The 64,227-nt window shown below is 50.0% G+C and overlaps 6 protein-coding genes and 1 long non-coding RNA gene across 22 annotated transcripts; 2 read left to right on the top strand and 5 right to left on the bottom strand.

Annotated features, from left to right (window-relative positions):
* Positions 1-10,575: 10,575 nt before the first annotated feature.
* On the top strand, positions 10,576-27,279 carry Timm44 (translocase of inner mitochondrial membrane 44). 2 transcript variants are annotated; one of them, NM_017267.3, is given in 13 exon segments: positions 10,576-10,641; positions 12,174-12,272; positions 16,665-16,835; positions 18,223-18,303; positions 18,585-18,734; positions 18,821-18,960; positions 19,254-19,339; positions 19,947-20,039; positions 20,128-20,252; positions 21,566-21,616; positions 24,914-25,003; positions 26,388-26,498; positions 26,761-27,279. In NM_017267.3, coding segments are annotated over 13 exon segments (1,362 nt in total). In that variant the 5' UTR covers positions 10,576-10,596; the 3' UTR covers positions 26,881-27,279.
* On the bottom strand, positions 21,013-21,624 carry LOC148002108 (uncharacterized). Its single transcript, XR_015634541.1, has 2 exons — positions 21,534-21,624; positions 21,013-21,140 (listed from the first exon to the last, which is right to left on the bottom strand). It is a non-coding gene; the product is annotated as an uncharacterized LOC148002108 (long non-coding RNA).
* Positions 27,280-27,783: 504 nt separating the features above from the next.
* Ctxn1 (cortexin 1) lies at positions 27,784-29,393 on the top strand. Its single transcript, NM_001109935.1, is given in 2 exon segments — positions 27,784-27,997; positions 28,399-29,393. A coding segment is annotated over 1 exon segment (249 nt). The 5' UTR covers positions 27,784-27,997; positions 28,399-28,416; the 3' UTR covers positions 28,666-29,393.
* Positions 29,394-30,860: 1,467 nt separating this feature from the next.
* Positions 30,861-34,046, bottom strand: Snapc2 (small nuclear RNA activating complex, polypeptide 2). Of its 3 annotated transcripts, none has more exon segments than NM_001415804.1 (5): positions 30,861-31,594; positions 31,724-32,105; positions 32,549-32,617; positions 32,772-32,891; positions 33,518-33,776. In NM_001415804.1, coding segments are annotated over 3 exon segments (771 nt in total). In that variant the 5' UTR covers positions 32,612-32,617; positions 32,772-32,891; positions 33,518-33,776; the 3' UTR covers positions 30,861-31,268.
* A 1,595-nt stretch (positions 34,047-35,641) lies between these two features.
* Positions 35,642-40,575, bottom strand: Tgfbr3l (transforming growth factor beta receptor 3 like). 3 transcript variants are annotated; one of them, NM_001401205.1, is given in 7 exon segments: positions 35,642-35,817; positions 36,333-36,404; positions 36,625-36,783; positions 36,869-36,983; positions 37,472-37,792; positions 37,874-38,010; positions 38,969-39,098. In NM_001401205.1, coding segments are annotated over 6 exon segments (870 nt in total). In that variant the 5' UTR covers positions 39,039-39,098; the 3' UTR covers positions 35,642-35,817; positions 36,333-36,336.
* Map2k7 (mitogen activated protein kinase kinase 7) lies at positions 39,438-48,552 on the bottom strand. 4 transcript variants are annotated; one of them, XM_087579011.1, is made up of 13 exons: positions 48,343-48,538; positions 46,650-46,697; positions 43,898-44,039; positions 43,723-43,789; positions 43,489-43,602; positions 43,276-43,395; positions 43,011-43,118; positions 42,740-42,919; positions 42,573-42,653; positions 42,346-42,488; positions 41,779-41,824; positions 41,526-41,656; positions 39,512-39,678 (listed from the first exon to the last, which is right to left on the bottom strand). In XM_087579011.1, exons 1-13 carry the CDS (start codon positions 48,464-48,466, stop codon positions 39,576-39,578), a joined length of 1,407 nt encoding a protein of 468 aa, XP_087435137.1. In that variant the 5' UTR covers positions 48,467-48,538; the 3' UTR covers positions 39,512-39,575.
* Positions 48,553-50,567: 2,015 nt separating this feature from the next.
* On the bottom strand, positions 50,568-61,798 carry Lrrc8e (leucine rich repeat containing 8 VRAC subunit E). Of its 8 annotated transcripts, XM_087578189.1 has the most exons (5): positions 61,704-61,798; positions 57,113-57,245; positions 56,808-56,950; positions 53,163-53,362; positions 50,568-52,356 (listed from the first exon to the last, which is right to left on the bottom strand). In XM_087578189.1, exons 4-5 carry the CDS (start codon positions 53,179-53,181, stop codon positions 51,113-51,115), a joined length of 1,263 nt encoding a protein of 420 aa, XP_087434315.1. In that variant the 5' UTR covers positions 53,182-53,362; positions 56,808-56,950; positions 57,113-57,245; positions 61,704-61,798; the 3' UTR covers positions 50,568-51,112.
* Between the last annotated feature and the right edge of the window lie 2,429 nt (positions 61,799-64,227).

Here is a 64,227-nt window from a genome sequence, read left to right as displayed (position 1 = left end):
AGATAGATATAGATAGATAGATAAATAGATAGATAGATAGATAGATAGATAGATAGATAGATAGATAGATAGATAGATAGTTGAGGTCAGCCTTGACTATAGCAGTTGGAGATCAGCCTGGAGTACCAAAGACCTAATTACCTCCAACCCCCTCAAAAAAGGTTAGGTTGCTCCCAGGAGTTAAAGATCTGGGTCTGAAAAACAAACCAGCTTGTAGACCAGAGAGGAAGACTCAGAAAAAGCTTGTTGAAGGCCCTCCTAGTTTAATAAACTTGGGAAAAGAATGGGGGAGTTGGTGTGGAAATTAGTTTGGTAGAATGTACATAGAAGCCACTTTGTTAAGGCAGGCCTTCTGGAGAGAGAGAAGCCTAGGATTCAACGGAGCAAACTACACACCCTCAGTCCTGACCAAATAGTGACAAGGTAGAGAGGCTGGGAAATGCCACCAAGGCCACAACAGACTGGGCTTTAGGAAGACTACAAATTTGTTATCCCATATACAGGAGACCGATGAGATAAACAGACCAAGGCACCTGAGAAATTACCTCGGTGACCCAGAATCCCAAAGCCATGGAAGAATATTCAGTGTCTCTGAACTGGTGAGATGGCTCAGTGGGTAAAGATGCTTGCTACTAGACTGATAATCTGAGTCCCACAGGCTCTACATGATGGAGGAGAATCTACTCCTACAAAATGTCCTCTGACAAGATGTGCATAACTGTACACAAATTGAATTTAAAAGTAAACTTCAAGTGGCTTTCAGCCAGGCATAGGTGACAGAGACCAGCAATGTCCCATAAGCCAGGCATGGTCCCAGGCACCCGGGTCTACAAAGACCATCTCACAGAAAGGTGGGGGAATTGGTTTGTGAGTTAAGGCCAGTCCTGCTTAACTCTGGTTCCGTGTCAGGCAGGGCTATATAGCAAAACTGGCTTCATAATGAGAATCCCACTGAGGTACGGATGGTAACTTTTCAACAAATTTGGTTCTGATCAGTCAAGTGAAGAAGTATAGGGGAAATCCATATGCTGCCCTTCAGGCATGACAACCATAAGCCATCGGTTGTAGAGATAGAGATGTGCAGAAGTGGGAAGGGTGGGACATTCTTCAGAATGCCTGGCTGTGAGTACATGGTCCCGGTTGATGTGGCCACTTCATGACCTTGATACCAGTTCCAAGGCAGGTTTGTGTTGTGAAGTCAACTTTTAAAATGGCGGGGTAGGGAAGTCCATGTACATGGGTATCATGTGAGAGGTGACAGTCAAAGGACAATCTAGGATTAGATTTTCTTCCACCATGTGGGTCCCAGAGATTGAGCCCTGGAATTGAACTCAGGTGGCATTTTTGTATTCCCATATATTTTTCTTCCTTTCCATGCTAAGATGAGCCCAAGGCCTCCTGCTCTCTACCAGTGAGTCACCACAGCCTGAATTGTTTTCATGTAACCAACATTGGATGTCTTTATGTCCTTAGTGGGTCAAAACAACACCCATTTATCATTGCCTGGTTCCATGGGAAGTCTGTCTGGGTACTGGATTGCACAGCTTGTACAACAAATTAGAGCAAGGATGAGGAGAGGTTAGCAAGGTTCCTGATGAAGAATGAAATGGAAATTCATTAAGACTTCTATAATTTAATGGAAGTGAATGCAGCATTTGATATATTATAAACTTAATTTTTCTGTTTTTATTAGATTTTTTGTTATGAGCGTTCTGCATACATGTCTTTGTATCACATGTATGCCTAGTGACCATAGATACCAGAAGAGGATATGAGAACTCTTGGGAGTCTTGGAATTAAAGATGGTTATCAACTACCATGTGGGTGCTAAAAACTGAATCTGAGCCCATTGCAAGACCAACAAGTACTTTTTTTTTTTAAGATTTATTTATTTATTTAATTTTTGTATATAAGTACCCTGTAGCTGTCTTCAGACACACCAGAAGAGGGCATCAGATTCCATTACAGATGATTGTGAGCCACCATGTGGTTGCTGGGATTTGAACTCAGGATCTCTGGAAGAACAGTCAGTGCTCTTAACCACTGAGCCATCTCTCCAGCCCCCAACAAGTACTCTTAACCCATGATCCATTTCTCCCACCCTGGAAGCTTGAAATTTTGTTCAGAGCATCTCAGGTTGTGGTTTAAGAAATGAGAATACGATTAGCAAGATAGCTCAGTGCATAAAGGTGCTTGACGCCTGGCCTCATGACCTGAGTTCAATCTCCAGGAGATATGTGTGACGAATGAACCATCCCCTACAAACTGTCATCTGATTTCTACTCAGACAAAATACAATCTTATTCTAAATGTTTTTTAGATTTATGGACATGTTTGGCCCACCATTGTACCATGTACACCATTTGTGTGCCTGATGCTTACAGAGGTTGGAAAAAGAAAGTGTCAGAATCCCTGGGACTCAAGTTGTAGACAATTGTGAGCTGCTTTGTGGGTTCTGGGAATGAAACTTTGGTCCTCTGGAAGGGGAGCAAGTGCTCGTAACCACTGATCCATCTTTGCAGCCCTACTTTTAAAAGTTTAATGGGAATATAATAATAACCACCTTATGGAATTGTTGGAATGACCAGAGAAGTCACCCAGCAATGATATTACCATAGAAGGTCATGAGTCCTACACATTGGCTTATTAAAATGAAGTAGAATGCAAATGAATGGAGAGTCTTGGAGTCCACTTAAAGCATTGGTTTCCTGTTGATATTACAAGTGGTTATTAAAGTTGTTATTAATAGCTTCATAAAACAAATCTTGGTCTAGCAAGGTGTCTCGGAGGGTAAAGGCACTATACATGCCAGCCTGAGTTTGAGTCCCAAAAGAAAGCCAACTCTACAAGGTTGTCCCCTGACCTCCACACACTTAGAATGCAGCACTCAAGAAGCTAAGACAGTTTTATGAATGGTCATTAAACTGCTCTTGCAACTTTGAAATTCTGCAAAGCCAGTATGGGATTCACCCCTGTAATTGGGATTCAGCACTTGGGAGACTGAAGCAGATGGATAGCTTCAAGTTCAACCTCAGCCTGGACTAATAACAAATATTTTAATGGGGCCAGTGAAATAGTTCAGGACAAAGGGCACCAGCAAGCTAAGCTTTGGCTACTTGGATTGCCTTCTGGCCTCTATAGGTACAGCGAGGGGCAATGTGCCTTTTACACAGAGACACAGAGGGGATGGAAGGCAGGAGGAAGAGTAAATACATGTAAATAAGATTTGGGGGTGGGGCTCAGTCATAACGTACATCTGGCATGCATGAAGTCCTCAAATCCACTGGTGTTCGTGATATACACCTATAACAGTACTCAGGATGTAGAGGTAGGATCAAAAGTCCAAGGTCATACTCAGTTATATATTGAGTTGAAGGCCACAGAAACAGAAGCACAAACTTGAGAGCTGAGAGGAAAATGCTGAGCATGGTGGTGCATGCCTTTAATCCTTATACTAGGCAGTTTATAGTAGGCCTGGTCTACAAAGTGAGATCCAAGCCAGCCAGAGCTACATTGTAAGAACTTGGGTTGACTTTTGGTTTTTGTTGTTTTAAGTTGAGGAGAAAGGTATCAACAACCCACTCTTGTCTGTATGTTTACCACGGAGTCGTCATCCTCTAAAGGATCTATATTCACCACTCCCCAAGTGTTGCTGTTAGGGTTAAAGTTTCAACCAGTGGCTCTCAGAATAAACCCCAAAACATCTGACTTGCATTTGCTATTTCCTGTGGTGTGTGTTCACCCACTATGGCTGATGTCACTATTAACAGGGCATCATCAAAGCTGGCATTGGTAAGAGATGGACAGTTCACAATATGGTGCTTCCAGAATGCAGATACTATATGTAGAACATTGGCTGCATAGAACGTCCAAGGCCAGTCTGAGCAGCATGAGACCTTGCTTCAAAACTAGAGGTGAGGGAGAGGGGAGAAAGAGGAAGGAAGGGAAGGAAACAATACAATAGACAAGTGTGCATCACTGGACATCAGTGGAAGGTATCTGAGGGGAGGTGAAGAAGCTTTTGTTGCTGTATCAGAGGACCTGAGTTCAGTTCCCATGTCAGGTGGCTTACAACTACCTGTAATTCCAGATTCCAAGGATCAGTTGCCCTCTTCTGTGGGCACCTACATGAATAATACACATAGCTCTTTTAAAAGTGTTTTAGTTCGGTCCCCAGCTCCGAAAAAAAAGAAAAAAAAAGTGTTTTAGGCAGACATACTGGCACGTCCCTTCAATCTCAGAACTTGGGAGGCAGAGGTAGGCAAATTTCTGAATTAGAAGCCAGCCTAGTCTACAAAGTAAGTTCCAGGACAGCCAGAGCTACACAGAGAAACCCTGTCTTGAAAAAACAACAACAACAACAACAACAACAACAAAAGGATTGCCTAGTGGTTAAGACCACTGTGTTTTTTCAGAGGTCTTGAGTTCAGTTCCCAGCAAACACATGGTGATCTACAACCCCTTCTGGTATGTAGGTGTACATACATGTAGAGTACTCATTTACATAAAATAAATACATCTTTAAGATTTAAAAAAAAAAAAAACAGGTATAGGTGCTATGGGCTGGTGTTACTCTGCTTGGCCTCTCAATGCAAGGCCAAAAAGCTTGTGTGGAGGAGTGCACCGAGGTAATAACTGGGATGGTGAGGTAGGAAGACTGACGCAAGCTTGAGGACAGCCTGGCCTTTATAGTAAGGTACTATGTCATAAACAGTATAGTCAAGAAGGGAAGGAAATACAGTATACTAGGTTAACTAGCCTTGGTAGGGGCGGGGAACGGGATTCATGTGGTACTTTGTAGCCCTTGACTGTAAACAACTTCAAGGGCAAAATAATAGTAACATGTAGTAAGAATATGAAGTGATGGGGCTGGAGGGATGGCTCAGTGGTTAAGAGCACTGACTGCTCTTCCAGAGGTCCTGAGTTCAATTCCCAGCAACCACATGGTGGCTCACAACCAACTGTAATTGGTCATAATATGCCCTCTTCTGGTGTGTCTGAAGACAGCTACAGTGTACTCACATAAAATAAAAATTTTTTAAAAAAGAATATGAAGTGATGCTTTGAGAATTTTTGTTAGTTTTATGTTGAATCTTTTGATGCTATGACTCCTTATTACATATTGGCTGTGTTTAAAAACTGCCTTCAGAATTCCAGAACATTTGCCTTTTGACTCAAGACTCAGCACAAGTTGGATTCACAACACTTAGTAAAATGAAATCTCAACACATTGAAATCTGAAATCTGGCATCTATCTCACTACTTAATCCAAACCTTGCTGGCTCATCTCCCCAAGAAGGGTGTGTATGTGTGTGTGTGTGTGTGTGTGTGTGTGTGTGTGTGTGTGTGTGTGTGTGTGTGTGTGTATGCTATGTATGTGCCATGCAGGTGCCAACAGTGGCCAGAAAGTTACAGCTAGTTGGACCACCTGATAAGAGTGCTGGTAACCCAGCTCAGGTCCCCTGGGAGAACAAGTGTTTGTTCTCTTAACCACTCTCCAGGCCTTCACTTTGTATTTTGAGACAGTCTGAAGCTCCACAATTCAGCTATGCTGGCCGGCCAGCCAGTCCCAGGGTTCTTGCTGTCTCCCAACTACCCAGGGCTTGGATTTCAGTTATATGCATTTTTATCTAAAGTCAGATCCTCATCCTTTTAGGGCAATTTCTTAATAAACTTAGCCATCTCCCCAGGGACTCTATAACGTAAATACAAAGGGTGTGGAGTTCTGGCCTGGCCTTGTTAAATAGCTGCCTTATGTAAGGTCTTCCAAGTACCCTTTCAATACATCAGACAGTCCTGCCCAGTCACCTGTGGTTCTTCTTCTACTTTGTGTTTGTTTGCTTTCCTTCTTTTATTTTCTGTTTTGTTTGGGTTTTCTTTCTTTCTTTCTTTCTTTCTTTCTTTCTTTTTTTTTTTTTTTTTTGAGATAGTGTCAAATGTATCTCAGGCTAGCTGTATTGCTTACTTTTATATTGCTATGACCAAGGCAACTTATAAGAGTTTAGTTGGGCTTATGGTTCCAGAGGGTTAGAGTCCATGATGACATAATGACAGGAACCACTGAGAGCTTATATCCTGAACTACAAGCAGAAGGCAGAGCACACTGAAGAAGGTATAAGATGCCATCTTTTTTTGTGGATGGTAGATGGTACAAGGCTTTTGATGCTTCAAGACTGTCCCCAGAGACACCTCCAACAAGACTCCTGATTCTTCCCAAACAATTCCACTAAGTAGGACCAGGTGTTCAAATGTGTAAGTTAGGGCAAGAGAAAGAGAGCAAGTGCGCAGAAGTTGATATAATAGCACTGTCTGCTCTTGCAGAAGACCTGGGTTCAGCTCCCAGCATCCATATGACAGATAACTACCTGTAACTCCAGTTCTAGAGGGGCTGATGCCCTCTTCTGACCTCTGTGAGCACCAGACATGCACATAGAACACAGATGTGCATGCAGGTAAAACATTCATACACATAAAAGAATAAAATAAACATATGAACCTATGGGAGCCATTCTCATTCAGGTCACCACACTAGCCTTGAACTAGCTTTGAAAATAAATAACTTTGAGTCTAAACCCTCCTACCTTTCAAGTTCTGGGGTTTACAAGTATATACCACTATGCCCATCTCTCTTCCAGTTTGAGTTCCCCATTAAAACATCCCTTGATGCCTTTGTCCAAGCTCTATACACAACAGAGATGCTGTATTTTCAGCAAGGGATGGAAGTGTGTGTCTGTAGTCTCAACACTTGGGAGGCAGAAGCAGTAGAATAGTGAGTTTGAAGTGAGCCTACGCTATAGGCTACAGGGTTCCAGCTTTCTCAGCCTCTTCCCAAATCCCCAAAAGAAGCTGTATTAGAAGCCCAGACTTTAACAAACTTGTACCCACTACCCCTGTGTTCTTCTAGTCTGACGCTGGAACAAGACTGTGTGCTATCTAGTGTTTTGCCAACTTGGCACAAGCTATTGTTATCTGGGGAGAGGGAACCTCTGTAGTATTAATAGTTTAATAAATCCTAGTGCAGTGTTCTTCCCGCCACAGACCATTTATGTTCTCAAATAAAAGACACACACAGCCTTTATATTTAATATACCTTAAATAGCACAATAGCTGGCAGCTGCCTAACCCCCATACTGTTAGAATCTACCTCCCACAATAACTCTGAGTTACTACTGACTAATTTCTATGCTCCATCTTGGCTGCTCTGATTCTCACTCCTGCACATTCTTCCATGGCCTCTCTCTCACCTCTCCTATACACTCTCAAGCATGGTGACTACCTCTTCTCCCATGGCTGCCACTCTCCTCCTTCCTCCTGCTTCCTCCCAATCCCAAGCTTGGGAACTCTAAATCCTTCTTTTCTCTCCTTTTCCCAGCTATTAGCTGCAGGCATCTTTATTTAACAATCAGAATTAACTGGGGGCAGGAAGCTACTGCTGATTCCAAATCTTGGCGGCCAGCACTTAGCATTAGAATACAAGCAGCATTAGGCCAACCTACTATAAACCTCAACTGAAAAAACCTCCATCAGACTAGCCTACAGGGAAGTCTGTAGATCATTTCTCGGTGATTGATGTTGGAGGGTCCAGTGCACTGTGGATAGTACAGTTCTTAGTTGTAAACGGGAGGTAGCTGAACAAGCCTGGGGGAGGGAGCCAGTAAGCCATGTTTCCTTTAGTCTCTCAGCTTCTGCCTCCAGTTGCTGATCTGACTGCTTCATGATACAGTGACCTGAGAACTGTAAGGTGAGATTAAACCTCTCCTCCCAATGTCTTATCACAATAGAAAGCAAACTAGGTCAAAGTTTCTCACAGAAAACCAAAGTAGAAGCCTTTTCCACTTACTTTCTCCTAAGTGTGATTTCCTGAGAGACAAGTGTGTCTATCCACAAAGTCTGGGAATATATGTTTCCTAGTGTCTACTTGCCTCTTTTTCATTATTTCGTATTGTAAATTCATTAGTAATTAATAGAACTGGCAAGATGGCTCAGTGGGTAAAGGTGCGTCCCATCAAGCCTGACAATATGAGTTGGATACCTGGAATGTACATGGTGGAAAGAGAGATCCGATTCTCAGCTTTTCTCTGACTACATGCGCGCGCACACACACACACACACACACACACACACACACACACACACACACACACGAGAGAGAGAGAGAGAGAGAGAGAGAGAGAGAGAGAGAGAGAGAGAGAGAGATTAAGAAAAAATTGTGAAGACCATCATCAGGCTAGCACCCACATTGAGGTTCACAAGGGTCAGGGGTTGGGGATTTAGTTCAGTGGTAGAGCACTTGCCTAGCAAAGTGCAAGGCCCTGGGTTCGGTCAAAAAACAAAAAACAAACAAACAAACAAAAAAACAAACCTCAATTTCAGAGGATCAAAACTTTTTTTTTTTAAAGATTTATTCATTTCTTATATATAAGTACACTGTAGCTGTCTTCAGATACACCAGAAGAGGGCATCGGATCTCTTTACAGATGGTTGTGAGCTACCATGTGGTTGCTGGGAATTGAACTCAGGACCTCTGGAAGAGTAGTCGGGTGCTCTTAACTGCTGAGCCATCTCCCCAGCCCTCAAAACCCTTTTCTAGCCTCCACAGGCACTGTATGCCTGTTGTGCACATACAAACACCCATACATATCAAATAGAAGTTTTTTTAAACGAAGAGTTTGATCTTCTTTGCTAATTTAGAAATACTACATAAACAATGTGGTGGTGTAAACCAGAAATTCCAGCACTTGCCAGACTGACATATAAGAATAAGTTTGAGATTTATGTACGTAGGCTACATAAGACCCTGCCTTTGGGGGAAGGAGCTTCTGTGAGACATTGGGTCCTATAAAACACTAAATTATGTATGTATATATGTATGTATTATGTATGATGTCATTAAGAACCGAAGTCCTCTAATTTCTCTCTGGTGGATTCTAGGCCTGTACATTCTAGCCAATCCCTTGTGTCACCCAGGAATGCATTCTGTCGCTGTGCTGTATCTCCAACATGTTTTTTGTTTTATGTTTTCAAATATGTTTGTTTTCTTAGCATCTTTAAGAAGAATAATCTAATACCCAAGACTGATGTCTCAAATGTTTAAGGCTTAGCATCTTAGGAACTGACCATTTTCCAGAGATATAATCTCATAGTAGGATAGTCACTGGTCCTATCTCTAGTTTTCTCCAGTGAAAGCTGCCTCTTTTTAAAGGGATGAAATATCCTAAGTGCATGGTTTATTATAACTTCCGCAGGGCAGAGGCATTCCTCCATGGCCTTCCCTCATGTCTACGACCACAAACAGCACGGTCACTTTACACTACTTTCTCCTCTTGGCCATATCTTCTAAATCCAAAATATCATGGAGGTGCCAAAATAACAAAGACCTGTGCTTTTTAAAGTAAGATGGACCCGTTTAATTGAACTAATGGAGGACTAGACCCCAGTTAGCCAGTGTTAATTATCCTTTTCTGAGCCAGAACTAACAGGTGTCTCCCTACATCACTTAAAGAAGAGGTTTGAAATTCTTTTTTTTTTAAATTTTATTTATTTTATGTACACTGTAGCTGTCTTCAGACACACCAGAAGAGGGCATCAGACTCAACACAGATGGTTGTGAGCCACCATGTGGTTGCTGGGAATTGGACTCAGGACCTCTGGAAGAGCAGTCAGTGCTCTTAACCGCTGAGCCATCTCTCCAGCCCCCGAGGTTTGAAATTCTTGCTCTTAGAGCAACTTGCTTACTAGTAGGTCAATCCATCGTTGTCAAGTACATCTAGAGTTAATCAGCTTTGGCTAGTTTTCAACTAAATATATTTTCTAGCTCACCCACCTACATGCCTGTCTCTAACACTACTACCATTGTCCTGTCTCAGAGCTGGAAATGAGACTCACTTGGTAGGTTGCTTGTTTAGTATGCACAAGATCCTATGTTCCATCCCCTGCAGTGTGCATAAACCTTCTGTCATGGTGCACAGCTGTCATCAAACTTGGGAGGTGGAGGCAGAAGGACCCAACATTGAGAAGTGAGCCATCCCAATTCTGGACTGAATCCTCCTGCCTCTTTGTAGTCTTCTTAATTTTATGTGTATAGGTAATATTGCAGCATGTATGTCTATGCGTGCCTGGTGCCCTTGGAGGACAGAAGAGGGCATCGGATCCCCTGAATCTGGAGTTATAGGCAGTTGTGAGCCACCATGTGGGTGCTGAAAAATGAACCCGAATTCTCTGACAGAGCAGCCAGTGCTCTTAACTGCGGAACCATCTCTCCAGTCCTCTGTCCTTTCGTGATTCCTACCCTAACATGGATGGTCTCACACAAACGCCTTTCTCCCTGAGCCTCAACCAGAGGCTTACCTATCATAAACTCTGTCCCCTTTCCAGGCTGGATCGCAGAATTCCTGGTGTCCTGAACTAGAAGAGACTTGGACCTGTCCAAGTTTGTCCATTTTCAGGCCCTACATCACAGAAGGCCAATCGTGTTCCTTTCTCCTCTACCGCCTCCCCTCCCTCGGGTTTTCCCAGGCTGGTGCTTCTGCTCTAGACCGTCGCAGCTGATGACGCGATCGATGAGCGACGTAGGAAGGTCACACGGGCTTTTCCAACATGGCGGCCGCAGCTCTGCGGGGCGGCTGGTGCCGCTGTCCGCGGGTGAGCAGACTCGTGGGGCTGGTAGGGCAGAAATAAGGGGTCTGGACGCTCGGCTTTTAAAACTTCCTTCTCTTCATTCCCTGATCTCTCGTGGTTTTTCCTATGGGTTCCACGGTTGGGTTAGGGTTCGGTCATTGGGTCAGCCGAGGCTTAGGAAAGTAGCAGGAAGGCCTTAGGGCGGGAACTGATCCCCCATCCCCTCTTCCCCCGCATCCAGCCGTGATGCGCGAAGCTGCCCGGGAACTGGTCACCTCTCACCTGTGGATCTGTTCCCTGTGGATCTGAGTCCGTGGTTTCTGGGGGAGACGATGCCCCGTTGAGAAAACAGCTTGATGGAAGTTTTGGATTTTTTTTTTTCTTCAAAGTGACATTCACAGTTCGCGTTTGAATGTCAAGTTCTCTGCTTAGAGTGTGTCCTAAATCGCCACTCCTAAAGATCAGTGTGGAAGTGTGGGAAATAATTCATGCTCTGGATAAGACCTAGAACTCTTGATTTAGGTTAATGCCTGTTATACACACTCAGAATATAGTTCTTTGTAGTACCATTGTATAACCCAGTTTCTTTAGGTTAAGGAACCAGAAACTCAGGTTAAGCAATCTGCTCATAGCCCTGGAGCTACTAGGTTGCTGATCTGGTCTAAAGCCCAGATCAGTATGATTCCACCATCGACTATTAGGAGGAAGGAAAATGTTAAACCAGTTATACTCCCAAGAGCAACCTTCAGTAATTATAGCCATATTTGTATGCATTTGGACCTTGAGAACTTGTTTGGAGGATCTACATGGGAAAAGCAGATATATGCTTGACCAAAGAAAAGTCATCCTCTTTGACTAAGTGTGCAACTTTGGGAAGAATACACACAGAGCTGTAAGGGAGGAAGCGGGAAAAAATGAGACTAACCAGCTAGATCATCCAAATCAACCCTCACAGTCAGTTGGGTGACAAATGATACAGCCTGATCCTCTTCACTTCTGAACCTGCGTGAGTTTCAGATGTCACCAGTGATTAAAAAGTGGAGAAGAAAAATTGGTAAAACAAAAAGAGCATTCAGTTTCAGTGAACCCATGCTGGACACGACTGCACACAACTACAGTTCATCATTTGGTAGGATCAACAAGGGCCTTCGTCATGCGGTTACTTGGTTCTTTGCCCAGAGGGGCTCTGCATTTAGAAACAGACCAGGGTATTGCAGGTCTGTTTCATAGTTTTTCCCTGTACCAAGAAGGTACTGGTTTGTCTCAGAAAGTTCTCATCTGTCGCTGTTGGAGAGAGGCAAAGGTGGAGCAGGCTTCATTAAGTAGTGGGTCATAATCTTATGTTTATGCTGCTTTCGTGGTTTCCTGATACCCATCCATGTTCTCCCTGGTTTCATGTGTGGGACTAAGTGCTGGAGGTGCAGATGCAACATACTCTCTTTCTACCTAATTACAGTGGCTTCTCAGATGAAGTTCAGGTCAGCACCTGACTCGGGGTGACCCTCAGAGTTACCCTCCTTTCTGAATGGATCTTTCTCTTTTTCTTAACCTGTTAGAGGTGCCTAGGCAGCGGAATACAATTTCTCTCCAGTCACAACCTACCCCGTGGTGGTTCAAGCTACCAGATAAGCCGGCCAGGAGGAGAGCTGACGCTGGTGAGTGACCCAGGAAGCCAGGCGGCAGACCCCAAGAGAGGTCTGGAAACAAGTCAGGCCAGCACTGCCACTTCAGGGAGTGTGGTGTGCTTAGGGCCTTCAGAATTACAGAGAGCAGCAGACCTTGGTTCTGAATGTCCTGGGATAGGCTCAGTCAGCCTCCTGTTTTCTTTTGCTAGCAACAAGGCACTTTTACCTCACAGAATAACACATCCACTTAGCTGTGATTGCTAGAAAAGGCATCCTATATCCTGTATCAAATTCTGTTCTCCCTCTCTGGCTTCTGTCTGTTTGAGTTTCTCACTAAGCATGGGTGTTTAAATATGGGAATAGAGTCACTTCATCTTGCCTTGGGTGTGTCAATGACTGAGTCCTCAAGTATGCATGCCAGCCAGAGCTCCTCAGCTTCTTCCTGACCCTGTCCTGCAGCCATTCTAGGAGTGGGACAGTTTCCCGTGATTCCGTCCCCTCTGTTGTTTCCCCTTGTGGATTGATAAGACCTAAGGAGGCAGTCAGCCTTCAGCCACTATACCAAGCCTGACATGCATCAACTACACATGGCCACTCCCATTGACTTTTCTTTCATTTGAAAGATAAAATGTCATATAGGGGGTTGGGGATTTAGCTCAGTGGTAGAGCGCTTGCCTTGCAAGCGCAAAGCCCTGGGTTCGGTCCTCAGCTCCAAAAAAAAAAAAAAAATGTCATATAACTCAAGCCAGCCTCTGTGTAGCGAGGAGCCCCTGGTCCTCTTGCTTCCATCTCCTAAGTACTGCAGTTTCAGGTGTGCAAGACCTACAGTTTTGTGAGTGTGCGAGTGTGTGAGTCTATATTTGAATGTTTGTGAATGTGAGTTTGTGGCCTTGCTTTGGTATCTTACTTTTGACAGACTTTTATCTTTTAGAGCAGTTTTAGGTTCACAGGAAAATTAAAAGGGGTGGGATGTGGCTCAATTGTTAGAGTGCTTTCCTAGCAAATAAAGCTTTAGATTCTGGGTTGGGGATTTAGCTCAGTGGTAGAGTGCTTGCCTAGCAAGCGCAAGGCCCTGGTTTCGGTCCTTAGATCCGGGGAAAAAAAAGCTTTAGATTCTATAACATAGCATATACTAGACTTAGTGGTGCACAATTTTCATTCCAGCATTCTGGAAATAGGGGCAGGAGGGTCAGGAATTTATGGTCATCCTTATCTACTTAGCAAGTTAGAGGCCAGTCTAGGCTACATGAGATCTTGTAATAATAAATAGAGTAGCCTAGGCGTCGTGATGCATGTTTTTAATCCTAGTACTAGCTGGAGGAAGGTGGAGCTCTAAGGTCTAAGCTATCCTGGTCTACTCTACATAGAGAGTTCCAGGGTAACCAGTACTTCACAGCGAAACCCTATCTCAACAGATCCTCCCTTTACCCCCAAAGAACAAATAAAATTAACTAATAAAAAATTAGCAAAAGATGCTGAGTCTCCCTGGCCACCTTCTCCCCTTTCCTGCTCACAGGTTCCTGTTGGTCATTGTGGCTGACACTGTTATAGCCAGAGTGTATAAGCTGTTAGCATCTGACTCTGGTTACTTCAGGTCTGTGTCTGTGTTACACATTCTGTGAGGTTCTCATAAGTGTACAAGGAGTTGTCTCTATTAGTGCAGAGAGAATACAGAATAGTTTCACTCACTGGGCATGGTGCTGCAGATCAGTAATCCCTAGCACTTGGAAAGTGGAGCAAGAACTTCAGATGTTCAGCAACCCAGCAAAGTCAAGACCAACTCCCTATCTCAAATCAAAGTCCTCTACATAAATAGTAAGAACAGAGGCCGGTGAGATGAGTGTGTGGGCAAAAGTGGTTACTATACAAGCCTCAGGACCTAAGTTCAATCCCTGGAACCCCCTTCTCAAGTTTCCGTGTGATCTTTACATACAAGCCATGACAATACACCCATCATTGTCAGTCACTGTCCTGAGTGAGCCTCTGCTTGTTCATCCATCCTTCTTTAGACCCTTTGACAAACATCAGTACTTTTACTGTCTTGGAGTTTTGCCATTTTCGGAATAGCACACAGTTTGTGGCCTTTTTATATGGTCATAGATCAGTTGATGTATGTATGTTTATATGTATGTATATGTATGTATGTATGTATGTATGTATGTACGTACGTACACAGTGTTACCTTCAACCTGGGAGAACACTCACAGCCAAGGAAATACAGAAGAAACTAGAGGGACAGTGCTCATCAGCCCCCCTGGGCTAATGTTTAGCCAGCCTTATTATACACCCCAGGACTCGCCTCCTTGCCCAGGCAATGGCTCTATCCACTGTGGGCTGGGGAACATCCTACATTAATTATTAATCAAGATATTCCCCCAATAGGCCAGTCTGGTCTGGACAATCTCTCAACTGAGACTCCTTTTTCTGGTGATTCAAGTTAACAGTTACAAGTAACTCTCAACTAGAAGTACCTGACACAGTGTAAATACTATGTCAGTAGTTGCTATGCTGTGATTTTAGGGAATAATAAAAATAAAACAGGGCTGGAGAGATGGCTCAGTGGTTAAGGGCACATGCTGCTCTTCTTGAGGACCTGAGTACATCCGTTAGCTTTTTTTTTTTTCTGCCTGTAACCCCAGTTCCAGGGTAGTCTGACACCTTTGAGCTCTGTAGCCACATGCATTCATGTGCACATACTCACCTCTGCCTACATATGATTAAAATAAAACAAATAAATCTTGAAAAAGAAAACCAAACCTCCATGTGTTCAGTTTTGGGTTTTTTGTTTTTGAGACAAGGTCTTGCTATGTAGCCTGGAACCTGTGATGTAGACCAAGTTGGCCTCAAACTCACTAAGATCCAAACCAGGTTTAATTGCAAAATCTCCATAGATGAGCCTCTTTTTTGTCAACATTGTTGTTTCTTGAGCTTAGTTTTTGTTTTTTGGGGTTTTTAAAATTTATTTATTTATTTTATGTATGTGAGTACACTGTTGCTCTCTTCAGACACACCAGAAGAGGGCGTCAGATCTCCATTACAGATGGCTGTGAGCCACCATGTGGTTGCTGGGATTTGAACTCAGGATCTCTGGGAGAGCAGTCGGGGTTCTTAACCGCTGAGCCATCCCTCCAGTCCGAGCTTAGTTTTTAAACATTACTATTATTTAGAGAGGAGCGTGTTTGTGCCACACTGTGTGTGTGGAGGTTAGAGGACAACTTGAAAGAACCTGCTCCTTCCACCATGTAGGTCCCAGGGATGGAACTTGGTCTTTTGAGTGCTGGGATTACAATCTGTGCCACTGTACCTGGCTCAGAAGCTTGCTTTGTTTCTACTGTACAGTTATATAAGGCCATTGAATGCAAGTATGTGACTGACTTCTAACATATTCCTCCCCCAATACTCTTCTCTATTTTTCTAAGATTTATTTATTTATTATATATGAGTACATTGTAGCTGTTTTTTCAGACACACCAGAAGAAGGCATCAGATCCCATTACAGATGGTTGTGAACCACCATGTGGTTGCTGGGAATTGAACTCAGAACCTCTGGAAGAGCAGTCAGTGCTTTTAACCACTGAGCCATCTCTCCAGCCTCCTCTTCCTTTTCTTGACCCTCCCCCTAGTCTCTTGTATCCCCAGCTTTGACTGTACTTCTCTCTCTCTCTCTCTCTCTCTCTCTCTCTCTCTCTCTCTCAAACACACACACACACACACACATACACACACACACAAACACACACACACAAGTTGTTTGATGTAGCTACAAAATCTCACACCCACATCTGAGCAAATGCACAAAGTATTTGCCTAAATCTGGCTTAAATTTACTTCATATGACTTCACATGGCTATTTCCAATTGTATCTATTTTCCAGAACAGCATATCACTTGGTTCTTTCCCCTAGACATCTTTTTTTCTTTACATAACTCTGGCTGTCCTGGAACTCACTTTGTAGACCAGGGTAACCTTGAACTCAGATCTACCTGGCTTTGCCTCCCAAGTGCTATAATTAAAGGTGTGTGCCACCATATGCAGCCATAACTTCATTCTTTATGGCTGAAAACCTCCATGTCTTTGTCCATTTCTCTGTTGTTAGACACCTAATGTGGTTCTGTGTCTTACATATTGTGACTAGTGTGGCAGTGCACGTTGCTAAGCAAGTTTTTACTTTTGACTTGTGGTTGATAATATCAGTACATAGGAACCTGAGAACATATAGGCCTTATAGTGTAATTTATCATGGGTATTCCTGTAATTCAAATTCTGTTATAGTAAAAGAGACATCTATTCACTGTTAAACACCACTGTCAACAGAGGGGAGGAAATCGGGCACTCAATGCTAACCAGATGTTACCGTGTGTGCCTTGCTTTTCAGTGCCTTGCTCTTAATGTTTCTTTTCTTCAATTTTATATTCCTTCTAGACTAAATCTTATTCTTCTGGGAGCAGAAAAGGGTTTTTGTCAGGCTTGCTAGATAACATCAAACAAGAATTAGCCAAAAACAAAGAGATGAAAGAAAGTATAAAGAAGTTCCGAGATGAGGCCAAGAAACTAGAAGAGTCGGATGCCCTTCAGGAAGCCAGAAGAAAATATGTGAGTATCTCTGCCCCATCTTTAGTCCCTGGACCAGAGCCACTGGGGAAAGGCAGCAAGTCACAACACTGATTCAAAAACATCAGAGCAGGAGCGGGTGGCCTAGGCCTCCTGACCTTGCAGGGTTCTGTGTGTGTGGCACTGTAGTTAGCTAATCCAAGAGTGGTCACTCAGTTTGGCAAACCCGTGCAGCTCTGTCTCCAGCACTGTAGATGGCACAGCATAGTCACCAAAGTAATTCCTTTTGGGAAAGCTCCAAGACATCCCAGAAAGACAGCTGTATCATGTGACTCGTGACAGCTTAGAGACAAAATGCTAATAAGAAAAATGGGGCATAATGCTGGTGTCATTCAGTGCTTGCCGCTGTCTCTTCTTTTGTGTGTGTTGTGTGTGTACACGTGCACATTTATGTGTGTGAAGGCCAGTGGACAGTGTCAGGTATCTGTCTGCCTTTACTGGTTGCTACCTTAGTTTTTTGTAGGGTCTTTCCCTGAGCCTGGAGTTCACTGAACTCTGTTGAACTGGCCAACAGTGAGCATTAAGGATCCACCTGTCTCCGCTGCCTGGAATCGTCACCTCAGCCTGCTCCAGCACTGCACTACCTGCCTCGACTCTTTATTTCACATGACTGTCTGCCAATGAGCACCTGAGCCTTAGGGTGCAATGCTCTTAGCCGGGGTCCTCTGCATTTGGTTCTATTGTTCCCACCAGTTCCAGTTCCCCCAGGACTGCCTTTCCCTTCTGCGCACTTCCAAGCTGTTTATTTGGAGGACACTCCTTGTGTGGCTTTAGCCTGATGAAAGATGGCCTTGTCCCATCAGTAAAGAATGAGTTATCTGGGAACAGAGCAGGCCAGGGACCCAAGATTGAACTATAGAAATAAAATGGCTTTGATGAGTAGGGGCTTGGCAGAACCATCTCTCTCCACTCAGAGAAAAAGACCCAGGGCTTGGGGATCCCATGTTCTGGAGGTAGCTACCAAGTGGACAGGCATGGGTGTGGTTTGAATAGGTATTACCCCCATAGACTCATGAGTTTGAATGCCTAGCCCATAGAGAATGACAGGATTAGGAGGTGGTGTTGGGGGAAGTATGTCACTCTGTTGGTTGGGCTCTGAGGCTCAGATGCTCAAGCTTGCCTGTTGTGGCAGATTCAGAGGCAGACCCCTACCTGTATGCACCATGCTCCCACCGTGAGAGTGACAGGCTAAACCTCTGTAGTGTCTTCACTACAGTGTCTCATGCTGTCTCTTCATAGCAGTAAACCTAAGACAGTGGGGTTGAAGCTCTTCACAGAGTTTAAGCAGCCAGTGCTCCTGGGAACCTTTAAGTAGATGATCAAGTTCACTATTATATCCAAATAAAAGGAGGGAATTCTTTGATCCTAGAAAACCATCGAATCAGAAACTGTGCGAACTAGTGAAGCAATAAAGAAGAAGCTCGGAGAATTGACAGGCACAGTGAAGGAGGTAAGGCTGAGGCTGACCTGGCAAGGACTGAAGGTAGAATGGAAGGGACTCTCCACCCAGTTCAGGGGACAGGTAGATGTGGCTCCTCTTAGATGGACAGTGTCCAGTCCGTGCTAGGTTGGGCTTCCTCTCAGTTTTGATAGTTGTTTCTCATGGCTGTGAATCCCCGTCCACTCGTGCTGTTCTAGGGAGAACCTGAACTGTGAGGGGAATGCAGTGTTATTCTCAGGGCTGTGCTTCAGACCTGTGCAACATCCTCCCCTCTGTCTCTGTCTCAGTAGAGTCTTGATGAAGTCAGTAAGAGTGACCTTGGCCGCAAGATCAAGGAAGGAGTAGAAGAGGCTGCCAGGACAGCCAAGCAGTCAGCAGAGTCAGTGTCCAAGGGCGGGGAGAAGCTGGGCAAGACGGCGGCCTTCAAAGCCATCTCCCAGGTGAGTGAGCCTGGCTCAGGCCAGGCAGGAGTAGGGACCCGGCCAGTGGTGGCTCTCAGCAACCATAGGCCTGCTCTCCCCTGCAGGGTGTAGAGTCGGTGAAGAAGGAGATTGATGAGAGCGTGCTCGGACACACAGGGACATACCGCCGGCCTGAGCGGCTCCGGAAAAGGACAGAGTTTGCTGGAGCAAAGTTCAAAGAAAGCAAAGTGTTCGAGGCTAATGAGTAGGTCCCAGACAGGATCCTGAGTGGTCCTGACCAACTGGTGTCTTTTTTTCAAGGTCCCCTGGGAGGGGCCCGTACAAATGTGCTTTTCTCTCGGGGTCCTGGCTCCCTGCAGAGAACTGGGGTTTGAGAGAAAAGGTGAGGGAAAGAGAAGAAAGAAAACTACAGCTGCAGCTCCTGGATTTGGAGCCATTATCTACCTGCTATCCTCCCACTGGTCCAAGGAGGGTGTGGGGCCTAGGGTGACCTCTGTGGGGCTAGAGTTCACTCTTGCTGCCTGCCTTTTTCCACAGGGAAGCATTAGGGGTTGTGCTACACAAGGACTCCAAGTGGTACCAGCAGTGGAAGGACTTCAAAGATAACAATGTTGTATTCAACCGTGAGTGTGGCTTGCCTGCTGGGTCCTGAGCAAGACAGTGGCAACAGATCCTAGCTGTGTACTAGAAAGAACCCCACTTTATAGAAGGAAAGATGGATCAGACAGGGTTACACACCTCCTCAAATCTACCCACCCAGCTAACCATAGATCTCGTCACTAAGAGACTATAGGTCCAGCCCTCAGAGAACAGTTATGTTGTCAGGAGCCCTGGGATTAACAGAGGTGGTGTCAAGACCTGGGCAGACTCTGGGACTGCTCTTTCCTTTGAGCCAGCCACAGGATTTCTCCAGGGGTTGAGCAGGAGAGCCACTGGCTACTTGCTCTCATCCCTTCTCCTGTGAAGACCCCTGGAGGCCGGGATGTCCTCTGTAGGGTAGCAGGCATCCCAAGGTTTATACAGCCTCAGAGGCTATAGCTGAGTCTCTGCCTTTCGCAGGTAGGTGGATAGATGATCCACATTCTGAAGTGTGGGCAGGCTCAGGCCCACAGATGGCTTGCCTAGAACTGACCCGTGTCAAGAAGAGGAGTCTTGCAGGGAGTTCTCAGAACTGGAGTCAGGGTATTTCGTCAGAAGGCCCCTTCCTCTAGCTCCTGTATGTATCCATAGGCTTCTTTGAGATGAAGATGAAGTATGATGAAAGTGACAATGTTCTTATCCGGGCATCCCGGGCCTTAACCGACAAGGTCACTGACTTGCTGGGTGAGTGTGACTTCAGGGCCATTCTTTCTTCTCTGGCTGCAGCCAGGTCGGGCAGCTAAACGCTAACCTGAGGGCTCCTCTCCTGCAGGAGGTCTTTTCTCAAAGACAGAAATGTCAGAGGTGCTCACGGAGATCCTGAGAGTGGACCCAACCTTTGACAAGGACCGCTTTCTTCATCAGTGTGAGACTGACATTATCCCCAACATCCTAGAGGTGCGAGCTGCAAGCTGTGGCGGGGCCCTGACCTGCTGGACCTCCTCCCCATTCCGGGTGGCACCCTAGGAATGCGTCTAGATTACGTCAGAACTCAGTTACTGAGGCTGATTTCTGAGCAGATACTTAGCCTCTGGTGCATCTGCAGCCAGGTCGCAGCCTGGGAGCAGTGTCTCTTGGCCTTCCCCAGCTATGGAGGCCTGTGTCCTGCCATGACAATTAGGGTTCTCAGAAGGGAGCGCTGGCCTCCTCCTATGCTGTGCTGGCTCCACCGATAGCTGTGGGGGGTTCTTGCCTTTTCCATGGGGCATGGTAACTCCAGGTTGGGTTTCTCTGTTTTTATGGTTAACAGTCATGACTCTTGTCCCTGAAGCTCTATATTGTGCCTCCTGGTAAGGTGTTCCTAAAGCCATTTCCAGAGATTCCTGGGAACAGACCAGGAGCCCCAGCTTTTCAGGCACTGGGGAGAAGCAGACAGCTAGTACATTCTCATTCAGCCCCAGGGCACCTGGGTCAAGAAGAGCCAAGAAGGTCTGGAGCCACTGTCTCTGGCAGTCCTGGCATTTGGTCTCAATTGTTCTTGCCTCTTTGGTTTGTAAGCCAAGAGAATGAAGCTTGTTCAAGTCACAGAGCAGCACAACTGTCTTGGCTGGTTGTCTGTCTCTACCTCTCTGAAGCACTCATAAGAATAGGGCAGGATTTGAGGCAATCCTACTCGGGTCAGGCCAGGCCCTCATTGCACCCTTTTCAATACCATGAGAAAGCCCACCAACCCCCAGGCCCTCTTCCTTCCACTTACCTCCTATGGTTTATCCTCTTCTCTCTCTTTCCAACTTCCCAGCTCCTTCTCATTCTTTGGGCAGGACTGAGAGGAAGGGGCGAAGAGAGCTGTCACCAAGAACAGCAAGTGTCACCCAGGCAGCCTTTTAGGGCTGCATCACAACTGTTTCTTGCTCACTCTCTGGGCACCTCCCTCACAACTACTTCACTCTGTAGCCTGCCTGATTCTAACTGTCCAAAGCCTAGTCCTCAGGAAGGTGTACCTGGAAGGCAGCTCCTCCACCTTGAAGACTCCCCTGCTCCCCATGTCCCCTGTTCTCCTTGTCTTGCACTCAGAAGACCAGAGCCACAGGAAGATAAGTGAAGGGACTTGTCTACTCCCACTCAGGACACCCACGGCTGCCTGTCACCTAACTGTCTCTTCCCCAGACCCAAGCTGGCGGGTGGGGCTCTGAGGCTCCAGGGAAGGCTGTTGCATTCTGCTGCAAAAGGCTCACTCACCTTCTCATGCTTATTTCCTTTTCCCGACTTAGGCCATGATTTCCGGGGAACTTGACATTCTCAAAGACTGGTGCTATGAAGCTGTGAGTACTTCTTCTCTCTTCAGCCACAGAGCAAGGCAAAGCAGAAATCAAACACTGTCAGTAGGGCTAGGGTGCGTCTCAGGCCCAGGCATTGTTGTAGCATGTATCTTGGGTTCCATACCCAGTACGTGTGCATGCAGAGTGTATGCACATTTATGTGTGTATGCAGGCAAGTGCATCTGGAGGCTTGAAGATTGATGGTGGTTGATGACAGTTACCCTTCACCTTAAATGGCGGCAGGGATTCTGCTGAACCCAGAGCTTGCTGTTTCAGCTGTCCTGGCTAGCCAGCTTGCCCATGTGCTCCCTGTTCCAACCCACTGGGCACTGGATTTACAGACAAAGCTTCCACATCTCTCCACCTTTTATGGGGTCTTGAGATCCAGGCTCCTGTCAGTTCTCAAGCTTGCATAGAAAGTGCTTTACCAGCTGAGCTATCTCCCCAGAACCCAGAGACCGGTTTGGGTTAAAGAGAGTCACAGAAGTGATTCTTTTTTTTTTTTTTTTTTTTTTGTTCTTTTTTTTGGAGCTGGGGACCGAACCCAGGGCCTTGCGCTTCCTAGGTAAGCGCTCTACCACTGAGCTAAATCCCCAACCCCCACAGAAGTGATTCTTGACACAGATATAAAATTTCTGTTGTCTGTTTTCTGCCCAGCGTAAGTGACAATGATCAGGACCCCATGCAGGATGGCCTGGGATGCACAGGTTGCCGGCTTCACATTCAGGAAGGTGATAGAAGAGCTCACTTGAATGTATGGAGTTTCCCTGGCACTTCTGAGCCCCATACATGGTAGTGACAGGTGCCTCAAGGCGATTATGAGAGTTAATTGTGAATACTTCAGTATTCAGTATTCCCAGCAGGTCCTCCCTGTAATAAGATAATGTAACAAATATTAAAACAGAAATGTGGGTAGACTTCCTGTCGCGCGGAGGAAGGACATTGTGTCCTGAGAGGCCCTAGCTGCTTCCCAGAGTCAGGGCTCGAAGTTCCCAGGGTCGTGGTGAGCGCAGGCTGTGGGGAGGCCCGTGTCTGCACTGTGAGCACATGCTGTCTGCTCTTTCCTGGCAACCTCTCTGTCCCCATGGAACTCCTGCTCTCGTCTGCTCTGCTCTGGCCACCTTACCTCACCCTGCTGCCTTCTGGCTCTGTCTCTCCAGGCAGGGTTGTGGGGTTTTTGTTTTGTTTTGTTTTTCTTCCAGCTTCTTTGTGTGAAGCAATCTAGAGCTGTTTTTTGGCTCATCCAATTCTGTGCCAAGCTCACAAACAACTTGGGAAAAGCAGAGGAGAAGATCTGTCAGATTCTCTTTTTAAATACTCCCCTGCACTGGTGACTAAGCCAGTGGGCATTTAGGAGAGAGAGTTTTCTTCCTCCTTTCTCCTCCTTTGGAACCACGAAATCGTGGCTGATCTCTCTCCAAGAATGGCCTGATACCCCCTAGAACACAGCTGAAAGTCTAGTTGCTCCCAGTGAGGTGCTTTTAAAATGTTATCTTGAAGAAACGCTGGATGTGGGGCATGGCACTATTTTTAGTGCTTACCTCACATGCCAGAAGCTATGAGTTTGATACTCAGTACTGCACACGCCAGGTGTGGACACAACTGTCTACCATCGGAGCACTGGGGAAGTAGAAGCAGCAGAGTCATCTTTTTTAAAGATTGATTTATTATACATATATATATAAAATCATTCTTTCTACATGTGTGCCTGCAGGCCAGAAGAGGGCACCAAATCTCATTACAGATCGTTATGAGCGACCACGTGGTTGCTGGGAATTGAACTCTGGATCTCCAGTCCCAGAGTCATCTTTTGCTACATAGAGTTTACAGCCAGCTTTAGCTACATAAAGCCCTTATCTCTATAGCAATGAACCACAGAAACCCACTAGGTAGGGTTGGCACTGCTTTTGTGTATTATGTGTTTGTGGGTTTGTGCCACAATGCATGTGTAGAGGCCATAGGACAATCTCAGGTGTCGGTCCTCATCCCTTACCTTGTCGGGACAGGGTATCTCGTTCACCACTGTGTGCACACCATGCTAGCTAGGCAAGAGCTTCCAGAGATTCCCCTGTCCCCACTTCCCATTTCACTACAAGGACGCTGAGGTTACAGACGTAAATGCCCAGCTTTACATGGGTTATGGAGATTTAAACTCAGGTCAGAAAGTGCTTAGTCCACTGAGCCTTCTCCCCAGCCTAGCACTGCTGTACCCATGCTGCTCCCTGCCTAGCACTGCTGTACCCATGCTGTTCTCCCCAGCCTAGCACTGCTGTACCCATGCTGTTCTCTCCAGCCTAGCACTGCTGTACCCATGCTGCTCCCTGCCTAGCACTGCTGTACCCATGCTGCTCCCTGCCTAGCACTGCTATACCCATGCTGTTCTCTCCAGCCTAGCACTGCTGTACCCATGCTGTTCTCTCCAGCCTAGCACTGCTGTACCCATGCTGTTCTCTCCAGCCTAGCACTGCTGTACCCATGCTGCTCCCTGCCTAGCACTGCTGTACCCATGCTGTTCTCTCCAGCCTAGCACTGCTGTACCCATGCTGTTCTCTCCAGCCTAGCACTGCTGTACCCATGCTGTTCTCTCCAGCCTAGCACTGCTGTACCCATGCTGCTCCCTGCCTAGCACTGCTGTACCCATGCTGTTCTCTCCAGCCTAGCACTGCTGTACCCATGCTGCTCTCCCCAGCCTAGCACTGCTGTACCCATGCTGCTCTCCCCAGCCTAGCACTGCTGTACCCATGCTGCTCCCTGCCTAGCACATCAGTTATGCCCACATCACTTACGTCCAGAACACCTTCAAACCATGTTCTGTCTTAGTTGCCTCCAAGCTGAAACTGTTCCCATGTGGCCACATGCCCCTCTGGCTCTTAGGGAGTGAAAGGTGGCACCTCAGTGTTCTGTGAGAGATGCCACTCAAGCAGTGAGTTCTAGGGCCCACAGGTTTGGGACAAATCCTGGAAAAGACATCTGATTCCAGGCCAAGACTCCAGGGGAGGCTGGGAACCGTAGAGATCAGCCAAGAGTCCCCCAGCTTACCCTGGGAGTGTACTCTGGATGATGCTGTGAATTACCTACTACACTGATTAATACTGCTCCTACTTGGAAGTAGGCTCTTTCCATAATGAGAAGTGTGCGGGTCTGGCCAGCGAAGGAAGAGTGGCAGCCTTCTGAGCTTGGACCTGTGCTCTTGGCTTCTGCTGGTCTGGATGCTAGGGCACAATAAGGAGGCTGTAACGGTGGTTGTGACCCTGCCCCTATCAGTGGCTAACTGTGTTGACATATTGCCTTTCATTGCAGACCTACAACCAACTGGCCCACTCTATCCAGCAGGCCAAGGCTCTGGGCCTCCAGTTCCACTCCCGGATCCTGGATATCAGCAATGTGGACGTAAGTCACCCCCGAGGACGCAGTCAGAGTGAAGCACAGCGGACATAGCTATTAAATGAAGCCAGGACACTGCTGATTCCCACCACTCAAGGCAGGAAGATTTTGAGTTTAAGGTCAGCTTAGGCTACAGAGTGAGTTCCAGGCTAATCTAGGTAACCTTATGACACAATTTCAGAAGAAAACGTAAGAAGAAGCCTGGAGATGTATGTCAGTCGTAGAGCATTTGTAAGGCACCAGGGCTGAATTCCTAGTATGTAGCAAACAACTGTGTTGACCCAAAGTTCCCATCTACTGCGGTGGAATCCTAAGTGAATTCCAGCCAAACGACGTGGCTTTAGTGAGTGATTGCTCGATGTTTGCTTGGTTTTCAGAGGGCTGGTCTGTACTTGTGTGCACATATTAGCACACATACTACTCATACAAAGAATGAAAAGTAAAAAGAACGAACTTGTATGCAGTGAGCCAGGCGTGGAGACACACAGCTAGAATTAAGCACTCTAGAAGTTGAGGCAGGAGGATCCTAAAAGCTCAAGGGCAATGTGGGCTAAATACCTTTATTGTAAAATAGACTTTGTTAGTGGGCATGGCGGTTCAGACCTATGATCCGAGCATTTGAAGGCTGAGGCAGTGGAATTCAGGGCCATTCATATCTATAATGAGTTCAGTCCCAGCCTATGTTACCTGAGATCTTGGGTCAAAATAAAAGTAGGCTTTGCTGGGCTGGGGATTTGGCTCAGTGGTAGAGCGCTTGCCTAGGAAGCGCAAGGCCCTGGGTTCGGTCCCCAGCTCAAAAAAAAAAAAAAAAAGGAGGCTTTGCATTGGATAATTTTGCTTACATGCAGGCCAGCATATTTGGTAGGAAGCTTATTACATTTGGTATTTTAGTGAGTTTTTGATAATAATTTCAAATGTGTTTATCAAGAGGCCACTCATCCTGCAGCCAGTAGCACCTGTGTTGGGCAGGCAGCGAGCGTTGCCGAGGCCTCCAGTGCCCTTGAGCTCCATTGGCAGTGGTGCTCCTGCCTCTGCAGCATGGGCCCCTGACTGGCAGTGCAGCTTCAGTCATCAGGACTTCTTGCCTTATGGGAGCTGCAGGCCAAGTGGAGCCAACTTCCTTCCTCTACCCCTTGGCCTTTGTGAGCCTGCATGGACCCAGTGTGGAAACAGAAATTCCACTGTTGAAGGCCTGGAGTTGTTGATGAGAAGGAGCTCACTGGGAAAAAAATCACTCCTCCAAAGTGGGGAAGGGCAGTACCATACGTTTAGCGGAGCAGAGTGTTAGACGTTTTGCCTACAGAGGGCAACTGTGGCTCTGCATGTCCAGGGCTGTGAGTATGGGGTGGAGATATACTATTCTAAGGCCCACACTCCGTGTTTCCTGCAGCTGGCCATGGGCAAGATGATGGAGCAGGGCCCCGTGCTGATTGTTACCTTCCAGGCCCAGCTGGTGATGGTGATCAAGAACCCCAAAGGCGAGGTGTTTGACGGTGACCCGGTGAGTGGAAGGGAATGAGGCTTGGGATAGCTTCTCCTTCCCTGTGCATGCCTCCCCTGCATAGACCCCAGCAGGGCCAGGCAGGTTCTGGAGTTGGAGAGTAGCACAACTAGGAGTCAAGACCTTTTCGTCTGACCAGTGACCAGAGCCAGCAACCCCGGCACCCCTTCCTATGGCCCCTCCTAGATCCTTGCCTGTCTCCCTCAGTAACCCCTCTGTACACCCACCAAGCCTGACCCCTAACCCTGCTGGGTCTCCACAGGACAAGGTGCTGCGAATGCTGTATGTGTGGGCACTCTGCAGAGACCAGGAGGAGCTCAACCCTTACGCTGCCTGGCGCCTTCTGGACATCTCAGCCTCTAGTACAGAGCAGATCCTCTGAGGGCAGCAATGGAGTCTAGGCAGCTCCGGGCTAGACCATCATGGGGCAGACACACAGAAACACTTGGGCACATCTGATACAGCTGTGAACTGGCTTCTGCCCCAAGTTCTTCACGACAGCTGTGAAACCAGCTGGACAAGGAAAGAGCTTGGGGTGTCTAGCAGGAGGGGGAATGTTTCCCAGAGTGTCACAGGGGGGATACTGGCAGTGTCAGAAGGCCCCAGCCCAGGACTCCTGTGGGGTGAGGCCTGGCCTGCTGTTCTGAGTAGTCCACTGGCTTTGCTTGCCAAGCCACTTTAGGTCCTTTTTTTTTTTTTTTTTTTTTTTAAATCAGTGCTCTTACTTCCTGTACATAGCCTAAGATCTGAACATAATAAAACACCAGAGCGCAGAAGAGCAGTTTGAACTGTCTCAAGTGTACATCTCTGCTGGGAAGGGTGGGACTGAGGGCCTGTCACAGACCTTCTAGGTCAGTAAAGGATGGTAGCAAGAGTGCTGCTTCCTCAAGCCAAGACCCTGCCCTTTTGTGGAAAAATAAACATTCCAGTTGTCTGGGGTCTCTGTTGAAATGGGGGTTTCCTGAGACTGAGCAGCTTAATGCTAATAGACAATGTTTGGGGGCATCAGGGTCCTTTAAAAAGAGACTGGTGAAAGGGGTTGGCCGGAAAGAATAGGGATACAAGCATTGAGGTCAAGGTGAGGCTTCCGTGCCAGAGGCTAGTAACTGCCCCTGGCCTGGCGAGGTCCTGGGTGCTCTAGGAGCTGGAAGCTAGGGTCGTCAGAGCTGACACGGTGGTGGGAAGTTCCAGTCTCCGGATAGGCAGGCCGGGGCGGGGTCACAAGCCCAGGCACCGCTCCTTACACTGCCGCCACCCCCTCGCAGCCCCGCCCCCGTCGCCATGGGAACAGCCGCGGCGGCCCGGCTGGCGCGCGGCTCTCCATCCTCGCTCGGTCTCCACCGCTCCAGGGGCGGATGGGGTGGGCTGAGCCGGGGCTGCCACAGCCTCCGCCACTACCGCCGCCACCCGGGGAAGACCAGAGCAAAGCAGCGCACGAGTCCCAAGAAAGAGAAAGAGAGAGGGGCTGCAGGGCGGCCGGTCCCCGTCTAGGACCAAGGGTGAGGGGGGCGCGCTGTAGCCCGGGGAGGCGGCTACGGTGGGGGAGGGGGTCTTGGGCCTGGGAGAACAAAGGGAGCGGGGCGGGGACCAGTTCCAACAGTGCAGCTCTGGTCTGTCCCAGTGCGTTCGCACCTGTTGTGCGCGGGCTGGGCAGATCTAAGCTGACCTGTCCCAGCTCTCAGCGACCCCACCTGCGCGCACCGCTGGAGTTGAGTCCCTGTGTGGCTGTAGCGGCAGAGCGCACAGGCGGGGCATGGGCGTAGCCCGGAGACGACAGCAGGGATAGGGATGATGCTGTGAGATACAGCAAAGGGGCGACTCCAGAAGGGGTGGATGGAGGTGCAGGAAGGGCATAGCCTCATCCCCGCGGACCCCGGGGTGGGTACCCCTCTCTCCGCAGAGCGCGGCGATGTGAGCTATGAGTGCGCCGTGGACACTGTCACCGGAGCCGCTGCCGCCATCGACGGGGCCTCCGGTGGGCGCGGGCCTGGACGTCGAGCAACGCACGGTGTTCGCCTTCGTGCTCTGCCTGCTCGTGGTGTTGGTTCTGTTGATGGTGCGCTGTGTACGCATACTGCTAGACCCCTACAGCCGCATGCCCGCCTCGTCCTGGACCGACCACAAGGAGGCGCTTGAACGTGGGCAGTTCGACTATGCGTTGGTGTGATGAGGAACCAGTCCCGGGCAGGTCCTTAGAGAGATCCCACAAGGGTCGGCCCCGTGGAGGGGTGCCCCCAGCCTGGACTGCGCTCAGGGTTATGCCTAGATGCCCTAGCTCAGAGTTGAGGGCGTTCGGAGAAGTCCAGCCCTTACCCACCTTAACCACCCATCTTCCATCCTGGCCAGGCCAGAACCCCCCACCTGGTGCCTTTATCTGCCCTGTCCCCTTCTCTACACACTCATCCTCAATGCTGATCCCTCAACACTGAATCCCTAGTGAGCGAAGCACCCGGCACCAACCTCAGCCTTCCCCAACAACCAGGCATGTTACATCCTTTCCTGGGAATGCGGACTCCTCTTATCTCTTATTCCTTTCCCCCTGTTATGGTCATCAGCAGTGTCAGTGCACTTCTTGAGTTCTGGCCCTGGCAGGCAGGCTCTCTTCGACTCACATTGGACACTGCCTACCTATAATGCACGGTACAGCCTGCCCCAGAGACAGACCCCAAAACTCCACCATGGCTGCTGCTTGTGTTGATAATGTCTGGCACTTTATGTGCAGGAGTACAAGGAGGCTCATTCCCTTCCCAGACCCGGCCCCAGCACAGGTTAGAGTGCCTTTCCTTTGCCCCACCTCTCCTATCTCCCCCCATGTCCCCATGCCCTTCCCTGCCTATCACACCTCCCTGGCTCTGAACGGTGGTGATGATAATAAAAACTATTATTGAGTGCTTACTGCGTGTGAAGCGGATTGCTGAGTTAGCCAGTCCTGTTCTTAACCTGTTTGCTTCTGAGTGTGACAGCCAAGGAGCCAAGCTCCTGTTAGGATCCCCCATTCTACCAGCCAGGGGACTGGAAGTCCAAGCCCCCAAAATGACCTGCCCCCGAGTCATTGATCTGAAATTAGAATCCAAATCTGCTGTTGCCTTTTAGCTGCTGCCTGATTCGTGCAAACACCCAGTTTCATACACAGCCCTTCATGAAGTAGCTTTGGAGGTGGGGGGCTAGGAGCCACCTCTAGCCCCCTAGCTCATGGTATAGTTGAGTCAATCCCACACAGATGCACTCTTCCTCTTGACCTAAGGAGTCACAGGGGACTGTGGGGCGTTAGCCTAGAGGTTATTGTCCAAAGACCATACCTGCAAGCCCCAAACTTCTGGGCCTGGTCCCTCATCTCCATCAAGTGTCTCAAAAACTGCGGGTTTGGCTTCGTGGGGCTGTGACTAGGGAGTGGGCTGGCTTGGCTCCACGACCTGCCTGGGAGATGTGTTGAGATCCTCAGGGAGCCGTGTGCAATGTGTGTGGGGAGAATTGAGCTTTTCTATAAAAGGAAAGCCGTGCGAAGGCACAGCTCAGGGAACAGAAATTTTACTCTCAACTTGTTAGGCTTGGGGGAGGGTGCAGTGGTGGGAGGGCACCTGTTTCCCCAGAGACCTAGCTCCCCGGCCTGTGCAGACTCCATCCTCACAGAGCAGCTGGAGTTCATGGTGGGAAGGCCTACAGCATAAAGGAGTGAGTGGTCCTGGGGTTCAACGCTACCTCATTACGCCCTGCAGCTCTGAGACCCATACCATCCTAAAGCTCCTCCAGTTCTGCCTCCCTCTTCCCTTTATTTCCAGGGGTAGTTGAGGCTCCAAGACACTTCCAGGGATACCTCCTTCTTCCTCCAGCCCTCGGCCAGTGCCCCTGGGGAGTCCTCCCTGCAGCCAGAGCTTTGCTCCTTCCATCAGGCCACACCGCCAACTCAGTCATCTGCAGATATATCCTTGCTCTGCTCTGAAAACTTACCCCTGACACCTGTCTCCCACAAAGCCAGCCCAGCTTCTCCCTTCCACCTACATCTAAGAGCCATCCACATGGTCACCAAGGAGCCCCTTATGCTGAATTAGGCTCACTCCAGGTAACGACTTTTTAAATTCTTGTAGGTTTGTGAGTGCATGACACAGGTGTACATACTTGTTTATATAGTTTGTGTTCAGTCAAACGACTTTCAGGAATTGGTTCTTCACCTTTACATGATTTCAAGGAATTAATCGCAGACGCCAGGCTTCGTACCAAGTACTTTACCCTTGCTGCTCTCTCACTGGCCCAGGCACCGGCTTTTGCCAGGGACAGCACCATCTTCCCTGGCATTTTGCTCCAACTCCCAAACTGTGTCATTTTGGAGCCTTGCTCTCACCTGTGTCATAGGGGAATCACAGCTAGTTAGATGACAGCTTTATTGAGGGTCACAGGACACCCAGAGAAGGGCGAAGAGGATGGTACAGTGGTCAGTTGAGGTGGGGAGGGTGTGCTGGGGGTGGGTTCGAGTGCCATGCACAAAGGGATGATGATGTGGTACTCTTATGGCAGAGAACCAGGCACAGCGGGGCCAGGGACACTTGCCGCAATCTACCAGCCCAGGAATTCCGCCTTTGTGCAGTCTCAAATCCCCAATAGTTAAACCCCTTCAACTGTGCTTCACTTTCCAGGCTACTAGTGCATGCAGTGTCTGAAGGGCTTGCCTATGGCCGGACACTGTCAGGAAGCCACAATCACGTTCCCAACACCAGTACCAGTGCTGGACAGACGATGTAGAAAGAAACCAGCATAGCCAGCCTGCTGCATCCTTCACCTGGCAGGGGCGAGGGCCTGGCTCAGGAGGTCCAGCGGCACCAGGAATGGGTTCAGTGGGCAGACCCCAGCTGCTTTCCAGGTCAGCCTCGGTTCTGTGGGCTCAGAAGCTTGAGGACTGCCTTGGCCAGTCTCTTCTGGCCCCGTGGAGTCAGTCCCTCCATCTTCAGTCCCCGGCCTGGGCCTCTTTTCTCTATCGAGAGAGGCCTGGGGAGCCGTCAGTTGAGCATATGTTTTAGTCAGATGGTCCACCAGGGCTGTGCAAGGCAGGTGGGGCAGTTCCTCTGCAAGTGACATGAGCAGGTTAAGGACCACGGCGGACTCTGATAGAAGGAAGAGGGAAGAATGAGAGAGGTCACAGTTTTTACATCCCCCCCCAACTACCTCCCCTCCCCCAGACTCTCCCCACACCCACACACAGTATAGCCCCTCTCCTCTCTAGTAGCTCCTACCAACTGCTGAGAGCTCAGGGCCATGGCCACCTCTGGAGGAGGAGGACAGGTATTTGTAGATCTTCTCAAAGTCCACGGCAAAGTCTCTCTCTGTGGAGGATCCAGCCAGGGACTCAGTTGGTGCATCAGGGTCAGGGACAGAGACCTCTGGGACAAGGCCAGAGGTCTCAGGGTTGGTACCGGAGGCCTTAGGTTCAGGGACAGAGGCCTCAGGAGTGGGGTCAGCAGCAGTCATAGGTTCAGGCCCAGAACCTTCAGGGGCAGGATCCTTCTGCGCATCTTGGGTGCTCAAGAACACCAGTGCCCTTCCACAGGCCTTTGTGGGCTTGCCTGGCTTGGAATGCAGGAGGCTGAGAGGTTCCGCAGCAGCAATGGTGAGTACCTAACAGGGAAGCGCCATCGGGGAAGGAAAGGAAGAAGTCTTTCATCTCTCATCGCTAGGCCTAGAATGAGCCCTCCACCTCTGCACACTCGCCAAGTCCTTCATGGCATTCTGAAGGTGACCCACACAAGAGATGGCCATAGATACTATGGCTCAAGTGTCAGTGCCTGCCTGGAGCTACTGACTTTACACCAGGACCCAGGATCCAGATCTATATTCCTTCCTTTCTCTTCTCTTCTCTTTTCTTTTCTTTTGTTTTCAGGTAGTGTTAAGAGGGGCCTGGCAATTCTCTACTCCTTCAAATTTGGAGATTGTATACAATACCACTACCTGACTAAACCTAGTGGCCCTCTACCCCTGGGTTTATTTATTTATAGGACACCCTCGTGCCCTATAGTACACTAGACATACATACACTTAGACCTGCCAAGAGAATTGTTTACCTGGGAGAAAGCTGCAGTCAGGGCTTCCTCCAGTGGGCCTGTTAATTTCTCAGCAAGATCCATCCATACCTGGGTGAAGCCAATTGGTACATGGTCAGTCTAAGGACAAGCCCCGCCCCCCCGGGGGGGGGGAGAGTAAAGAGGGCTCCCAAGTTTTGCCCTTCCTTGTATTCCTCTGACCAGGTTATCCTTGGGCACCCCTCACCTTGCCCTCCTGCCTCACCTCTATGGGGGCTGGGAGCTGTGTCTCTCGATGCCTTGGACCATCTCTGCCACCTGGTTGCACCTTCCGAATAGCCTCTCGAACCACCCGGCCTTTGAGCTGCTGGATAAAGCGACAGATCTGGGGAGGAAGACAGGCTTTCTATGAGCTCAGAAACAGAGGCCTTGTTGTTTCCAGGCACTGCTACTGCTCCCTACCCTGGACTAGCCCAGTATTGTGCATTCCCAAAACTGCTGGGACTTGAGCCAAGGCCTCAGCATGTGACCAGCTACCTAATGAAAATGTAAAAGCTAGGCCTATTCTTGCTTCTTCCTGGGGCTGTAGTTTGCTCTTATAATGAGAACTAGCCTATTCACTTCCACTCCACCCCATTTCCTAGACTCTCACTTCGTACTCACTCTGGTTCCACCCAAATTCACTTCTTTTGTTTGTTTTTGTTAACTTTTTTGAGACAGGGCCTCTCTAAACAGCACCTGCTGTCCTGAAACTATGTAGACAGGGCTAGCCTTGAACTCAAAGAGGTCCACTAGTGAAAGGATCCCAGGTGCTGAGATTAAAGGTGTATACCACCATTCCCGACTACCAACTCTACCTTAATTCATCCTCTATTCTCACTTCCACTCACCCCCACTCTGTTATGCTCAGCCCTCCGATTTTTCCCGCCCACACTCTACAGCTTCACAACTCTCCACAGGCTCACTCCACCCAGTTGTCACACCCCGTCCCCAGCTTTCCCACTCACATACCACCTCTTCATGCTCCACTTCCAGTGTGCTTCACTCACAGAGACCCATAGTCCAGCAGGCAGTCCCGCCCCCAAACCCCCCCACCCCCTGCGCCACAGCTTCCCCAGAGCCTCACTCTAAACTTCGTTGTCACCCCGCCCCTATACAGTCAATATTCCTCCGCATCTCCATAACCCCGCCTCGAATCCCACCCACATCCCCGCCCTAAAACTCCATCTTTCACGCATATCCGGTGCGCCAATGACTTCCGCGACCGTCAACAGCCCCGGAGCTCCACCTTAGCTCGGCCATTCGGCTTCCCGGCCCCGCCCCCAGCACGGGACACCACCTCGGCCTCGCTCCGGCCTCGCAGCTCCTTGGCCAGCTCCTTGGCGTCTGGCTCCGGTTGGCCGCGCCGAGCCTGGAGTAGTCTCAGTAGGTGCCGCATCTCGCGGGGGCTCCAAGCTGTGGGGCCGGTAGCTTCACCTGTGTAGCGTGCGGGGACCTTCCGCCGTCTCTGCGGTGGCTTCATGCCGGAACTCTATGGAGCTCTTTTCTGGTGGGCGGGGCTACGGAGGCCGAAGCGGTCAGACAGAGCACTATGCGTTTGATTTTATAGAGGGGGCGTGGCTCGACCAAGACTGAGGAGGGCAGAGGGACCAGAGTTTTATCTGCGTTTTATGTCACTCATGAGCTGCAGCAAAAAACTTTAAGCCCTAAATTTCCTAACTACGTCATGAAACCCATACTGTGTGCTTTGCTTTTCATAGAGAAGAGGGTAGTGGCCATCAAAAAGTGGTCATTTGTGAGGCAGTGTCTCTCTCCTTAACCCTGGCTGGTCTGGATCTCGATATGTAGACCAAGCTGGTCTCAAACTCACCAAGGTCCTCCCAAATGCTCGGTTTAAAGGCATGCTCCTTCACACCTCGCTCATTTGCTGTTCTTGCAGACAACACGTTTGGATCCTAACACAGACATGGTGGCTCATAACCAACTGCCGTCCCAAGAGCCTCCTTTTGACCTCCCAAGACACCAAGCATGCATATGGTGTACATACATACATAGAAGCAAAAGACATACATCAAAACAAATCAGCCCAGGCTTGCCAGGTGTGGTAACCACTAATCCCAGCATTAGGACTGAGACAGGAAGATCACTGAGTTTACAGGCTAGCCTGGGCTACAGTGGAAGCCTGGCTTGAAAGAAAAATAAGTCTGGGTTATGGAGCAGACAGCCCTAGACACTTTGGAGAAGAGAATTTAGGTTTAGTATTGCCAAGCCTCAGTTTCTTCATGGGCAGATTAAGCCTGAAAGTTCCTCCACCGCTGTATTTATCATCAGTCCCACCAGGCTAGTTGTATCAGCTGGTCTTCTGTAGAAGTAGGTTCCAACAGATGTGCCAGCACGTAAGTGCAAGCAGGCAAGGAAGAGCGAGCTTCCTTCTTCCAGTGTCCTTATGTAGGTCTCCAGCAAAGGTGTGTACCACCACACCTGGATCTGGGACTTGCTTTGGCCCAGGCTGACCTTGAACTCAGAGATCTCTTTGCCTTACTCTCCTGGGATTAAAGTCATGTACTGCCTTGTTTGGATCTAAGTGTTTCATGGCCACTATGCCTCAAGCTCTCCATGCCAAGATCCAGGTCAGAAACTTGTATCTCCCAGCCTCAATGTCTGGATCACAGGTGAGCCCTCTGGATTGTGGTCAATCCAGATATAGTCGAGTTGACAACCAGGAATAGTCATTACATTTGCTTATGCCAAGATGGAAAGAGGGTCTGGGTAGGTGGGACTCAAGAGGGACCCAGAGACCTGAATGAAGGTAGGGTCTAGGGATGGGAGTGAAGAGCTAAGAAAGTCCAACTTAGGGGAGAGCAAAGGAGCAGACGAGCTGCTACTGAGGGGAGGAAGAAAGTAGGATTCAGTTTAAACTTAAGCTGGCCAGGTTGCGTGTCATCTTCTGTGCCGGGCAAATGGCCCATGCTTCTTGCCTATAGGCAGGGTTCATGGGGGTTGGAGTCTCACACCTCCATTCTGAGTCTTTCCCAGTCACAAATCTTCCCATGTCTGGTCCCAAGGCACAGCCTGGGACCTCCCCTCCCTTCACCACCACCCCTACCCATGTTTGGGAGCACACTGACTCCACTAGAAGTTAGCAGGTCACCAATTTATTTTGAACAGGGGAGTGAGGACAAGGAGGGAGGGAGGGAGGGAGGGAGGGAGGAAGGAAGGGAGGCAGGGGAGACGTGCATGCAGGATTCCTTCCAAAGGGAACTGAAATCATGGCTGGATGAATCTCAGAACCTCACTGGGGCATGCCATCTCTAGAGAGGGGGTGAGAGAGACTCAGAATGGGAAAGCACTATTCAGGTCACATTTTCCCGATAAGCTTTGACTTCCTCCACCAATCTACGTACTGGTGTGTGTGAGTCTAGGAGCTGTGTACATCCCTCTTACTTATCTGTTTAAGTCTTAAGGACCCCTTTCCTCACGGCTGGTGACCCCACCTCCCAAATCCAATTTCCAGCTTCACCTCGACAAGTTACTTAACCTCTAAAAATATTTTTCTTGGGGCTGGGGATTTAGCTCAGTGGTAGAGCGCTTACCTAGGAAGCGCAAGGCCCTGGGTTCGATCCCCAGCTCCGAAAAAAAAAAAAGAACCAAAAAAAAAAATATTTTTCTTATCTCTAATGGACATTTTAAAAGTATCCATCTGAATGTTGTTCAAAAGAATGGATGTACAAAGTACTCGGAGTCCCACAAGTAAACCCTGTGAACGACCCAAACCACCATGTCCCTCTTCTAGCTCTTGCTTCGGATCTTCACACCCAGTACTTACCTGACTACTGGGGCCTCTGGAGCTGGGGGCCGCTGAGCGAAGCTCTACGAGGCTGGCCTGGAGGTGGGGGTGCTGAAAGAAGACTCCAGCTAGAACAGGAGTTCCCTGTGCCCTGCGCCAGGTTAAGTGCGCCCCCTAGTGGGAGCTGCTGCAGGTGTAGCAACCCTAAGGGCCAGATCTGGGAGGCAGGTTCAGGGATGTGTGCGCGTGGGGGTGGGGCAGCTAGACTAGACTAGACTAGACTGGACCTGTGGAAATAGGTGTGGGGTTCTGGCAGAACAGAAGTCGGTACCTGAGTGTGCACAGACGAGACCAAGCCCAGCGGCCAGCGCAGCACCCAGCACGAATGCCGCCAACACCAAAGCCACCACTGGTGCAGGCTCCAGTGCTGTAGCAGCTGGAGCAGGCGGCTCTGGGCGTACCGCTCTGCCTGGGAGACCCTTGGATGGCCCTATGGAGATACGTGCAAGGCTGAGACTAGGCTTTGGAGCAAGCTGTCTTCCCCATCCCGGTTCCAGGGCTGCTTGAGAGCTTACTAGGGGGCGGACGAGGTACTGTAACCACGATGGGCTGTGTCAACATGTGCAGGTGGGGGCTGTCAGTACCAAGGCTCAAGCTGCTGCCGGCACATGCCTCATCCTGAGGCAGACACTGAGGTGCAAGAGAAGAAACCAGACTTCAGTGACTTGGTAATTCTGGGTCTGGTCTTCCAGAGCTCCTAAGATGGGCTGAAGCTTCCAGCTTTCCACTAGAGCTAGGTGGTTACCACAGGACTCCTCCCTGAGCAGAACCCCAAAACATAAAAATGGTTTCAGCCTCTAGGTCTCAAGTGAGGTCTGCACATCAAATGTGCAGTTTAGACTTATCACACTGTTTTCTTGAATCTAGCCCTCCAGCCCTAAAAGAACTCCAGATCCCACCCAAGGGTCCTAGAACAGAAGGCTGTACATTTCCAGGCTACTGGGAGTTCTTCTGCAGGGCCCTATGAGGGATATCTCTACATGTAGTACCCATCTTGAGAGAGAGGGACCCAGACCATAAAGCACTTTGCCTCCTAAGGTCCCTCTGCTGCCAGAAACGCTTTTGCCTAGCTAGAGAATATTCCGCAGGTTCCGAGACTGCTGTTTCTACTAGCGAACCCGCAACGGTGCTGGTGGGGTCAAAGGCACTGGTGTCTGGCGGACAGCTCGGCGGTGGTGACTGCGGCGACGGCGGCAACGGCTTATCTGGCAGTGCAAGAACTGTACTGAGGCATTGAATACCGGGCGCAGGCGGAAGCTGAAGCGTGCGACGCTAGCAGCATCCGGGCGTGGAGGTGGTGAGAAGCTGACAGAGTCGTCGGCGGGGCAACCCCCACGGAGAAGCACCAGGGCAGGTCCCAGGGCCGGGCGTGAAGAAGGCGTTACTGAGCAGCGGTGCAGGGCTAGGCCCCATCTTGGCGAAGGACGGGCCAGGGCCGCCTGAGGGATCAAGCCATCAAGGTCGACCAGTCCCCATCTCTCCCTCTTCCTGCCCACCCTCGTTGTTTAAGGCGCCCGCACCTGCACAAACACATGGCTGTCCGCTGGCACCTCCAGTGGCCCTGCGCGGCGCGGGAACGCATCCTCAGCATCTGATAGCTCCAGACTGAAAAGGGGTCTGCGTAGCCAGGGCCCAGGTTCCCCAGGGAACGGAGGTGCTGAAACAGAGCAGAGCAAGGGCACAATTCCCTCTAGGGAGCCCTTGTCTTCGCTTGGAAAAGATGCGTTACAGATAGTCACTTTACCCATGCTTAGCTGCATGCCAAACTCTCGCTAAGTTATTATCGCTAAGTTATTACCATGTACCACTTTAGTGGCATCACAGCCTAGGAGCTGAAGCCAGCACAAAGTTGTCCTTTCATTTTCTGACCTTTTTTGCCTTTTGCAGAGTAGGCAAGGGGATGTGGGGATGCACGGGGTTGGTGTGCTCAGCAGAGGAGATGAAGTCGGGGTTCTCTTCCTTGCCCAGGTTGCTAAGTCTTAAGAGTCTAAGAGATCTAGTACGAGCTACTGGCCACTAAAGAGAGGTAGGTGCTGGCATCTGTTGCAGTCAGGAGGGTGCCCACGCCGATCCATCCCTCTGTCCAGAGGCTCAGGACAGACAGGCAACTGGACTGGAGATTTCTGTTCAACAGATATCCAAGTCCCCAAACAGAGGAGAGCACCAAGAAAAGAGGTTCTCATCTTTTTGTGTTTACCCAGGCTTGCACTTACACACACACACACACACAGACACACACCACATACACCATATACACATCACACACACCATACACACACATGCGTGCGTGTGCACACATATCACATACACCACATACACACACACACACCATACACACAAACACATAGCCTATACAGGCAAATGACTGTTTTCAAGTAGCAGTTAGCTGGGGGTTTGTCACAAATGATTTGCACACTTGACCCTCCCACATCCCACACCATCACTTGGTTAAGAACTTTGAGGAAACTGGCAGAGGGGAGTCTGGGAGAAGAAAAAGGCATGGCACCCCAGTTATGCACCACACACACACACACACTGAGGTGCGAAGCCAAGTTGAGAAGGGACAATAGGGAAGTGGGACACAATGCCCCCACCCCATGCCAGCCTCTACATACCAAGTGGCGCACTGTGCTTACTGGAGGTCCCAGGGAGCAGGGCCAGGAGCAGGAGTGTAGTGCCCACCATGGTGGCCTGTCCAGGTTGGAGTGATCCAGGCCAGCAGCAGGCACCTGGTTGGGCTGTACCCAGCCCCCTAGGTGTGGGTAGGTAGCCCTGGCCTTGGTGAGCCTGCTACCCTGGGAAGCAGGGAGCGGGGGCGGAGGACGGAGGGGCTGACATCTGAGCCATGCTCAAGGCCTGCCTGCATGGATAATGACTTTCCTGATGTACTGCAACTTCTAGGAAAAGGGGACCCAGCCCCTCACAAAGCTGCCTGACACCTTCAGTCACTCCAAATACCTCCCACCCAGCTCCTGGCCCTGCTTGTTTCCCATGAATGCAGTCCTTAATGACACACTGAAAGAAAGCCCTCCTCCCAGGCCTTTCCCACATCTCTACACAATTTACCAGGTTAGGACACCAGACTCAGAAGAAAAGGGAAGGGTTTTATTCTCAAGCGTCTAAGGATTTACAAACAAGGGTATTTTGTTTTAAAAAGGGAAGAGGGCAACACTGGTGGCCTGAGGAGGAGGTCAGAGGGTGGGATCAGGCCACTCCAGGTCCCTACCTGCCCAAGACCCACTCTGCCTGGGCCAGAGGGATGGCTGGTGACAGAGGGAAGGACTTGGGAAAAGGTAGGGAAGTGGGAGACTCCTCCAGGCTCCCACTTAACACTAGAGGGCAGTAGACAAAGACAAAGACAAGACCAGACAGACAGACAGACACAAGACACACACACATAGAAAATAAAGTTAAATAAAAATAAAACCATGAGGCCCAGTCTTGGGCCTGTGCTGGCCCTGGGACCAGCCATGTGACCTAAGTACACACAAAGGCTACCGACGAGACTTGGCTAGCCTCAGAATGGTAAGGGTGGGCTGGGCTTTCTATTCTATCCCTACTTCACTCCATCTCCCCAACACAGGAGATAGATAAGGAGAGAGGGCGCCCTGCCCGAAGAGAAGATGACTGCTATTACAATTGAAACATGCGGCATTGTGTGAGTAGGATGAAGATGAGTCAACTGAATGGCTAAGAGAAGAGCCACAGTGTCACCGAAGCCTACAGCTGCATCAGCTACATCCAGCAAGGTTTCGCAACTTTGGTGCTGGCTTTTGTGGTTGTAAATTGTTTTGTTATATTGTTCTCTTGTCCACTTGAATTGCATGCATCACCAACAAAAAGGAGACAGACCCCACTCTGTCCTGGCCACTGCAGGACAGTGGACGGGACAGACGCCTGGTCTAGTCCAGGCTACAAGTTGGGTTGCAGCTGGCCAGCTCTAGGTGAGCTAAGGGATGCTCAGGGGCATGTCCGGGTAAGTCACTTTACATACCAATACCCTGGCCTCCCCTGCACTCAAGCCTGTCCGTCTTGTCCCTGATACACATGCTCAGACCTCCACATCTACTCCCTTCACTCTTAATCCCTGACTTCTCAGAACCCCTCCTGCCCCTTGGCATTACTCCTGTCACTGACTCCTGTCTGTTCCCTCCCTACTACCTGCTACTCTCCAGCGCATCCCTCACACACCTTCCCTGAAGGCCACCTGTGTGGCTGAGGCCCCCGGTCTCCCTCTGTGACACCTGAGCTCTTCTACTTAACCCCGAACTGTAAGCAGTTCCCAGCCCCATGGGAGGGTCCCCCAAAGGAGCCTGGCCTCTCCTAGGCCAGAAATGACAAGGAGAAGCAAGCAGTCCAACCCCCAGTGCCTGAGGCAGTGGAGGAGAGGGGGCCCACCACAAGCAGCTAAACATTACTTTGGTAAAGTTTCTGAAGGTACCGACACACCCATGAGGACAACCCCCCCAAACACACACCCCCACCAAGTACAGTAAAATACAATAAACTCCAAAAGGACCCCCTGAGATCAAAGAGAGACAGACAGACACAGAGACAGCAACCGGTTTGGCTGCAGTCACAATGCCCACAAAGCCATCCTGGGTCAAAGACTTAAGGAAGCCTAGGTGAACCGGGGCTTCCACTGAGGGTAGAGTGGCTGGGCCAGGCTGAGGCAGGAGAAAGGCAGAGGCTGGGGCGGGGACACAGGGAAACCAGAAAGGGGAAGAGGGAGGGAGATAGGGAGGGAGATAGAAGGAGAGATGGAGAGCAAGCACGTGTGTGAGAGAAGGTGGAGGGGACAGACACTGGGAGTTTGGGGGATGGGGACAAGGGGCTTTCTCTCTGCCCCTGGGGGTCACCCCAGCCCAGAGGTTATGATTGAATAAATAGTGAGTCTGCTCATGGCCTGCTGTCTTCCGTTCACAGTGTCTGTCGGGGCGGGTGGGGTGGGGTTCACACAGCTGGCAGGATTAGGAACCAGCACGCCCCTTCGTCCACAGCTGGTGGGCGGGGAGTCAGGTGGACGGGTACCCCCTACTTTCTGTCCTCAGTCCTTGGCAGTCGTCCAGGTCCCAGGTCCCCTGATGGGCAGCTGGGTTGGCCAGGTGGGAAAGGGGGGCCTGTGGCCCTGCCCCTGGGCCCTTGTGGGGCTGGCCGCTGCCATGAGGCTACCTGAAGAAGGGCAGATGGTGTTGGCTCAGGACTCCACTAGTCCTTGGGGACTCGGTCTTTGCCATGACGTCCTTAAACCAGGACGCGACATCCACTTCGAGTGTCTCATAGTGCTTGATGAAGCTGTGTTCCTGTGGGCCCAAGAGTTGGCTTAGGATGAGGAGTCAGTCCTCCTGGCCTTGCGACTGAGGCTAGGAGGTTATCACGTGTTGGGGGGCTGGGGGCAAGGTGGGATTGGGGGTGAGGTACTCACAAGTAGTTTGTTATACTTTGGTCTCTTCCTGTGGTCTTTAGTAAGGCTGGATGAGGGAGGAGCAGGGAGAGAAGAGAAATGAGTCAGGGAGACGAGAGCAGCCTGACTGGGCCTGACTGGGCATCTATGCTCAGACCGTCCCGGTACAGAGGGCTCCTCTACATCAGCCAGAAGCAGCTGCTCTCAGCCAGGCCAGGGATCCACAAACTCTCCTGGCCCAGGTTGGTGTTAGAGAAAGACCCAGCAGGGGAGCTGAAACCAGGATGTGAGGTTCCCATAGGGGGAAGTAAGACTCAAGTGTGATCCTCCTACATAACATCCATAGCAAAGCCACTGGGTCACCATGCCAGACACCATAGGGCCAACTGACCCAGAAAGCGACTCCCAGGACTTCAGCTTGAACTCCTGTCTACAGCCACAAGTCATGCTACCTGCCTGCTGCTGTGCCCATCTCATCCTGCCCCTTTTCCCAGCCTCCGCCCTCCCCAGTTGCATGAGGTCACCTGACAGCCCAGAACATCGCAGACTAGAGGTGGGAGCAAGGACAGGCAGCATGGGAGTGCTCACCAGTCTTTGACAAATGACTGGAAGTCCCCTGAGAAGCCCATGTGACCAGGCAGGAGCGGGGGCTCTTCCTGTAGGACTTTGGTGAGGACCTCAAAGTCCGTCTTGCAGTTCTTATAGGGGAACTGTCCTGTTGCCAGCTCCACCTGGGAGGGTGACAGGCATTGCTGAACAGCAGGTAAGAGAGCCCTGGCTTCCCACCCAGTCCTACAACAACAGTCCCAACCTACCAGTGAGATGCCCAGGCTCCACACATCGGCCCGGATGTCATAGTCTGGCTTGGTGGGGTCTGGCGGGTCAATGCGCTCAGGCTGCAGGGTGGGAGAGGAGGAGGATATATCCTGAGGGTAGGGCCAGCCCACCCAGTCCCCCGGTCAGACGCGGTGGCCCCACTCACAGCCATATAGGCAGCACAGCCAGCACTCCGTGTTTTGGCTTTGGAGTCAACAAGGCGGCCACTGATGCCAAAGTCACAGAGCTTGATCTGACCCCGCTCATCCAGCAGGATGTTGGAGGGTTTGACATCACGATGGATGACCCCATGCTTCTCCTTCAGATAGTACAATGCTTTCACAATCTGCAGAACAGACAAGTTTGGGCAGCTGTTATAGGGGACAGAAGCCGGGGGGTGCCCACCAGGCCATGCCAGCGCAGATTTAGCTGCTCACCGCCACGGTCATCTTGCCAAGGATTCGCTCTGGGATGGGGCCCTGCATCCGTTTCTTCAGCTTCTCCGCACACGTGCCCATGAGCTCCATGGCAATAAAGACGTCCGTCTGTAAGGAGGGTGGTGCCCAGGCTTGGGGCAGCCTGCTTGCCTCCCTCCCCACCCTAGCCACACCATGGCACCTGGGGACATGTAAGGACCCTATGGGGCAGAGGATGACCTGAGACTTTCCCAGAGGGGCTTGGTCCCCCAGGCAGGGTGCTCACGTTGGTGATGAAGGTACCAAAGCACTGAACAATGTAGGGGCAGTCGTGGCTCTTGAGTACTACGTCCAGGTCCATTAGGATGCGCTTATTCTCTTCCTTGTTCCCCGAGCGCCGCATTTGCTGCAAGGAGGAACAGTCCAGAGGGGAGCTTTGAGTATGGGGCAGGCTGCAAGGGCACAGATGCATCCTGGAACTGGGGCGTGGAAGGCTTACCTTAACAGCAATGATGTGGCCTGTCTTCCGGAACCGCATCTTCCACACCTGACCACAGGTACCACTGCCCATCTCTCCCAGGTTCTCCAAGTCATTGATTTCTGCCTGATAACGCTGGGAGAACAACAAGACGGCTGGAGGGTCCTCCGAGCCTCTGCCTCTGTCACCCACCACCTCCAGGTTGCCTGGGTCCTGACACAGCCCCCTGGGTGCCTAGCTATGGGGAGGTAGTACCTGGCCCCCGATAGTCAGGTACCCTGTCTGCTTCATGATCTCCTGCAGCTTTTGGTCAATCTCGATGCTGATGGGACAAGAAACAGAAATGGTAAGGAGGGTCCCACAAACACCACCCACCCACCTGGGACCAGCACGAGGAGGGTCCTGGGCTGGCCCTACTCCATCAGCTTACCTCTCCATACTGCGAGGTGTGAACAAGGTTGACGGGAGCCCCAGCATGTGGCGGGGCCGGCTGGGGGGCGTAGGGTGCTGTGGGGAGCTCTCTGAGGATGGTGAGCGGCTGCCCCCATCGTTGGCCAGTGGGAGCTGCAAGGCTGGGGAATTAAAAACCAGGGGCAGGAAAGGAGTTAGCATCTAGCTGGCCACCAAGGACTTGGTGCTCTCGTCTCCTTTCCGGTATCCCTTTGGCCAGGCTGGAACAGTGTCCTGCTCTGCTACCTAAGGCCTCCTTTCCCGCCCCCTGGGGCACCTTCAGGGTACTTCCTCCTGCCCCTCTGACCTGAAAGGAGATGGGGTAGCCTGGTAGGAGAGGAGTAGTCCCAGAAACTGAGGGTTTATCCTCAAGTACATATTGCAGACAAGTGAGGGGACTCATCTTTCTGTTCCCTCACCAGTGCCAGGAAGCAGGCTCAAGAAGGGTCACAGTGCTCACATGAGGGACAGAAGACCCATCAAGAACCTGGCCTGGGGCTGGAGAAATGGCTCAGTGGTTAAGAGCACCCGACTACTCTTCCAGAGGTCCTGAGTTCAATTCCCAGCAACCACATGGTGGCTCACAACCATCTGTGATGAGATCTGATGCCCTTTTCTGGTGTATCTGAAGATAGCTACAGTGTACTTATATATAATAAATGAATAAATCTTTAAAAAAAAAAAAAAAAAAAAAGAACCTGGCCTGGCCACCAACACTGCACTGGATGACAAGAGCCAGTAGCTATGGGACGCTGGTCTCAGGCTGTCTTGCCCTAGAGGACACTCCTAGGCCAGGGAGGGCCACCTTCTCTCCAGCTGTCTCGTCTGTGTATACCCCAGACAGGTCTGCACAACTGGGGTCAAGGGAGCGAGAACAGAATCCCAGGCTGAGCCTGAGCTCTTGTGAAGAGAGATCAGTGGTGATCTAGAAGGCAAAGCTCTTCCCGGGGCTGGCTGGGCTGGGCAGGGGCAAAACGCCGGGCCAGGGAGGGGAGCTTGGTACTTCCCAATGGCCTGCATGCGGACGGCTTGGGCATGCTACAGGCAGACAGCAGGCAGGCAGCAGGCACCCCAGGATGGGCGGGCAGTGTTAGGGTGTGGGATGACAGGAGAAAGACAGAAAAACAGCCAGGACTGGGGACCCAGCTGCCCAGAGAAGGTGCTGTAGAGACAGCCAGAGGATATGGGACATTAAGAGGACGTTCCTTAAAGAGCTAGGGGGTCTCTCTGGCCTAGAGGTGGGGGCCATGAGCCCCCTACAGCTCCTGGAAGCATCTGCTCTCCATGAGCCTCTCATACTTCAGGGGCCCTAGTGCCCCAGAAGAATTATAGCGAGCTCAGCTTGGGACAGCAGCAACAAGCACCCTTTAAGCATCACTTCCCAGAAGGCCTGGAGCCTGCCACTTTCTAACCCACTTCTCCACACTTATCTTTACTACCACCTCTTCCCACAGTCCACCTTTTAGTAACTTGGGCTCTGTCCTTAATGGGTTTTACTACTGATATCCAGGTCCTTTTCTAGCCCTGGTAGCTGGGACCTGGCTGTATCCAGACTCACTAGAACTGTGCACAGCTCGCTTCCATGAGTACATGTGATCCTCTTTTATCTGGTATCTCAGCTCCTGGAGTGAAGATCACACCTTTAAGCTCTCCGCCCCCTGCCAGTCCCCCTGATCCACACAGACCACCAGGCCTTCCTGGGCTGTTCCAGGCCCAGAGAAAAGGCTGCTGGCCCCACTCTCTGAAGCATGAACTTGATGGGAAAAGGGGGATACACAAAAGCCCTGAGAACAGAAGTTAGAGGGGATTAGAGCCACATGGCAGGCCTAGAGAGTAGATTAAGTATAAGTCAGTGAGGGAGAAAAAAGTGAGAATGAACGAACAAATAAATGAATGAATGAATGAGAGAAAGCAAGACAGATCATGGAGTCACGTGCCCACTTATGGGGCCCTTAGGTGTGCAGACTACCGGCCCAACATACATACACTCAAATGCAAACAGACAAATATGTACACACAGAGCACACACGCACACATCCATGTATACACACAAGCTGGGAACACACACGGAACACACATGCACACATCCATGTATACACACGAGCTGGGAGCACACACGGAACACACATGCACACATCCACGTATACACACGAGCTGGGAGCACACTACCACCAATAGTCAGCTCTCCTCATTTCTGCCAACACAGGTGCTCTTTCTCTTATGCAGATGGGACACTATACACCTAGGAACCAGCACAGCTGAGCTACCTAGCATGGAGTCCTTATGTGTGAGGGTGGGGGTGGGGGCAGGGGGTGTCTTGCCTCCCCTAACCTCCTGGGACACTTTTGCTCAAATCCCAAATCCTCCATAGGTTTTCCCTGAGAGACCCCACTGGACTCTTCTACTGCATCAGGACTGTGCTTCGTGTGTACTGATGGACCCCGTCCTGCAGACTCAGCACCGTACAGGAGCTTGGTCTGTTTTACTTACTGCTGTGTTCCTGGGCCTGAGACACAGTGTACAAATGACGACTCACTCACTCCATAGTTGAGACAGATTAAGTAAGAGCAGTGCACCTATCTCTACCTACTTTATTTACACACACACACACACACACACACACACACACAGAGCACAACACAGAGCATGGGGTGGGGATGGCATTCTGCGGCTGGGGCAGCGGTTAGGTCAATGTGCAGATACGCAAGCAGCAATGATAAAAAGGCTGGTACCTGCTCGCTGGGACGGGGCAGGAGCAGGGCTTAGAGTGATCACAATAACTGGATGGGGAAAGGAAGAAAAGAAAAAAAAAAAACACCACAATAAATCACAACAGAAACAACCGATTTGTCCAACAGAAAAGAAATCAAATCATAATGAAGAGGAGGGGGAGGCACAAGGCACCAAACTGCAGAGATGGGTAGAAACCAACAGAGATGGGATGGTGGGAGGGGGTGTGGATCTGACAGACACAGACACCTGCAGGGGGCTCCTTGAGGCCTGCCAGTCACTAGCCTGACCAGGTCTTAATCTGCTCTACGGACCGGCAGCTCTTAGGGCACGTAGAACCCTATACCCAACACTGTCTCATCCATACTGAGGCGTGGAAGGACCACCCTAGAATCCAGCAGGGGCCTTCCAAGTCTTGGCCCAGCCTTCAGTCCTAGGCAGAATCCAATGAAACACATCCCCCACCTCTGGGTATCTCCAGGTCCTGGAAGAGACTCCCAGGAAGGAAACATGGAACTCGGCCAGAAGCTGGGAGAGATGGAGAGAATCCTGAATGCCTCTTCAGGAAGACGACCAAATAGTGAACAGAATTCTCTCCTATGGGAGGCTGCCTTTCCCCTCTTACCATAGTGACCCCACAGACAACTATAAAACATATATATACTCAAAGGTTATATCACAGAGGATATAAAGAAGACATTCTGCTGGATCAAAGAGGGACAGAGAGAAGGTTGGCAAGAAGAGAGAAAAATCAGATTCTTTCCAGCAAAGATGATTTGGGGACAGGGATATCTGGGGTACAAGGATGCTAACTGTGGTTATGATGGACAAGCCGTATATGTGTACAGAAAGAAAGGGGAAGCACTTATATGTCAGGGAGGCAGACCCAAAGATGGTGGAATCAGAAAGGAGGTGTGTGTCTACTTGATGGAACTAGACTAATTACAGGTGTCTGTAGTGCTAGCAGTCACTTGAGCCCAGGAGACAAAATTGTCAGGCTGAGAGATGGTTATGTGTTTCCAGCGGGCTAGACACACTAGACAGCAATAGTGAAACTAGCTGGTCACAGGGATATGAGGTACCCCTGTATGTAGGAGGCAGTCAGCTGGGTCCGGTGACAAGGTCCTTCCAGCTAAGGAGCCATCTGATATGATCAAAGAAGTCAAACGGAAGAAGCTTCTCACCGAAAAGGATTAGATGTAGATGAAGACTAGGTGACCTACGTGGACAGACAAGCATGCACGTGTGTGGACTGTTTGCTGTGGGAAGGGACCTTTTGACAGTCACTGAAACGGCAGGAGTGGAACCACTGAATCAAAAGAGATATAACTGTTTGCAGAGTTGAGAGCCTTGGCTGTAGTCACAGTAGCTTAGCTTCGGGTCTGAAAGCCTGCGAGGTGCAGGTGACAAGGCTCTGGGAGCCGACCATGGGGGTGAGGGGGACCCAGACACTAAGCTCTCAGGTACCCATGCTGTGAACTTCAGGACCGCGGTATGTGTGGGGACCGAGTAGCCCTGGAGACTGCCCACCCGACTCCCAGGTCACCGTGACCCTCTCCCTGCAAGCTGACAGCGTAGAGAGTGGAGGGGAGGAGAGCTAGCGCCCCGGAAGCGGGGGCAGGATCTGCCCGATGGGCGGGGCCTCCCACTGCGCGCCCCGCCCCGCCCGCCCCTCCCCCACGCGGCCGTGCTTACTGGGCCTGGGCCGCTGTGGGCTTATATCCAGGTTGAGGTCGATCCTCCTGCGGGCCTCACGATTCTCCTGCTTCAGCTTGGCCTCCAGGCGGGACAGCTTTTGCTCCAGGGAGGACGCCGCCATCTTCCCCGCCGCCGCTGCCGCCGCTCACCGCCAGGCCACCCGTCAGTCCCGGGTAGACAAACACCGCACTGCGCCTGCGCTAGGATGACCCCGCCGAGCCGCCGTCCTGCCTAGACCACCCCGGCTCGTGCCCGCCCTGCCTCGCGTGCATAACGCCGCGCGTGCGCACTGGGTCCCAATAGGAAGACGATGCCACCTAGAGCTCGAGTCTGGCCTCGTGCATTGTCACTACCCACCGCCACCTCCCGCAGTGCGCATGCGTGAGCTTTCCGGGGGCGGGGTGTGGCGCTGTTGGAAATCACTTTAAAAAAAAAAAAAGAGAAAGCGAAGGCCGGTCAACCGCACGCCTGCGTGCAGAGACCAAACTCGCGCCTTTGCTGCGCACGCTCTCGGCTGTTCCTGGATTATTCTTCACTCCGTGTGCATCTCCAGGCCTCTCTGGTACCCGCGCCCTCACAGAACAACCTTCCTCAACCTTGGACAGTCCTTCATTAGGACCTGTTATGCTTAATTGCGGCCTGAACTCTCGCTGTTAGCTTGAAGCCGCCTCCTCACTGTAATTAGGTACCTGTGGTAACTCCTTTCCATTTCACCCAGTTCCAGCAAACTGAGAGTAGATCAAAGCCTGACAAGAGGAGAGGGAATCCAGGGTTGGTGACTCCTGAGCTCAGTGTCAGAATCAAGATTAAAGCTAGATAGACTTCTGGCCCTGAGACCTCAAGGCGTCCCATCCCCATGGCTTCGCCCTGAGAATCCGGACTCAGCTCCTGAAACCAATGTCTGAAGGCAGTCCCTGGGGTTAGATGCCTCTGCCCTGCTTGATCCATCCGCATCCAACATAGTTTAAGTCCTTCCAAGAGTACAAGGATAAAGTTTGTATGTAAATTTGGGTCGCTAAAGAGCAGTCTGTCTGCCTCTAGGCTCTAGGTGTTAGGAGGTTTGCATTTGTGCGGGGACATTAAGCAAGAGATGAAGGAGGTCGGGAAGCAACAGTTGAACACTTTGGGGTGGGCCTTAACCTATAAAGAGTTCTTAGAACTCCTCCGGTAATGACCTATGGGTGGAGCAAACAGAAGCTTAGAGTTAAAGGGATAAAAGAGGAGGAGAGGAAATTGGATTGTTTTTGTTTTGTTTTGGCGACAAGGTTTCTCTGTGTAGTCCTGGCTGCCCTGGAACTCTGTAAACCAGGCTGGCCTGGAACTCAAGAAATCCACCTACCTCTGGCCTCTGGAGTGCTGGGTCTGAAGATATACAGCAGCAGCACCACCACCACCCAACTTTTTGCGAGGGTGGGGTGCATGGATTCTTTAGGGGAAAAAAAGCTAAGCATAAAACTCTACCAAATTTCTCCTGATTCTCCTTCACCCTCTTTTGAAGTAATTTAGATCTCTCTTCACCTCCCAGAACAGACAACCTGATTTGATAGACAGGTGTCATCATTTGGTCCCAGATACAGGAAGTTTAGACAATCATTCTGTATAAAGAGGTCAGAATTACAGTTCTCATTAAGCACCCACTGTTATATGCTCCCCTGTACAGGAGACATTCAAAAGAAAATCCCTGCATGAACTAAGGAAGAAAGCTAGCCTCCACCAGCATTCTTAACTTGGACTCAGCTCATCTTAGCAGATGCATGACTAGTGCTCTAGTGGGGCTCTGTTTGAGACTTGGTTTGCAGTTTGTTCATTTGTGTCACAGGAGCATTTTCCTGAGGAAACAGTGGTTAACTCAACGGGATGCTCTAAGGCTCTAAGGCTCCAGTATTCCATTCTTAGCTGCTTTGAGACAAGCTATGCTATGTCTCCCAGGCTAGGTTCAACCTCTCAATCCTCCTCCCTCCGCCTCCAGACTATTATACAGGCATCACTATATATATTACATAGGTTCCACCACTCCCGATGTATGAAGTGCAGAGGATGGGACCCAAGGCTTCCTGCATGCCAGGCAAGCACTCTCCCAACCGAGCTTCAGTTCCAGCCCAGTCTTTTTGTCAACATTTCCATTATATAGTCTCAGGACCACCTGAATCAGAATTACCTGGCATCCTTACTTAGTAGCACATTCCTGGCCCCACCCAAATTCTGAGTCAGTATTTCTGGGGTGGGGTGGGAATCGTGTAAAGGTTTTATTTTCTTCCGGGCCCTTCTGCTGATTTAATTACATAGCCACATGTGAGAACCATTGTTCTAAGTACCCATCCCTGTGACAAAGAGCTTATAACATAAGGACTTGGCATTAAAGTTGGGATACAGAACTTCGGAAGTGGACCCTGTGTCCTCTCCTTAAATATATGTTGATCGTTGCTGGAAGGGTTGGAAATCCCATTGGGATGTGTCCCCCACTCCTGTATAGGAAACTAACTAAGCTGGAATGTTTAGAGGAAGAGCCAACCAGCCAAAGACACAGGTGTGGTTTTGGTTGAAGAACCTAGGACTGAGTTAATCCTTCCCTAAGGCGTTACACCCCAAATCCACCACCTCCTGTTTCTCCCCCAGACAAACCAGTCCCAGGATCTCGTCTGAGCTGCACAAAACCGACATGTCTGGCCTGCCTCCCACTCCTGCTGGACCCAGCTCCCTTGTAATACAACGTTGGGGCAGAAACATAAAGGCCTCTCTGTCATCCTGCCCCGTTCCCCAAGAGGCTTCATTCGTCTTCCATTTTCTCCCGAACCTCTGCAGGCAGCCCCTCATAAAGGGTGTCCTCCACCAGGAGCCCTGACTTTTTCAGCCCCTTGCAGTCACCGAGTTCTTCTGGCAGTGCCTCCAACCTGTTACCCTTGAGCTCCAGACGGCTGAGGGCCTGAAGGGCAGCCACGTGGGGCGAAAACTGAGTCAGGTGGTTGTAGCCCAAGAGTAATGTCCGCAGCTTATGGCAGAAGAACAGTTCATCAGGCAGGCTCTCAAGTGCGTTGTAGGAGAGGGCTAGATGCTGGAGACTCTGGAGAAGACCCAACTCAGGTGGCAGGGAACGAAGCCCGTTGTGGGACACATCCAGCAGGCGGAGGCCAAAGCACTGGCCAAGCTGGGCAGGCAGAGTCTCAAGCTTGTTGTGACTGAGGTAGAGCTGCTCCAGGCTTCGGAGCTTCCTCACATGCTCAGGCACATAGGCTATCTGGTTGTGCCACAGCCTGAGAATGACCAGCTTCCGACAGTGCTGGAAGCTGAGGATCTCCTCAATAGACCGGAGGTGGTTGTCCTTAAGGTCGAGTTCCTGCAGAGCCCCCAGGCTGAAGATTGCATGGGGGATACGTTCCAGCCCACAGGCCACCAGCTCCAGCTCCCGTAACACCGCCAGCTTCTTGAGGCTGTTTAAGGCGAGCAGACGAGCGCCATCATTGTGCAGGCTGAGTCGCTGAAGGTGCCCGGCTACATCGGTCACGCTGGCTGGCACCTTCCCTGCATTGCTACGGAGAGACAGTACCTTGAGCTGTTTAAGCTCCCGGAGGCTCTCGAGGGTGGCACCCCGAGCCATTTCTGGGGGGAAGAGTCCTTCCAGGTGTAGTTCTTCCAAGCCTCGGAGCCCAAACACCCAGAGGGGTACCTCGCGGAGCTCCTCAAACTTGACACAGATCACTTTCAGCCGGTCTCGCAGGAAGATCTGTGAAGAGAAGGGCAGCCTGGCTGGTGAGTGAAGCAGGCTGAGCTCCTGAAGGTTCACGAGCTGGGATAGCCCTGGTGGAAAGGAGATGTCGCAGATGGCCTCCAGTCTGAGCGCCTCTACCTCACTGAGCTCAAAGACAGTGTCCGGAAGCCCAGGGAGCATACAGAGGCTCAGCTCCAGCCGACCGCGTGCGTTACGCTGCAGCTTCTGCCTCAGCTTATCAGGTGTCCACTCGTGGTTGAGGTTGAGCTGCTTAAGGCGGCTTTCACTGACTTCAGAGAGGAAGACTGCAAACCGTTTAGAATAGAGGGAGTCATACTGGTCAATGAGGTGGAGCATGAAGGCGAAGTCATTCCTAACATCCGGGATATCATTCATCCCTGTCTCCTCCCGCACAGAACGGAAGGAGTACTCTTTAAGGGGCCTGTGGAAGAGCCAGTAGAGCGTGTACAGGCAGGTGATGCCATAGACACACACGAAGGAGATGTAGCAGAAGGCCAGCTTAGAAAAGAGGTGGGCCTTGGTGTGGTTGCAGCAGAAACTGGCGTAGCCTGTGATCTCTGATGTCTCCACCCTACAGGCCACCAGAAAGCTGATCTTCTCCACATAGACCAGGTTGTAAACCAGGATGGCAAAAAACTTACACACTTTGAGCACCGTCTGCCGGATGTACATGGAGTAGAGGATGTCACCCTCTTCCACGTGCACTCGGAACTTTTTGACCTTCTCAAATAGGGCCTTAGCTTGTTCGCCCTCCTTCTTATCCAGCAGGGTTACAGCTGGGGGTTCAGTCACCACCTTCTCAGGCTCTATCAGCACTTTCTCCTTCTCACCCTCGCCCACCTTCCCTGTCCCTGTCCCCACCGTGGTTACTGTGGTCACCGTGGCCCGTCCAGCAGCTGGGCCCTTGTGATTTTCTCCAGACACCTCAGACAAGGCCCGAGTGGTCCACGGAGAGTCGAAACACTTGCCCAGGATAGAGATGAAGTGTTCTATTTTGGAGCTGGTACCAGGGAATTTGAACCAAAAGCTGGTACAGACCATAAAGATAAGAGTATGAATGACCACCAGGTAGGGGAAGTACTTGGCGTACCAGTGGAGGGCAGTCTCATAGCAGAGCTGGTTAATAAAGCTGTATTGCTGGAGGTCTAGGTTATTCTTGAGGCCACTGAGCTCTCGTAGGCCTCCAATCTGCTCAGAGATCCCTTGAGGCAACAGCTGCTGGCAAGGAGCCTCTGATGAGTTCTCACGAGATTCATGGCTGGGCAGGCAGATGATCTTGTCCTGTGTCACCTGGAGATAGGAAGAGTGAAAGACACTGAGGGAACTGTATGAAAGAAAAGCAGGATATGGTGGGAGACGGTGATCCCAGACTGATGTAAGCTGTTCAAATGCGGAAGGGCTGTTAAATTAGAGCATCAATCTTACTCTGAAAAGAAACACTAGGAGAGCCGAGAAGGTGTGGTGCAGGCTTGTAATCCCAGCAGACTGGGAAGCAGAGACAGGCAGATCTCTGAGTTCAAGTCCAGCTTGGTCTACAGAGTGAGTTCCAGGATAGCCAGGGCTATACAGAGAGACTCTGTCTCAAACAAACAAACGACGAAAAGAAGAAATACTGATGAATACCAGGTGGCCTCAAAAATAACCTAGACCTCCAGCAATATAGCTTTATTAACCAGCTCTGCTAGGAGACTGCCCTCCACTGGTATGCCAAGTACTTCCCCTCCTTGGTGGTCATTCATACTCTTATCTTTCTGGTCTGTACCAGCTTTCGGTTCAAATTCTCTGGTGTTTCATTCATACTGATGTGAATGTAGTTAGGCTGGTAGAGTGCCTGCCTAGCATGCACCAGTTCTGATTCTTACCAATGCATAAACTGGGCTTGGTGGCACACAGAAGATAGAAGCAGGGCAATGATGAGTTTAAAGTCATTCCTTGACTCAAAGTGAGCTCAAGGCCAGCCTGGTATATAAGAGATTCTGTCTTTAAAAACAAAAACAAAAAAAAGCTGGAGATATGGCTCACTGGTTAAGAGCACTGACTGCTCTTCCAGAGGCCCTGAGTTCAATTCCCAGCAACCACATGGTGGTTCACAACCATCTGTGATGAGATCTGATGCCCTCTTCTGGTGTGACTGAAGATAGCTGCAGACTCATATAAATAAAATAAATCTTTAACAAAAAAAGTAACCCCCTGTGCGCTCTCTCTCTCTCTCTCTCTCTCTCTCTCTCTCTCTCTCTCTCTCTGTGTGTGTTGAATTGTACCCTCACAAAAAGAAAACTAAGTCTCAGCCCCTAGTTCCGTGACCTCATCTGGAAGTAGGGTGATGAGTCCTATAGGACTGTATCCATCCAGAAGGAGGACGTGTAGGGTGGAGATGGGTCTCGGTAGCCTGCTGGCCTAGCATGCATGCATTCCTGAGTTGCATCCCTAACACTGCATAAACTGTTGTTTTGTTTTTTGGTGCACATATGTAATGTTGTATTGGGAAGTGGATGCGAGAAGATCTGGAGTTCATTTTTCTTCAATAATTTATAAAAGTTCATCTTTCCATTTAAGACAAAGGTCTGAAGTCAGACATAGTGGCATACACCTTTAATCCCAGCACTCAGGAGACAGAGGCCAGTCTGGTCTCAAAAGTTACTTCCAGGACAGTTAGACTTACACAGAGAAATCCTGTTTCAAAACACCAAGTTAATAAATTTCAAAAATTTAAGTTCTGTCTATAACAAAATTCCACCTATAAGAAAAGGAAGTTTACCTATAGTCCTAGTTACTTAGGAGACTGCAGGAGAATCAGCCTCTGCTGGACTACAAAGTAGGTATAAATTCAGCCTAGACAACTTCAGTAGACACTAGTCTGAGGAAGGGAATGGACAGAATCAAGCTCAAAGGTAAAGCCCCTGCCTAGAATCCCCCAGTGAGGGGCTGGGGGCATGGCTCAGTGGTAGAGCCCCTGCCTAGAATCCCCCAGTGAGGGGCTGGGGGCGTGGCTCAGTGGTAGAGCCCCTGCCTAGAATCCCCCAGTGAGGGGCTGGGGGCGTGGCTCAGTGGTAGAGCCCCTGCCTAGAATCCCCCAGTGAGGGGCTGGGGGCGTGGCTCAGTGGTAGAGCCCCTGCCTAGAATCCCCCAGTGAGGGGCTGGGGTGTGGCTCAGTGGTACAGCCCCTGCCTAGAATCCCCCAGTGAGGGGCTGGGGTGTGGCTCAGTGGTAGAGCCCCTGCCTAGAATCCCCCAGTGAGGGGCTGGGGGCATGGCTCAGTGGTAGAGCCCCTGCCTAGAATCCCCCAGTGAGGGGCTGGGGCGTGGCTCAGTGGTAGAGCCCCTGCCTAGAATCCCCCAGTGAGGGGCTGGGGTGTGGCTCAGTGGTAGAGCCCCTGCCTAGAATCCCCCAGTGAGGGGCTGGGGTGTGGCTCAGTGGTAGAGCCCTGCCTAGAATCCCCCAGTGTGGGGATAGCAGTTTGGCTCTGCTAACCTTGTTTAACCTTGGAAGCCACAAAAAAGAAAACAGTGTGCGGGTAGGCAAATACTCTAATATTATTGTAGACTTTGACCACTACTTGTGGGATGGAGGAGAGGAAGGTGGGGAAGGGGTCAGAAACGGGCCGTGTGGAAGCTTTGGCACTGGTTTCCTCTTGTCTGTTTCTCTTATTTTATTGATGATTTTTTTTATTGAACCTAGGACCTTATGTAACCTTGGCAAGTGCTCGAATACTGATACTTTTCCTTATTTTCTATGTCATTTGTTTTATTTTAGAGACAGGGTCTCACTGTATAGCCCAATTGACCTGGAACTCATAATCCTGACTTATTTTCTCTATATTCTGGGAATACAGGCATGCACTGCCACACCCGGCCTTAATTCTAATTTCAAGGGAAGGTCTTGCTAAAATTCCTAGGCTTCAAATGTGTGATCCTCCTGCCTCTGCCTACAGAGTAAACTAGATTTATAGGCACTCACCACAATGCCCAGGCTCTTTCTCCCTCTTCTTAGGAGACTTGGGAGGCTTCATGACTTCAAGTACAAGGCTTACTCCTTTAGAGATCTGCTCTTTTACCTAGAGAGTCCAGCTGAACACATTCCCCCATCTCATCATCATGGAGGGGCCTTGCCCATATGTATAGCACAGTTGAAGACTCCCTACCCCAGGCAGGAACATTGCCATGCCCCTTTATGGTCCTGCCCTCCACCTGGAACCCAGTCAGGGACACAGTCTTGACGAGGCCCAGTTCCTTCATGACTGAAAGAGCTCGAGACTGGCCAAGAATACTTGTTGCTTTTGCAGAGGACCCAGGTTTGGTTCCTAGCACCCATGTGGTGGTTTACAAGCATCCATAGCTCTAGATCCAGGAAACCTAACATACCCTTTCTGACTTCCACAGGTACCAAACACACAAGCAGCACAGACATACATGCAGGTAAACAGTCATATGCATGAAAGAAAAAATATGTATAAGGAGAGTTGCCAAGACGTGCCCCACCCTCACATCTCTGGCCCCACCTTCACCCCGAAAGAGCAGCTCAAGACTCCAGTCATTAGTATGGTCACCAGTGTGGCCCCGGTGAAAGCCAGGTCCTTTGTACTCTCTTCCCTGTCTGGCCTTTCACCTAGAGAATTTATTGCCACAACATGGCCCTGCCTTGTCACATCCCACTCCTTGTCAAGAAGGTGCTTCCTAAGATTCTAGTCATGAGAATCGCCACTGTGTGGCCCCCCCTGCTTTGTTTCATTCCTCACCTGGAGGGTGCACCCGAACACCCCAATCATGAGCATAGCCACAGTGAGGTACTCAGCCAAAACATCCCACCAGGGTTTGAGCACCTTGAACGCAGGCTGCTGCTCCGTGAACTGCTTGAACTCCGCCACTGGGATCATCCTGTCTATGAGACAGGAGACAAGAGGGGTTGAGACATGGTGATAGTAAGGGTATGCCTGGTAGAAATCCCAGAAGGCCAGACACAGGTCAGAAGCCAATACACCCTCAGCCCTGCCAGAACTTTCTAGAATCCATGCGCTATGTGTTCCCTTCCTTCAGAACTCACCTCTTTCCCAATCTCACAGTGTTTCCCCGTCTCCAAAGCGCTGTTTTATCTCTCACTGCCTGCCTTCTCAGAACCCGTGAGGGTAAAAACACAGGACAGCTGTCCTCCGGTCTCCTCCTCTGGCTGCCTGCCTCTGAAGGAGGAAGCCTGTGACATTCATTCTGGTACTTCTTTACTCTAGCTGGGCTCTCACCTCCACCCTGCCACCAGAGTATCCTTAGGCTCAAGACTTCCGGGGTGTGCCCCCCTACAGGGGTGCTCTGGGCACCACCTCCAATCTCTAACCGGAAAAGCCGGCTGGGGGAAAGCAAGCTGGAACGTGGCTGTGTTCTAGTTAAGGGCCTCAGGGGTTAGGGAGTGGCCAGGCTGAAGGCTACTGAGCCCTGGAGGCATGTGCCAGGACACCTGAACGTTCAGATAGCGATTAGAGCCTAGAATCTGAAGTAGACATAAGAAATCTGGGCCCAGAGAAGGAAGAGTATTCTGGAATGTCTGGAAGCATGAGAATCCCTACACAGGAAAACTCTCAGGGTGACATCTATGACTGGAGCCTGGCACAGGGCTGCCAGCCTACTCTGTCTGTCTCTGGCTTCCTTTTCTAAGGTATCATTATCACAAAGGCCAGATTCAAGTCTCACGGGGGCGTAGAATTCAAGCTAAGACATCACTCTCCCAGGACACGGTCAGCTACTTGCTTAGGGCGGAGGGAAACAAAACAGTGAAGGTCTCTGGGCAGCCTACCCCTGTCAGCATCGTGTGTGTGTGTGTGTGTGTGTGTGTGTGTGTGTGTGTGTGTGTGTGTGTGTGTGTGTGTTCAAGGGGTGGGTATGGAGGACAGAGAAGAACCTCATACAGTAGGAGGTTCTGTAGAAAAGGGAGCTGGCATTAAGTCTTCCTATACAGAAAGTATGAGACAGAGGTCCCAAATTCATCCTGAACCAGGTACATGTAGGAGATGACCAGAGAACAAGATCCTTTCTATGGCTATTGGTCCTGTATGCTCACCAAACACTCTCTCGTCCTAAGGAAAAAGTTAAATAAATAAAAAAACAAGTCTCTGGCTGTCGAGATAGCTCAATTGGCTGGGCGCTTTTCTGGCATAATTCTCTGAATCCAGTCTCTAGCACCATATACCTAGGCATATTGATACTCGCCAGCAATCTCAGCACTTGGGGGGTCTCAGGAGGGAGAATCAGAGTTCAAAGTTATTCTCAGCTACACAGGGCACTCAAGGCCAGCCGGGGTTACATGAAACTATGTTTCAAAAAGAAATTTTGTTGCCCTCCTTAGCCTAGGGCTGTAGCTCTGTACTGTTTGCTAGAGTGTCTCCAGTACTGGAGAGGGGGGAAAAAATCCCAATTTACATAATCTGACAGAAATGGTATCCTTAGCGGAGAGAGATTGCTCAGCAGTTCTTGTAGAAGTTCAATTCCTAGCACCCACACTGGGTGGCTCAAAACCACTTGTAACTCCAGCTGGAGGATCCAATATCCTCTTCTGGCTTCCTTGAGTACTCAATACACAACATCCCCTGCCACACACACTACATAAATTAAAATCTTAAAGAAAATGAACTCGGGAAATTTCACTGATATCCAGTGGTGACATTTTAAAGCAAAGAGAGTAATACCCACATCCGGTTCCTGTCACCTAGGGTAGCCTTGGAGAGTCCTTCTGAGGCATCGCTCAAGGGATGCTACACATGTAAAAGCAAGGATCAACTCCCCTGCCTCCCCCTTCCATGTGCCATCTCACAGTGGCACAATTCCCAACTCTGCCAGGCCACCCTCACAAGTTACAGGCCAGAAGACAGGAGGCCTCTGCCTAGCTCTCAGGAACAAGACATACACATAATGTGGGCAGACACAATCAGCGGGAGGCACAGGGGATTATCATTGTCTGACCCCATGACTCAAACTAGATCTTCCAGAACCTGCCATTAAATTCCAACAGGCAGATGCAAGGCTGGCCCTCTTCCCTGTGTCGGGACAGAGACGGTGGAAGGATCCAGATGTGTTTAGTGGTTGGTGTCGGATGTCTTCTAGCATTCATGGCATCAATTCTCTGTGTGGATTCTGATTATCAAATTCTGCTAAACTATCTGACCCCCCCACCTTTTTTTTTTTTTTTTTTGAGAAAAGGCCTCTCCCTGAAATCTAAGGGTCAGCATTTCCATGGACTGGCTAGTCATTCTGGGACCCACCAAGGTTGCCAGAACGTGCCACAGTGCCCTGCTTTTTCGTGTGTAGAGAACCTTGGAGTCAGCTCAAGATACCCTGAGAACAAATCAGCACAAAGGAGATTTATTTGCTCCAGAGGGACAGAGGGCATGGAATAAAGAGATACAAACACAGAAGATGGAGGCCGAAGTAGAAGAGGAATGGAACAGGGAGAGGGGAAAGGGATGATTTACCTTGGAGAACAGAGGACTTTCTCTAGACAGAGAGGGACAGAGTTGGTCCCTAGGAAAATGGAGGTTTATAAAGGTAAAGGAGGAAGCCATGTTAGGATGAGGCGTTTAATTTGATTGGTTATGTTAATTAGATGAGCTACAGGGGGCTTCTGATTGCTGGACTTCAATACTGTGATAACTGTTATCTTGGTTATTAGCCTCAGGAGGTGGAAGTGGCCAGATAAGGAAATAAACCTCAGGGGCTAGCTTCAGAATGTAATCTAACAGTTTTTAGCAAGGCAGAGGGAATGTCAAGAGGCAAGGCCTCCCAGAGCCAGGTTTACCAGGCATGGGTTGGCTACAGTCCCTTCACTGTGGGCATGAGATGCAAACTCAGGTACTCCTGCCTCTACAGCAAGCGCTCTCCCCACTGGCCCACCCTCCAGCCCTCCTGCTTTCCTCACGTTTCATGAGATAAGGTCTTGCTATGTAGCCCTGGCTAGCCTGGTGCTGGCTATGTAGCACAAGATGAACCCAAAACGTCAACACCTGTGCCTCAGTCTAAGTACTAGGATACATAGCTCCTTGAAGATTTCACTGCTACAAGTACTATTTGAGCTTGCCCAGCCAATGTCTACCTCCTGTTTGGCGGCACCCACTCCTTTCCGTCCATTGAAAGCACCCCTCGCTGAGATGCAACCTCTATGTAAGAAGTGGGTTTGCGGAAACGGCTCAGTGAGTAAAATATTTGAGCGCAAGCATGAGGATCTTAGTGATATTCCCAGCACCCATGTAGAATTGGGCAGGGTAACCTATTTCTATACAGCCGCTCCTCCACCCCACCCTGCACCCTCCTCCACACCGCACAGTGGTACGTAGATCCCTGAATATCATTGGCCAGTTAGCCTAGCCAAAACAAATGAGCTTTAGGTCAGTGAGAGACGTTTCAAAAACATAGAGAAACCACTGAAGAGAACATCTCAAGTAAATCTCTGGTCTCTACACATACCCACACCAGAGAAAGGCATCCCAGAAGGCCGGGCTTTGGGCAATCTTGCAAACTCCTTCCCACATCTAAACCTTAGCACTGCGTCTGCTGCAGAAATGGAGGCAGGGGAGCCTCCCAACCTCAGCCAACCTCCCCAGCTGTAGTTCATATGCTAAGGGCTAGGAAGAAACAGAATTCTCAACCTTTAGAATACAAAGTCAGAATTAGGGACGTGGCTGAGTTGATAGAGAGCTTGCTCAGGCCCTGGATTCAATTTCCAGCATCACATAAAGTCTGGAATGATGGGTGTACATCCCTATAATACTCCTTAGGGTAGAGGCAAGAGGACCAACACACCGGGGTCATCTTAAGCTGTATAGCAAGCTTGTTAGAAACAAGCCAGCATTGTATAACCTTGTCTCAAACAAGAACAAGGACAACCTCAAACACAGGGCTGCTGAGATGGCTCATTGGACAAAGGCACCTGTGGCCAAGCAAAAGACCGGAGTTCAAGCTCAGGGACCCATAAGGTGGAAGGAAAGAACCAACTACTACACGTTGTCTCTGACCTCCATGAGAGTGCCAAACCATGTGTGCATACACACGAACACTAACTAACTAGTAAAGAAAAAAATTAAACTCATGAAAAACTAAAAAGTTCAAAGTTCAATCGCCCTTTCCTTTTTTTACAAGGGGCTAAAGAGATAAGGGAAAGTCACCCCTGGCGGACCGTCTTGGGGGCCTGTAGACTCCTAGGCTAGCCCCTTCCCAAGCTTATTCTACTGGGATTTGGAAGGAACTTTTGGAGTCTTCAAATATAAGAATCTTGAAGTGTAAGGGAGCAGGTTTGTGAGGGTGGGGTTCTGCAGCTTTTAGGGCGCTCACTAAGATGAGCTCTGACTTTCTCAGTCACCGCCGCCGCCCCACGCTGGGACAGGCTGTGGAAATCAAGATTCCTGCATTTTGATCTCTCTTCCTTCACTTGATCCCGAACTGCCTGGATCCCAGGACACTGGCTCCTTCGGTGCCCGGCTGAGGATTACCGCACCCCTCCTTCTCCCAGCCCCAGCTTCCACTGTGTGTGGAATTGCTCTCGCCAAGGCCACGGAACCACCCACACCTGAGCGACTCCCCCCACTTCCCCGGGCCATTCCCTGGGTCCAGGTTAATCCCCACGGTGGGACAAAAGCCTCCCAAGCCCCCCTACTTACTCACTGCTCTGGGATGGAACTCTGGGGCCCAACTCCTAGATCACTGGGAGTAGATGGACCCGGACTCCCGCAGAGTTCCCGGGCGGGCCAGAGAGGGTGAGTCAGGGCGGGCTGGGCCAGGAGCCGCCCCGCCCCGCCCCCGGGATTGCTCGGCCCCGCCTCACTACAGACGCTCTCAGGTCGACCCCACTCCACGCCACGCGATCGCTAGCGAGGCGATATATTCTTGAGGCAAGGGGCTTTAGAAGGCTGCAGTCCCTCTACCTCCTGGCCACGGGGGCAAACTGGTATCTTGTAGATGTACACCACCTGGACAGGTGTCAGGAAAGTGGCTCTGGGAAGGATTTCCTTCAACCCTTAAGCATCCCCAGCTGGTACTAAAGCTCAATCGAGGCACAGATACCACAAGTTTCTGGCAGGGGAAGACCAAGAGCAGAGGGCTATCCCTCTTCCAGAGGTGGTCTGCCATCAGGAGCTGTGCCCAGACACAGGAAGCTAACCCAATGTGGATGCTAGCCTGACTGTCTCTGCTGAAGTTCGTGGTTCATCCTGAATGTTGGAGGGCTGGGGTAGGGACAAACACTTTGCCCAACCTGGACAGTTCCAGGTAGTAGAGTTGGGCATGCAGGCCAGGGGGTGGGGAAGGGTGGGACTAGTTCTTACTTCCCCCACCCCTTCCCCTCAAACTAGCTTCAAATTCTTCCGGTAGACAAGGATGCCCTTGAATTTCTGATTCCCCCTGCCGCCACCACCTGAGAGGATTACAAGAGGGTTTGCAGGCTGAGGGATTACAGGCTAGTGCCACCATGTGTGGTTTCGGTAGTGTGGGGGATAGAATCTAGGCAAGCACTCTATCAGATGAGCTAAATCTTCAGCTTCTGAAAGGCTCATTAAAAAACCAAACCAACAAAACAAAAACCTGCCTGGACACTACTACCACCACTCCCCAGGCCTCACAAGAAACTAAAGGAAACTTTGACCCCAGTCGTAGACCATCAAACCAAGAATACTGCCTATTTTCAGCTGAAGGCCAGTAAATTTGAACCTTCATCCATTCTCAGTGTGAAATGCCTTCTTAATAAGGAAAACGAGGGCTGGAGAGATGGCACTGACTGCTCTTCCAGAGGTCCTGAGTTCAAATCCCAGCAACCACATGGTGGCTCACAACCGTCTGTCATGGGATCTGATGCCCTCTTCTGTTGTGTCTGAAGACAGCTACAGTGTACTCATACATAATAAATAAATAAATAAATAAATCTTTAAAAAAAATGCAGCGGCTGCTCAAAAAAAGGGAAAACGAACATTCCCCCAACACGCGCGCACACACACACACACACACACACACACACACATGCACACCTCTGTAGGAACACGCACTCAGAGAAAAGAATTTAGAAGCTGGAGAGATGGCACCACAGTGTGCATTGCTCTTACAGAGGACCTGATTCAGATCCTAGCATCCATATCTGGTGATTCACAACTACTTCTAATCCTGGAGGATCTGATGCCTTCTGGCTTCTCTAGGCTCCTGTTCTTTTGTGCATATACATAATTAAAAATGAAGGAAATCTTTTTTTTTCTTTGAAGACAACACAGATCTACATTGCCCTGGGGTATCCACCAGGGAAGACTACAGAAGCCAAAAAGCAAAATTAGTGCATTTAGAGACTTTTCCAGAACTATGAACCTTGGATTAGGTTTTGTTTTTGTTTTAGCTGGTGGGGCTGTCAGCGTGCTGAATGGCACCTCCATCATGGATGGAGTCAGCTGTGTTAGAGTCTGGGGGTCTATTACACAAATAGAGAATTCCAGGTCAGCCAGGTTGACATAGTGAGACCCATTTTTTCCCCCTCCAAACCACAGACTGGAAACGAATTGGAATTCGTTAAGCTTGGAGTGACTCCTCAGGCAGCCCAAGAACAAACCTTTCTGTGTTTAGCAGGCTTTCCCTCACCCTTTCCCTCCTCCTCTCCTTCATTTCTTCTGGCACCAGATAGCAAAGCTTAAAGCCTTCCTTAAACTAGGAAAGTGTACCACCACTGAGCTGTACCCTCCGGTGACCTGCTTTATTGATCTTTGTTTTTAAAACAAGATGTCATCATATAAAGCCTAGGATGACCTCAAACTTGCCAAATTGGGTGTGTGTGTGCGAATCTGTGTGTGTGTGTGTGTATGAGTGTGTGTGTGTATGAGTGTGTGTGTATCTGTGTGTGTGTGTGTATGAGTGTGTGTGTATGAGTGTGTGTGTATCTGTGTGTGTGTGTGTGTGTGTCTGTGTGTGTTGTTTTGTGTTCTGAGACAGAATCTTTCTTTATGAAACACCTGCTGGCATTCATTTGCTTCAGCTTCCCTGACTGGCATTTCAAGAATATGAGACTATACTTGACCCTCCTCTTTTTCTGAGACAAGGTATCATCACTACAAAGCCCTGCTTGGCCTGGATCTCTCCCTGTGGACTAGGCTAGTGGTGGGGATGGAATTCAGGCTGCAAGCGCGAGCTGGTCTCGAACTCTCTCCACGTAGC

Source organism: Rattus norvegicus, chromosome 12 (genome assembly GCF_021556685.1).
Source record: "Rattus norvegicus strain SHRSP/BbbUtx chromosome 12, alternate assembly SHRSP_T2T, whole genome shotgun sequence".
Lineage (NCBI taxonomy): Eukaryota > Metazoa > Chordata > Mammalia > Rodentia > Muridae > Rattus > Rattus norvegicus.
The sequence above is the reverse complement of the archived record's forward strand: the minus strand, read 5'-3'. Positions and strand labels throughout refer to the sequence as shown.

Coding starts and splice junctions, on each gene's coding strand:
- Timm44 (XM_087578172.1), top strand. CDS start 10,597: ATGGCGGCCGCAGCTCTGCGGGGCGGCTGGTGCCGCTGTCCGCGG. Junction 18,304..18,584: donor TGACAGGCACAGTGAAGGAG/GTAAGGCTGAGG, acceptor CTGTCTCAGTAG/AGTCTTGATGAAGTCAGTAA. Junction 18,961..19,253: donor AAAGTGTTCGAGGCTAATGA/GTAGGTCCCAGA, acceptor CTTTTTCCACAG/GGAAGCATTAGGGGTTGTGC.
- Tgfbr3l (XM_087579327.1), bottom strand. CDS start 38,113: ATGCAGCTAAGCATGGGTAAAGTGACTATCTGTAACGCATCTTTTCCA. Junction 36,984..37,471: donor CCCCACCAGCACCGTTGCGG/GTTCGCTAGTAG, acceptor CTTGCACCTCAG/TGTCTGCCTCAGGATGAGGC. Junction 36,784..36,868: donor AGTACCTCGTCCGCCCCCTA/GTAAGCTCTCAA, acceptor GTATCTCCATAG/GGCCATCCAAGGGTCTCCCA.
- Map2k7 (XM_087579011.1), bottom strand. CDS start 48,466: ATGGCGGCGTCCTCCCTGGAGCAAAAGCTGTCCCGCCTGGAGGCCAAG. Junction 43,603..43,722: donor ACCTGACTATCGGGGGCCAG/GTACTACCTCCC, acceptor TTGTTCTCCCAG/CGTTATCAGGCAGAAATCAA. Junction 41,825..42,345: donor CAGTCATTTGTCAAAGACTG/GTGAGCACTCCC, acceptor TCCCTCATCCAG/CCTTACTAAAGACCACAGGA.
- Snapc2 (XM_087578194.1), bottom strand. Junction 32,618..32,771: donor AGCTCCCAGCCCCCATAGAG/GTGAGGCAGGAG, acceptor GGCTTCACCCAG/GTATGGATGGATCTTGCTGA. Junction 32,106..32,548: donor TGACTGCAGCTTTCTCCCAG/GTAAACAATTCT, acceptor CTTCCCTGTTAG/GTACTCACCATTGCTGCTGC.
- Lrrc8e (XM_087578187.1), bottom strand. CDS start 56,945: ATGATCCCAGTGGCGGAGTTCAAGCAGTTCACGGAGCAGCAGCCTGCG. Junction 53,363..56,807: donor TGTTCGGGTGCACCCTCCAG/GTGAGGAATGAA, acceptor TCCTATCTCCAG/GTGACACAGGACAAGATCAT.